The 72,089-nt window shown below is 36.5% G+C and overlaps 1 protein-coding gene across 1 annotated transcript; it reads right to left on the reverse strand.

Moving 5' to 3' along the window:
* Window positions 1-27,442: 27,442 nt before the first annotated feature.
* Window positions 27,443-42,436, reverse strand: LOC103235720 (UDP-glucuronosyltransferase 2B30). Its single transcript, XM_007998750.3, has 6 exons — window positions 41,716-42,436; window positions 38,745-38,893; window positions 34,482-34,613; window positions 31,687-31,774; window positions 30,300-30,519; window positions 27,443-27,899 (listed from the first exon to the last, which is right to left on the reverse strand). Exons 1-6 carry the CDS (start codon window positions 42,434-42,436, stop codon window positions 27,623-27,625), a joined length of 1,587 nt encoding a protein of 528 aa, XP_007996941.1. The 3' UTR covers window positions 27,443-27,622.
* Window positions 42,437-72,089: the final 29,653 nt, after the last annotated feature.

The following is a 72,089-nucleotide window of genomic DNA, read 5'->3' on the forward strand; positions in this document are numbered from 1 at the left end:
ATGAGTGTGCAAAACATTATGTTTTTAGAATTTGATGTCTACTAAATATTAAATGAGCTGGACATTTCTCACTTAGATGTTCTGTATAATTATCTGGTTGTGTGCTTTTTCTAGCAAATAATTATGTACTGAAACTATATGTTTTGAACACAAACTTTCTCATTTCTATTCTAAAATGCACCAGAATATAGGGACAATATAACTATGTATATGACAACTTCAAAATTTTATTTTAGAAGTATACATAAACTATATTACTCTATGTGGTATTGCATCTTTATAATGATGACAATTTCTTCTCTGTAGGAAATGGAATAATTTGTCTGGAGCTTTAAGTTAGTGTTGTTGTGTTTTCTCTGGAGTCAGTTGTGCAAAACCAACTACATTAGGCACCAATACTCAGCTCTATGTTTAGATACTGCAGAATGATCTTCATGGTAAACTTATTACAAAGTAAAAATAAAGAATTTCATGAGGTAAACACTGAGTAACAGTTTAACACCTAATAAATTTAACAAAACTTTAAAATGTATAGTTTGTTACTTTACCTTTAATTTTAAAGTATATATAATTAATTCATAGGTCATTAATTTTTTTTGATTCTTACTTTCTATTTTTAAAGTGAGTTTAAAGCAATATAGAAATAAATTAATGCCTATTTTCTTTAATGTAGAAAATTTATTATGTAATAATGCCCTTTTTGTTCACTTTTGTAGAAAAATTCTGCCCTCTTCAGTGAGACACTTCATTGATTTTTTTCCCTACATATCTCTGAAATTCCTTTAAGATATGATAATAAAAACCTTACTTCTCACTCTGTTCCCAAACTAGATCATCCCCAAACTAAAACTTTTATCACTCTTGGTGTTATAAATTGGATCTATGAAGTTATTTACCGTGGAGTCCCTATGTTGGGAGCTCCCATGTTTGGTGATCAGCCTGATAACACCTCTCACATGAAAGTCAAAGGAGCAGCTGTGGAGGTGAACATGAATACAGTTACAAGGGCAGATTTGCTTAGGTCTTTGAGAATGGTTATTATGATCCTTTGTAAGAATTACTGCTTTAAAAGGCTTATCTACCATTGATTATGTTATACATCATATTAGAAAATGAAGGACCAGAGTGCCTGGACTTGAGAAGTGTCCTAGATCTTGGACCAGTGCCTGACCAAACAGATGAGGGCTATCCTAAACCCTTGAGGCAAGGCTATCCAAGTATATTGGGATGTGTGGTCTGTGGGATCCTCAAAGGCAAAGAGAAACTGGGAGTCAAAGTGCAGGGGAATACAGAAGAAGGCATCCTTGAGGCCCAGAACGGTGCACCATTTTGCTTCCTCTGGTATTTGAGAGAGCAGGGTACAGGAGTTGAGTACAATTGGATATAGAGGAATTACTACCTCATTGATGAATCCAAGATCTTGTACTAGTCTCCTCTTACCGTTCGGTTTTTGTACTCCTAAAATTGGGGTGTTACAGGGACGGCTGCATTTCCTTACTAAGCCTTGTGCTTTTAAGTTTTTAACAATATCCTGTAATCCTTTATGAGCTTCAGGTCTTAAGGGATGTTGCCTTTAATAAGGAAAAGTGGTTGGATCTTTTAGCTTAATTTACACTGTGTGGGCATTTTTTTCCCTTCCAAATTATCCTTTCAATGCCTAGACTTCAGGGTTGATTCCCTCCTCAAGTAGGGGACAACAAATCGGTAATTTATTCCCCATATTCATGTAGATAATAGCTCTAGCTTTGGCTAATATATCCCTACCTAATAAGGGTGTGGGACTTTCAAGCATAACAAGAAAGGCGTGTGAAAACAGCAAAGTCTCACAATTGCAACTGAGGACGTAGGAGAAATACCTGGTTACAGGCTGTCCTAGGATTCCTCGGATGGTAACGGACCTTGAGGACAGTTGTACAGGACAGGAGATTAACACTGAGAAGGCAGCACCAGTGTCCAGGAGGAAGTCAATTTCCTGACCCTCAATGATTAGACATACCCGGGGCTCAGTGGGGGTGATGACACAAGCTGGCACTTGCCCCGGGCACCCTCAGTTCTGTTACTGGATCATCTGGTTGGGGGCTTCTGTCCCAGAGAACCATTGCACTCTGGGATAGTGCACCTTCCGGTGATTGCCTCGGCATAGCAGACATGGACGAGGGGGCGGCTTGTTTCTCATTGGACAATATTTTTTAAAGTGTCCTTGTAAAGCATACTGATAACAAGTCCTACCAGGTTGCTGACCTGCTACATTTTCTGTCCTCTCTGAACTACCAAGATTTGTTTGTTTGAGGGCCATGACTAGGGCTGTGGCCTTTCTTTGATCTTGCTTTTCCTTTTGGGCCTGTTACTCTTGATCCCTATTATAGAACACCGAGGTTGCCAGGTTTAATAATGCCTTCAGATTTTGTTCGGGGCCTAGGCCTTGCTTTTGGAGCTTTCTCCTGATAACTGCGGGTGATTGGGTAATAAACTTATCTTTTAGAATCAATTGACCCTCTAGTGAGTCGAGTGACAGGGGAATATATTTTCTTTTTTTTTTTTTTTTTTTTTTTTTTGAGATGGAGTCTCGCTCTGTCGCCCAGGCTGGAGTGCTGTGGCCGGATCTCAGCTCACTGCAAGCTCCGCCTCCCTGGTTCCCGCCATTCTCCTGCCTCAGCCTCCCGAGTAGCTGGGACTACAGGCGCCCGCCACCTCGCCCGGCTAGTTTTTTGTATTTTTTTTTTTTTAGTGGAGACGGGGTTTCACCGTGTTAGCCAGGATGGTCTCGATCTCCTGACCTCGTGATCCGCCCGTCTCGGCCTCCCAAAGTGCTGGGATTACAGGCTTGAGCCACCGCGCCCAGCCAAGGGAATATATTTTCTTAAGGCCTCCCATAGCTTCTCAAGGAAGGTAGAAGGATTTTCTTCCTTTCCCTAAGTTGCAGTAGACGTCATTGAGTAATTCATGGCCTTTTTCCTAATTCTCCTTAGTCTTTCCAGAACACAGGTCAACAGATGTTTGTGACTCCAGTCCCCTTTATGTGAGTCAAGGTACCAGTGGGGATCGATACTGGTGATGGCTTGTTGACTGGTAGCGAATTTGCCCCTTTCTTCAACTGTCATTCTATCATTTACTTGACTAAGATACCAGCTATCTCCAAACTCTCAGGCTGCAGCTAAAGCCGCATTCTTTTCACTAAATGCCAGGGTTTGATCTAATAACACCATGACATCTCTCTAAGTGAGAAAAGGTTTGCCCTAGACCCTGTAGGACATCTATGTACCTATCAGGATCATCTGAAAACTTCTCCAGCTCTGCCCGGATCTGCTTCAAATCAGAGAGGGAGAAGGGGACATGTACCTGGGTTGGGCCAAATTCCCCTCCCCCTACAGCTTGAAGGGGACACAACTGATAGCCTGGGGGTTTTTGTGATCCTTTGGAGATTTGTTTGCTTATTTCCTTCTGGGTGGGGGAGATTAGAGGAGGCTTATCATTAATAGGAAGGGGAGCCATAGGGAGGCTACGATATGGGGGTAAACTGAGAGGTCCTCTTGAGGGATGTAAATTGCAAGCTGTGCATAGTTGTGGATTATCCTTCAGTGAAAAGAAAGCTTGGACATCAGGTATTTCATTCCATTTGCCATCCATCTTACAGAAAAGGTCAAGCTTCAGGATAGTATTGTAATTTATACTTCCCTCAGGTGGCCATTTTTCCCCATCAGAGAGAGAATATTGAGGCCAGGCTGTAGTGCAGAAAAAAATGAGTTGCCTCTTTTTCAGGGTTTATGGGTCAAATTGGTCCCAATGGCTTAGGATACATTTCAAGGGTGAGCCTGTTGGTGCTTGAGTGTTTCCCATCTGAAAGACAAAACCACCTGTGGTTTTGGTTTGTTTGTTTCTCCCCCTGCCCAAGAACCCACAACGGTCCCTGGACCCTGCTGATCAGAATAGTTGTGCTCACCAACACAGCAGCACCTCACCAACACAGCAGCAGAGACACTAGTTTTTCTCCTAGACAACAAGGAGGACCAAGGAAGGTCGGATTTTCTGTCCCTTGCTGATGCATTCTCAAAAGTCTATTAGAGTCCTAAGCATTCTCCTGTTAGTCTTGGGACTTTACCTGTGTCCTATAAGGACGTTGTGCCCCAAAAGTGAAGTGGAGGACCATACCCTGAGGGAGGGAAGAGATCTCCAGTGTTAGAAGAGTGATGCCTTTTGTCCTCACTTATATGAATAGGAAGGATACAATTTCTGAGTTTCCCCATATCCTAGCTTCTGGAATAGCTTTTGTTAGGTCTGCTTGTCTGAGGAGGGATGCTAAAATTCCAGATAGTTCCCCCTATGATGGAGCTTTGGGCAAAAATTATGTCTGTCTGATTGGTGAGCCCTGGTGCCTAAAGAAGGTAATAGAGTCCTGGAATTTATACTAGAAGTCATTCTTATAGGAGAAACTAGAAAAACACCAGAGGCAGGGAGTGATTTTTAGTTCCATCAGAGGAGTTTAAAGTTAGAAAGGGCTTCAAAGATCCCCTGATGGTACCTTAGTTTCAAGTTCAGGCAACGTTTTGGGGGTCCTGAGTTTTCTCTGAGTTCCCACATGCTCAAGTGTCAAATTATTGTGAAGAAATGAGTCAAAGTCTGTAAAATATTCAAAGAGATTTATTATGACCCAAATATGAGTGACTGATGGCCCATGACACAGCTTTCAGATTTTTAGAACATGTGCCCAATGTGCTGAGGCTACAACTTGGTTTTATACAACTTAGAGAGACATCAGACATCAATCAATACATATAAATGGTACATTGGTTTGGTCTGAAAAGGTGGGGCAACTGCAAGTGGAAGTCTGAATGTCATAGTTAGATTCAAAGATTTTCTGATTGGCAATTGTTAAAAGAATTATCTTGTTGTCTAAAGCATTAGAATCAATTAAAAAAAAAAAAAAATTCTGCGTTAAGATAAAGGGCTGTGGGTACCAAGGTTTTATCACGCAGATGAAGCCTCCAGGTAACAGGCTTCAGAGACAATAGATTATAAATGTTTTTTTTAATCAAACTTAAAGAGTATATTCTATCAGTCTTTTGTTCTGTGGTGATGTAGTCCTGTCAGCTTTTCCTGAATTACAAAATGGAGGAGTCTGTAATGGAGTATGCCCCATTACCCCCATTTCCATCATGCTTAGACTAGTTTTCCAGGTAAACTTTGGAATGCTCTTCATGAGAGGAAGGGTTCATCATGTTATTACATTTGTTAGCATAGACATTTTTAGATGTGGGAAAGAATGGCATCTTATAAATAATAGTGCTGTTGAAAAAAATTCTAAAATGCAATGATGCTAAATTTTATTCAAAGACTGTTAAATCTTCGATGACATACTCCAAAGCATTGACAGCAGTGTTGAATATGGTTGTCTATAGCTAAGCCATTTGGTACATGCATACTACCATAATGAGGTATTAATTTTGGAATTACCAGGCAATCTTCATAAACTAGTGCATAATTTACAAGTTTTTAAAATGTATTTTATAAGTGAGTGTTAAAAGTAACTTCAGGTTTGCAGCCAAAAAAAAATTATAGGTAATTACAAAAAGCTACATAGAATACAAAAATAAAGAGTATTTCATAAGTATTCAAAGATCATAGTTGTGTTTACATATTAGAAAGTTAGTTATTACTACATTTTAGGGGTTGGGACATGTGAACTTCTCTCCTTGCTTGATATTATTTCATCTCCTTCCTCTTCCTTTTTTTTTTTTTTTTTTTTTTTTTGAAACAGTCTCACTCTGCCTTTCAGGCTGGAGTGCAGAAGTCTGTTCATAGCTCACTGCAACCTTAAACTCCTAGGCTCCATCAGCCCTCCTGCCTCAGCCTTGAGAATAGCTAAGACTACAGGCATGCACCTCTGCAAATTTCTATCTATTATTATTATTATTACTACTATTTGTAGAGATAGGAGCTCTGTATGTTGCCCAGGCTGGTCTCAAACTCCTGGGCTCAAGGAATGCCCCGACTTCAGCTTCTCAAGTCTTGGGATTACAGGCATGAGCCAGCACACCTGGCCTTAACTCTTTCTTATATCCTCTTTTTCTTCAAGTCGGTGATAGTGTAAATACATGGGTTAGAAGTGGAGTCTTTTGGGGGAACATTTTATACTGGACATGGTCCACCTTAAGGGCAGGATTCAATCTCCTTCCTTTGTGTAACACCTTCCTTTCAGACATTGGCAAGGTCTAGTCTATCAAGCCAAGTTAGTTTTTCTATCTCTCTAAATCTACCTGGCTGAGTGTGTACCTAGACTCAAGCTGGATGAGCCTTGGGCTTTCTTTCTCTGAATAGTCCCCTGAACAACACACTGAATAGGCCTATTTCAAAATTAAGGAAAGTAAAGAGGCTCAGATTACTTGGGAAGTCTAAACTCCATAAGACATTTCAGATTTTTTTTTCAATACCTACTTATTGTTATTGTGCTAGTGTAGTTACCCATCAATATATAACTCCTTTCTGATAACATTTGTAGTGCGTAGAGTGCCCTCAGGAATCCTGTAAACAAAGGGATCAAATGACAGGGCAGAATTTGTTGATGTCTGTTACCTGCATCAAATACCATAATAATACCAGAATGCCACACTGCACTTCTTCATTATATGTCCTTTCTGATCATAATGGTCATGCCAAACTATTGTTAATTAAAAATACTCTTTTTACCATTTTATCATCTATCATATACATTGTTTTTAAATTGACATCTGAGGTGAATTAAAGTTATCCTAAAAACTAACTTTTCAGGCAGGACATTTTCATCCTTTAACCCTTTGCATAGTTTAAGACTCTTTTCAGTAGTTTTCCATCACTACGGAAATTTATCTAACCTTTGGTGAGAAGTGCACAAGGGCTGTTGCAATCACATTGACCCTTTCTTCTTTAATGTTACTGACCATTGACACCAGAGACAAAACTGCAATGCTATTTTCTCCAGGTCTCTGGGAAAGTTTTCATTTCCTATGAAGAAATAATTTGCTCTATCACAAAAGAGCAATAACACAGCAAATATTATTGAAAGAATTGCTGCAAGAAACTAAGGAGAAAAAATCAAGTATCAGCCAGAATTGTTAGCGGAGTGGCTATGGTAAAACACACATGAAATTTATCATCACAACCATTTCTAAGTACACAGAGAATGCTAGATATATTCACAATGTTATGCAATCAACCTTCAGAACTTTTTTCCTTCTAAAACGAAAACTCTATACCCAATATACAACAACTTTCCATTTTATGCTCTCCTTTTCACCTGGTAGTCACTTTCTTTTTCTATGAATTTGGCAGCTTAAATACCATATATGAGGGGATTACATTGCTTGTCTTTTTTGATTTATTCACTTAGTCTAATGACATCGTTTCATCTACATTGCAGTATGTATCACAATTCCTTTTTTAAGGCTGAATAAAATTTTATTTCATGTATATACCACATAGTTGTTATATATTCATTCCTTGATAGACACTGGGGTTGTTTCCAGCTCTTAGCTTTTGTAATAGTGCTGTTATGGACATAGATGTGCAAATATCTCTTTGAGATCCTGATTTTCATTCTTATTAATACAATTCAGAAATGGAATTGCTGTATCACATATTAATTATACAGTTAATATTTTTTGAGAAACCTCCATACTGTTTTGTAGTGGTGTCAGTTTCTCAATGACAACATCACTCAGCTCCTTTGGAAAGAGCTATGTTATACACCATCAATTTTCTCTATTATTAATCTATAGTTATGTAAGTTTGTGCATGTACGTGTGTGTGTGTGTATTTAAGTATATTATATAGTAAGAAATAAATTGGTATCTTTAAACAATAGTGCAGGAAAGATACTGTTAAAAAATGGGAGCCATGTTCTTAATTTATAATAATGTAATCACTAATATAGAATCTTAAGAAGACTACCACTGTTTACTAATCTTTAATTTTATATTGTTATTGTTCTCTTAAATGACTTGTGTTTATTTCATGGAGGTTTTCTAAATCATTACTTTAGTGTAGTCATTATAATTTTATTTCCCTGACTATGCCACTGAGGAAAAGTTACTTATGATTGGGAAGACATTATATATTTCTCTCAACTGTATAATTATTTATAACCTGTCTTAAAATTTGTCAGAATTTCCCAAATCATCCTTCTAAATCACTCCTTCATCACATAAGGTAAGAATTACTGACATTCTGAAGTCTGGTGCATGGTTTAGAATTTCTGTGAAATTGTCCTCAAAATCCTGTTGATAATCCAGAAGTAAACCTGTATAGTTGCATATTTCTGCATTTGTTTATGGGTGACACCTGTTACTCTGATATCTTACTGCAAAATTGACATCCTTATGGAATGTGTTACGTGCAACTGGTTTCAAGAGACTCTCATCATCACCTCGCTATGTTCTATGGGGAGGATACACACTTCAGTGGGAGAGGTCCACCAGGCTTTTCTCCGGAAAAGATCTAGTTACTCTCTTGAGCAGCTCACTTTACACTTCAGAAAACTCCTCCTAAAGACTAATTTTCCTGGATTTGTTTGAGAATTATTCTTACTTGTGATCCTGCTACATACCAGTTTTGAAGTTCAATTTCTTTCTGTAAAAGAGTAATTCCCATGTTACTTGATGTACTTTCCCTCCAAAAAAGAAATATGGAGGAGTCAAAGTTTCCTTGTCAAAATTGTATGCTTATTTTTTGCTATTTCTTGTGTTTTACATTCAGCATTTGATCTTTTCTTTCTGTAAAATAATGATCAAACCCTTTGAAAATAAAAAAGTGTACTTTCTGATATAAATCATGGATTTAAATAAAGCTTACTTTAAAAACAATTTTTCACAGGATAAAGATAAAAGGAACAATGATTCAACCTTTCACTGTGCCAACTATGTATTGTCCAGAGCATTTTTCAGAAGTGTGATTTTAACCTTATGACATTGGTTTCAAAATGAAGGTCACTATGTTAATTATATCACCCACATAAAACATCCAATTATTCTGTATGATTCCAGTTACTTGTGGCAATATTTAAAGTAACTTGTGCTCAACGTTTCATCTCAATGGTTTCCTGCCTAAAATCTTTTAGGGGTGGATCTTATAGTGTTGCAGTATGTGATCTCTGTTTATAGGTTAATAACTAACATGGACAGTTCATTCTCTTTCCGTGATATCCTTATGAACATTATACAAGAACTTTGTAAGAAAATTGAAAAATAATGAAAAAGGGAGTAAAGTCACTCCATACACAGATATCCTGTTTAATACTTTATGCTTTTACTCTAGTCTTTATTCCTATAACTAAATGTATATTATTTTATATATATTTGGAAAATTGTAAATCCACCATATATTTATTGTACTATTCTATAAGAACAAGGTGATATTATATTTATTTTCTTTGCTACTATGTTTCCAATTAAACATCTATAATAGCTGTTTTAGTGTTATCAAAGATTCTTTGATAAAACAATTGTAATATTGTGATATGTATATGTTATTTATTGTTTCTTAATATTGGGCATTTTGGATACTTCAATGTTTACTTTTGCAAATAACTGCTCTGTTAATTTTGCTTCTCTCTCATTTTTCTCTGTATAGTTTTATATGGTATCTTATATATCCAAAAGGTATAAGGATTTTTACACTCTTGATGCAATTTGCCAAATGACATTTCTTTGATTAAAAAATTAATATTTTATATTAATTTTTAATTATAATGTAATAATATCAGCACGTCTTTGAACTTTGGTTTTCTAAGGGAATGAAATGTTTCTGAGAGAATGTCTGAATATCTGGTACCTTGGAAAACCAAGATTCAAAGGTGTGTTTGCTAAATAGTAGAAACATAGACTGAGTACTCCTGGGAAAGCTGTTTCCTGATGTTAAGATTACTTGATTCTAGAGCTAATATAATTGTTTACATTTACACCTGTTATTTTTGCAATGGATTTGTTAGGACTTAATAAAAAATGTGTAACTATTACAAACCTCAAATTGTACTATTATTATTAGAGGTTTTTGAGTATCCGAAAGGGACAATATACTATTTACCAGTGAAAGAATCCATTAACGAATATGAAATATATATTTTCATTTTCAATAAAGAGACTGAGGTACACAAGGTAAAACAATTCCTCAGTGCTACATAGATGGAAGTGCTACAAATATACGTGTCTCTCATGAATTTGTAACTTTATCAAAAAATTAGGAAGATGTCTGCTGAATTTTTATAATATGAAAATAAATGTAGAGTAAAGTGTATATGTAATTTCTCACAGACATCCCTGTTGCTTCAATTCATAGTTGTATAACTTTCTAGAGTGTCCTGTGTGAGTGATGGCCACAGGATTCTAACAGACCCTATAACATCAGCCTTCCCATAATGTCTGTAAAATAATCATTTTGTCTTTTTATTTCATCATTTCACCTACAAAACACAATTTTCTGATTTTATATTTATATAAACTTATCTTCAAAGGCATAGGGAAAGTTAGGACTTTATACTATCAAGTAAGAACATACATAGTTCTTCATTATAAATTGATCCCACTTCTTCTCATTAAATGTTTGAAACCAAAAGTCGAAATAAATTACATATATATTTTGCGTTCTCCGTATATGTCACATTTGGTTACCTAATTCTGACAGAAGAACAGGTATGTGAAAAGGAGGGAATTGCAGTCCTCAACTATACTTCTCCAGTATGTAACCAGGAAAGAAACAGAAACTGTAAACAAAGGATGATTTAAGTAGCTCAGCTAGCACCTCACCACAGGGACCGATGGCATGTGCAAGAAGTACATAGAACAATGACTTTTATAGTTTTTTCATAAGTTTCTTGTTCAAAACCAAAACCATTTTTTTACAAAGATTTTCATAACAATCAGCATGCTAAAACGAACTAAATATGGTCTGAGGACTTTGTACTTTTATATTTGAGTGCTTTGGGATGAATTGCCACCTATCTTAATAGGTAGACAAAACTGAAAACCTAACTTAGGAGTATGTGCCTGTAAAGATAACTGAGTCTTGGCCAATCTCAGTGGCCATACTTCAATGATTCATACACTGTTGAATGTTCAAATAAGGCAAATGCCAACCTGTAATCAATCCAGCTGTTGCACACCTAACTTCCTATTTCTGTACATCATTTTCCTTTTTTGTCTATAAATCTTCTTCCACCACGTGGCTGTGCTGAAGTCTCCGTGAATCTGCTGTGGTTCTAGGGGCTGCCAAATTTGTGAATCATTCATTGCTCAGTTAAACTTCTTTAAACGTAATTTGGCTGAAGTTTTTAGTTTATCAGATGATGTCACAAGCAGGATCCGAAGTGGAGCTTCTAGCGACCCCCAGGAGCTCTTAGTGAACAAGCAAAGTACTTGCAGGACCCGCTTGTGTCCATTGATCTCCAGAGTGGCTGGGGATTGTGGTTAAACTCTCTAGGATTTCAGAAATCCACAGATTTGGGTTTTGTTCTCTCCAAGTTTCATTGAGTAAATTTCTGCTCCAAACTGGGTTTGGAAGTTGTGACAGAAACTGGGCTGGGTTCAGAAATGGATTTGATCTGGGAATTAACTGGCTTAGATATAATTAGAGGCCTCTTATATCTGACTGGGGCAGAAAGCAACTAGTTAAGCATTTATATGGCAGGGATTACAAAATTTGGCTTCGTAAAATTTACACAGATTTTTGTGTTCCACCCTTTGTTTTATTTTTCTTGCATGTTTAGGTAGGAAAGAAATCACTGCTTAAGTTAATCAAGAGAATTTGAGAGTAAAGTCAACATTTTAGGTAAAAATGGAATCTTTAAGTTCCTTCCTTCTTGTGCCTGAGGACTGGGAGGCAGTAAAGTCTTCCAGAAATGACAAAATCTTACTAAAGGTAACTGACAGTGGAACGTTCTGAATGAACAAAAATGCCTTGAAGTACATTTAAAAATGAGGGCTCTGAATAAAGTCCCTTTTGGCTAAGAATTGGTTTGACACTATGCGAAGTTAACTTCTATTTTCTTTGGGTTAATCTGTCTTACACTTATTACTGACTGCTGTGGGTGACAGGATTAGGCATGTAGAAGACCATGGGACATGGGGAGCTTTTTCCTCCCCAAAAGGGGAAACTTGATAGCTGATGGAACTGGGTCCAGAATTGGTTCCTTCCAGTGGGTTCTTGGTCTTGCTGACTTCAAGAGTGAAGTCACAGACCCTCACAGTGAGTGTTACAGTTCTTAAAGATGGTATGTCTGGAGTTTGTTCCTTCAGATGTTCAGATGTGTCCAGAGTTTCTTCCTTCTGGTGGGTCCATGGTCTCACCTGACTTAGGAGTGAAGCCGCAGACCTTTGCAGTGAGTGTTACAGTTCATAAAGGTAGTGTGGGCCCAAACAGTGAGCAGCAGCAAGATTTATTGTGAAGAGCAGAAGAACGAAGCTTCCACAGCGTGGAAGCGGACAAGACCACATTGTCCCTGCTGGCACAAGTGGCCAGCTTTTCTTCCCTTATTTGGCTCCACCCACGTCCTGCTGATTGGTCCATTTTACAGAGTGCTGATTGGTCTGTTTTTACAGAGTGTTGATTGTGCATTACAAACCTTTAGCTAGACACAGAGTACTCACTGGTGCATTTTTACAGAGCGCTGATTGGTCCATTTACAAAGCTTTAGCTAGACACAGAGCACTGATTGGTGCATTTACAAACCTTTAGCTAGACACAGAGTGTTGATTGCTGTGTTTGTGATCCTTTAGCTAGACAGAATTAAGTTCTTGGAGTCCCCACTCATCCCAGGAAGTCCAATTGGCTTCACCTCTCAGAACCACTGGAAAAAAATCCCCTCATGACAAAAGAGCAGCTGCCTAAACTTTTGATTCAGTGTCAGCTGCAATGGGTGGGTCTAGCTGTGGCTTCTTTGAACTCTTTACCTTCCCACCCTGCTACCAGCAATACTTTTCCTTTCCTATATTTTCTATCACTTAGGGCAACCCTCTTGCCAAGAGACTACTTGTTGAAACTCCTAGTCAGAGGTTGGATTAAAGATAAAAGGGCTCATCTGGGGGCAAATTTAAGTCTTGACAGTTTGATATTGGGTGATAAGCAGAGTGGCTAATGTCTATGTTTTATCACATATATTTTGCTTTGACCAGAATGAAAAAAGGTAATTTTCCTTTATGTTGCAGCTTGGCCCCCAGGGTGATGGTGTGGCAAGTTGGGTCACTAGGGCCACTCAGGGAAAGAAAATCTAGAAGCCTGGTATACTGGTGACACAGCTTTGATGACTGGAGAACCACCAGGGTCCTTGGTATTGTGCTAATTTAGGTAAAAACACACGGACAAATGTGGAGTGGTTTTAAGGAGTGAAAAATTTAATAGGTAAGAAAAAAAGGAGGAAGAGGAAAAGAGCTCCCCTGTTCAGAGACAGAGGGAGGCGCAATTTGAACAAAGAGAAAATCTCGTGTGCGGCAGAAATGTGGCTACTTATATTGGGATGCTGGAGAGGTGGTGTCTGCTTTCCATACTGCCCGGGGGATTGGTTTGACCATGTATTCATTTATGTAGCCTATGAAAAACCTGGTCCTCCCACCTTAGGACTTTAATATGCAAATGCAGTTCGCCATGATGTTTGAAAAACACGGTGCTATCTGGAGGTAGCCATGACACTTGTTACACCTGGTGACAAGAAAAAGACTGTGAAAATCACCATGTTGAGTGAATCCATTTTCTAATGGTTGGCATTTGTATATCAAAGCTTGCAGGCCCAGCCCTTGAAGGCACCTTTTCTGTTAGAAAAGAGATGGTTTGGTCTAATGAGGTGGCTCATGCCTGTAATCCCAGCACTTTGGGAGGCTGAGGATGACAGATCACAAGGTCAGGAGTTTGAGACCAACCTGGCCAAGATAATGAAACATTGTCTCTACTAAATATAAAAAAATTAGGCAGGCGTGGCAGCAGGCACTTGTAGTCGCAGCTACTCAGGTGGCTAAGACAGGAGAATCGCTTGAACTGAGAGGTGGAGATAGTGCTACTACACTTCATCCTGGGTGACAGAGTGAGATGCTATGTCAAAAAAAAAACAAAAAACAAAAACAAAAAAAAAAGGAAAAGAAGAAAAGAGATAGTTTGGGAGTTGTTTCTAGTTTTTTTCTTTTTTTTTCTTCTTTTTTTTCCGCTCTGTCTCCCAATGTGGAGTAGTGCAGTGGCCTGATCTCGGCTCATTGCAACTTCTGCCTCCTAGGTTCGAGAGATTCTCCTGCCTCAGCCTTTATAGTACCTGGGACTATAGGCACCCACCACCATGCTACTAATTTTTGTATTTTTGGTAGAGACAGGGTTTCACCATATTGGCCAGGTTGGTCTCGAAACCGTGACTTTGTGATCCACCCGCCTAGGGCTTCCAAAGTGCTGGAATTACAGGCGTGAGCCACCATGCCTTGCCTGGGAGTTGTTTCTTATTAAAGGAAAGTTTTCACTGAGAATCTTTACCCTTACTATCTACCTGAAAATTATTTCTTAGTAACTCCTGTATCACTGCCAAAAGGGTAATATTAATTTATTACCAGTCAGATTTCTGGCTTATCTCCCTCTTTTTTGCTGTGCAAACTGGTTAAATGAATGGTAAATATCACTGTTTATCTCCTCAGTGATGTTTTAATTAATACAAAAAAAAATTTGAGATTGATCTTAAGCTGTAGTGAATCTGGTGTGCTTTTTGTGTCTTTGTGTATTGTTCTATCATAAAGAGGAATACCTTAGGAAAAGGTCTGCCTTTTCCTAATGTGTGCCTAAAACCTTATAAGCCTGCTGTGCAAGATGGCCCAGCACACTTGTCAGTTACGTCCTTGGGAGCTTGACCTTGTAACCATGTGGCCATGCTTTCTCTATTCACAATGGCAGCCTAGGTTCAGGGTTTAATCCCTAGCTTAGGGGGTGAGCCTTTCTGATTGATATTTGGATGACCTTTGCCACTTTTAATTTTCTTTTCTTCCACAAATTGTCTTAATTTTTTCTTTTTCAGAGAACCTGTAAGGTTACTTTAGGTAAAGTTTAAAATCAGGAAATATTGGAAGTTTAGTCTGGTATCTCTTCAACTGGAATGACAAGAGCCAAAAGAAATGTCCAACCATGAGGATATCATACCTTTTGAATATCGTACTGAGACCAGAAACCCAAAATGATTGTAGAAAGTGTGCTAAGGCCTGTTTTGGTCACACTCTCAACTAAGAGACAACCCGAACAAAAAGGGGGAATTTTTTTTAACAAAATTATAGGAGGCCATTATTTTGAGCGAAGCTCTTGTCCTAGGCCCCAACAGACCAAACCAAACTGAAATGGAGAGTCACCTGTGTTAAATGTGATATAATCAAACTAAGACTTTAAGGAAACACAGATCCTAGAACAGACTATGTTTTCTTTTTCTCCTTTAAGCAGGATGTTCCAGAATAAAAATGTACCCTCTACTCATTCCTTTTTCCTAACTTTGAGTAACTTACTGTTCTACTGTTTCCCAGTGAGTTTCAAGACCAAATAAGTATGTTTATAATGGTGAAAGTGACATCAAAAACTAAAGTTTTCGTCAATCTCTTACAATTGGGAAAATGACCAAAAAGGGGAAATATTAAAGTGAACTAGATATGGACTGAGAAGGACTCCATGCTTTTATATTTGAGTCCTTGTGAACAAACTGCAACCTAGCTTAACATGTAGACAAGATCAAAAACCTAACTAAGGAATATGTACCTATAAAAATAACTGAGTCTTGTCAATCCCAGAGGCCATGCTTCAATCATTCATACACTGCTGAGTGTTCAACCTTTAACCAGTCCAGCTCTTCTGTACCTGACTTCCAATTTCTGTACGTAATTTCCTTTTTTAATCTATAAATATTTTTTCCATGACGTGGCTGTTCTGGAGTCTCTGTGAATCTGCTGTGAATCTGGGGGCTGCCTGAATCGTGAATCATTTATTGTTCAACTAAACTCCTTTACATTTAATTCAACTGAGGTTTTTTTTTGTTTTTTTTGTTTTGTTTTTGTTTTTGTTTTTTGGCTATATGTGTTGGATTTTTTCCATTGTTTTGTTTTGTTTGTTTTTAATCAAGCATATGCCCATAAGTTTTTCCTCAATAGTGGAAAATACATTCAAATGTATCTTTGGGCACATCTTTTATCTGTGCATTGATTGATCCTTTAAAAACATTCTACAATTTAACTTTAGTAGTGCAGTATGCAGGAAAAAAGTCAAAATTTAATACTATGTGGTTTGTTGAGATCAAGGAAAATGAAAGATAAAGCTCTAGAACAATCAACTCATGACCTTTCTGGACAAATTCCTCCAGTGCTTACTTCACATTGACCAATGTTTGTGTTCCACCAGCATCTTTCCACAACTCCACTAGCTAAAGTAACAAATCAACTGTAGGGGGAGCAAAACCAAAGTCCATTTCATAGACACCCTGGTTAAATGCAATGTATCTTTTTGAATTACTCTTCTCTGTGCCATTGCTGTTGTTTATATCTAAGGCGAAATCATCAAGAATGTAAAATAAAACTTTTTCACATCTGTATTCAACAGTTTTTCTGGTTATAACAAGAAACTTGAGTCTGGATAATTTACAAAGAACAGAAATTGATCTCTCACATTTCTAGACGCTGAGAAAAGCAAGATCAAGGTACTGGCATCTACAGAGGGCCTTCTTGCTGCACCCAAACATGGTGGAAAGTGGAAGGGCAAAAGTAACCAACACTTCAGCCTCACATGATGGAAAAGCAGAATAGCAGTCCACTGAATGTTGCATGAACACTTTTGTGTGTGTGTGTGTGTGATGTAGTTTTGCTTTTCTTGTCCGGGTTGGAGTGCAATGGTGTGATCTTGGTTCACTGCAAACTCTACCTCCAAGGTTCAAGTGATTCTCCTGCCTCGGTCTTCTGAGTAGCTGGGATTACAGACAACCACCACCATGCTCAGCAATGTTTTTATTTTTAGTAGAGACAAGGTTTCACCATGTTGGCCATACTGGTCTTGAACTCCTGACCTCAGGTGATCAACTCATCCCCAAAATGCTGGGATTACAGGTGTGAGCCACCTCCCCTGCCATGAAGCCTCTTTTATAAGGACTGTCATTAACATTTACAAAGAATGCAATATCACTTCTCTGAGGCCCCTAGTCTTAATCTGTCCCATTGGCAACACCTGAACTTTGGAAAGACTATATTCAAACCATAGCAATGTCAAAGTAAATACATTATGTGAACAATCACAGTTTTTGGGTGGCAAGTGGATAAAGAAAAGGTAGATGGCCTCATGCTTACAAAAGCATGTTAATGTCTCTTAAATTATTAAAAGTGGTTTACCCTCCAGTAGAAGTTAAATTTGCATATGCTAGAAGCCTAAGTCATGTAAGAGGATTTTAAGTGGCAAGCCCAGTGGCAAGTGTGCGACTTCCTTGCCTGCAGTCTTCTTTACACGGAACTGGAAATAAAGTAATTATACAGCTGAATCAACATTTATTAGATATCATGGTTTGATTCATTTTGTGTGTAAAAAAATTGTACACATACAATTTACATATTATGTATGTATATATTATATATATATTATACATATATATTATACATATATATATTATACATATATAATTACAATTTACATATTGAAAGTGATGATTCAATGGAGGGGAACGGTGGTTCATGCCCATAGTCTCAGTACTTTGGGAAGCTAAGGCAGGCAGATTACTTGACCCCAGGGGTTCAAAAGCAGCCTGGGAAACATGGTGTAATCCTGTTTCTACAGAAAAAAAAAAAAAAAATTAGCCATGTGTGGTGGTGAGCGGCTGTAGTCCCAGCTACTTGGGAAGCTGAGGATTCCTTGATCCCAAGAGGGCTAGTCTACAATAAGCAGAGATTGTGCCACTGCGCTTTAGCCTGTGTGACAGAGCGAGGCCCTGTCTCAAAAAAAAAAACCTATACAATAAAATGGTTCGTTATATATTTAGAGAATTGTGGAACGACCAGAACAATAAGATTTAGAGCATGTTCTCAACCATAAAAGAAATACTATCCCATCAGGTACGGTGGCTCACATCTGTAATCCCAGCACTTTGAGAGGCCGAGGTGGGCAGATCATAAGGTCACGAGTTAGAGACCAGCCTGGCCAACATGGTGAAACCCCGTCTCTACTAAAGATACAAAAATTAGCCAGGCATGGCAGCACTCACCTGTAATCCCAGCTACTTGGGAGGTGGAAGCAGGAGAATTGCTTGAACCTGGGAGGCGGAGGTTGCAATGAGCCAAGATCACGCTATTGCACTCCAGTCTGGGTGACAGGGTGACTCCATCTCCAAAAAAAAAAAAAAAAAAAGAAAGAAAGAAAAAGAGAAAAACAAAAAAGAAACAGTTTCCTTAGCTATTTCTTGTACTCCAATCTAGGCAACTGCTAACCAAGTTTCTGTCTTCTGTCTCTATACATTGGCCTATTTTGGGATTTTCATATTAAGGCAATTATACAATATGTGATCTTTTGTTTTTGGCATCTATAATTAGCACAGTGTTTAAGAAAGAGTCATCCATGGCATAGCATGTGTCAAGACTGTATTATTTTTATGGCCTAATAATGTTCTGCAATATGGATATATCACATTTGCTTTATGCATTCATCAGTGATAAACTCTAGTTTTTCATTCAATTTTGGCTACAATGAATATATTGTTTCTTAACAGTCATGTATTAATTTTGTGTGGACATGTTTTCATTTCTCTTGCATGTATTACTAGAGGCAGAATTCCTGAGTCCGATGGTAACTCTGTGTTTAACCTTTGATAAACTGGCAAGTTGCATCAAGGGGCTTGAAATATTTTTCACTCATGTGAACAGTGTGTGAGGACTCCAATTACTTCACATCTTTGCCAACATTTTCAATTACTTGTCTTTTTGATAATAGTCATGCTAGTGAGGGGGAAGTGACATTTCATTTTAGTTTTGATTTACATTTTTCTATAATAATATTGAGCATAATGATGTAGAACATTTTATGTTCTTATTGTACATTTACATATACCTCAGTAAAATTTCTGTTTAGGTATTTTGCACATTTTTGATTAGGTTATTTATCTCTTTATAATTGACCTGTAAGATTTCTTTACAGATGTTTCATAAAAATCACCTATAAGATATGTAATTTGCAAATATATTCTCAAATCTCCAGTTTCTCTCTTGACTGTATTGATAGTGTTATTTGATGTGTAAAAGTTTGATTTTGATGTAGTCCAATTTATCAATTTTGATTTTATTTCTTCTGTTTTTGGTGTCATATCTAAAAACCTTGACACATTCGAGATTACAAAGTTATACTTGTATTCTTTCTGCTAAAATGTTTATAGTTATAGTTTTTATGTTTAGGTTTTGATATAGTTTGAGTTCATTTTTGTATATGGTTTGAGGGAAGAAGTTCAATTTCATTCTGTTGCATATAAACAATCAGTTTGCTCATTGGCATTTGTTAAAGAGGTTATACTTTCATCATTGTCTATACAATGACATTCTTGTCAAAAACCAGTTGACCCTATGTGTGGCTGTATATCTGGATTCCGAAGTCTATTCAAATGGTGCATATGTCTCACTGTATACCTGGACCATACCATCTTGATTAATGTAGATTTGTTATACGTTTTCTAGTTTTGTTCCTTTTTTCCAAGATTACATTCATTATATTTAGATTTCTTATATTTCTATATGAATTTTAGAATCAGCTTGTCAGTGTATGCTGAGAAACCAACTGAAGTCTTGACAGGACCTTGATAGGGTCTCGATAGGTTCAATCTATGTATCAAGTTGGCAAATAAAGGCAATGCTACTATAATGTTTTTCAAATGAGAAATATGAGATGTGTTTTCATTCATTTAGATAATTAATTTCTTTCCACAAATTTTAGTAATTTTCAAAATTTACATTTTGTATTTCTTTTGTTAAACTTATCCTAAGTATTTTATTCTTTCTGATGGTATTGTATGTAAAATTGTATTCTTAATATCATATAGAATAGTTTATTGCATTATTGCAATTATGTGGAAATACAAATAATTCTTATATATTGATCTTATGTCTTAAAATATTTGTTTTTTTGAGCAAATATTTTTATAGTGGATTCATTAAGATGTTCTCTATATAAGATCGTGCCATATACCAATAAAGACAGTTTTATTATTTTCCTTTCCAATATGGAATTGATTTATTTCATGTTTTTGACATAGTGTTGCCAAAAAGCTTCAAATCAATTTTGAATAAAAGTGAAGAGTTGACTTTCTCCTGTTCTTTACCTTAGAAAAAAAATATCATTTAGGCTTTCTCTGTTAAGTGTGCCATTAGCTTTTTTTTTCTTTCTTTCTATAGATACTCTTTGTATTACCCTGTTTTCACACTGCTTTAAAGAACTACTTGAGACTGTATAACCTATGAAGGAAGAAGGTTTAATTGACTCACAGTAGTGCAAGCTTAACAGGAAGCATGACTGGGAGGCCGCAGGAAACTTACAATCATGACGGAAGGCAAAGGAGAAACTAGAACCATCTTCTCATGGTGTCAGGAGAGTGGGAGTGAAAGGGTAAGAGCCACACAGTTTTAAACTGTTATATCTCATGAGAACTTATTCACTATCATGGGATCAGCAAGGGAGAAATCATCTCCCGTGATCCAATCACCTCCCACCAGGCCCCTCCTTCAATTCGACATGCATTTTGGGTGGGAACAAAAATCCAAACCGTAATAGTCTGCCCTGTCCCCTCCCAAATCTCATGTTCCCCTCCCAAATCTCATGTTCTTCTCATATTACAAAATACCATCATGTCTTCTAAACAACCCCCAGTCTTAACTCATTTCAGCATTAACTCAAAAGTCAACAGTTGAAAGTCTCATCTGAGACAAAATAATGCACTTCCACTTATAAGTATGTAAAATTAAAAACAAGTTAGTTAATTTCAAGATGTCATTAGAGTACCCCCATTGCATAAATGCTCCTGTTCCAAAAGGGAGAAAATTGCCAAAACAAAGAAACTACAGGCCCCATGCCGGTGTGAAACCCTGCAGGGCAGTCATTAAATTTTAAACCTCCAAAATAATCTCCTTTAACTCCATGTCTCACTTCCAGGCCACACTAATACAGCAGGTGGGATTTCTTTTTGGTTTATATCCATTGCTGGTGAGCTAGTGTGATTTTGGGGGAGTGGTAAAGAATCTTGTTTTGTCATATTACCAGAATTGTTTTTCTGGTTTCTTCTCTTTTGGGTAGGCTACGTCAGATGGAAGATCTGGGGCTCAAGGCTGCTATTCAGATTATTTTGTCCCATAGGGTGTTTTTTTGATGTAGCAACTGCTGCGGGGGATGAGGGTGTGGTTCCCAGGTCAATAGAATTGTAATCCCAGAAGGATTATGGCTGCCTCTGCTGTGTCATGCAAGTTGTCAGGAAAGTGGAAGAAAGCTGACAGTTACAGGCCTCACCCCGCACCTATGCAAGCCAAAAGGCCAGTCTCACTATCACCATGCACTTACCAACAGCACCAAGTTTATTTCCAGTCAATGAGTGAGCAGGGCTGAGAACTTGCTCCGGGCTACCAGCCTCCCAGCTGAGAAAGCAAACAGGGCTTTCACACCTCCCCACCTGTTGAGTCTACACACCAATTCACACACTCTCTGGAGTTCTGACCAGGAGACTTTGCATTCTGTTGGAATTGTTACAAAGTTCAACTGCAGATTTCCTTCTCCCTGTGGTCTTTTCCCAGTTCCTCTGGTAGCCCTCCCCAAGGATCCCTGTGAGACAAGACAGAAATGGCTTCCCCAGAAACCCAGAGATTCCACAAAGAAAGAAATGGCTTCCCTGAAACCCAGAGAATCCATGGGACTTTTCCCACTGCTACTGTACCCCTGTATTTCACTCAACTCTCCAATTTACTCAGCTTCAGATCAGGTCAATTCTTGTGGTCTGAAACTTTATGTTTCCCAGTAAGGGTGTGTGTTCCAAGGCGGATGATCTCCCTTTCCCATTTTCACAGTTGGAGCACTCACTGTGTTTGGTCTGTCTCCTGGGTTCTGCCAGATTAATCCCTTTTCTAGCTTCTTGTCATACATTTGTTGAATATAGTCACTGCCGCAGCATCCATTTTTAGGCTAAATTTGAGTTGTTTAAGAGCTAGTCATAGCCTGTCACTTTTGGCTTTGTGAAAACTTCTCTTCCCTGTGTAGTTGTTTGTGACAGAGTCCACTTGTTTCTCATCCCACTGACCCAGAAATGCAACACACCACAGAGCTGATTACCATGAGATAACCTAATGATCAATACCAGAATCAAATAATAATTTTCCCCTTCATGTGTGTTTTCTTAAGATAGCCACTCCAAAACTCCTGCAGACAAGACTAGGAAATAATGCCCATAGACCTTAAGAAAAGCACCCCCACAGCCCCTTGCACAGGGATTCTCTCTACCACTTCCAGGCAGCTGGTTGAGCTCTCTGCCACTTCTGAACTTTCTGTCAGTTTTCTGTCATCATCCTTAACATCTCTAAGAACTGTGAGTAATACATTTCTTCTATTTTATGCATTTTGGCTTTGGTTTCTCATTTCATTGTGTTTTACTTAACACACACATCTGAATCTCACTTCCTCACCTCCATCAGAGCTTTCCAGGGTCTTGGTTTACTGCAATTCTCATGAGATAGACGTCAATATAAAATTGGACAGAAATCATAACAATATAAGTCACAACACTGCTGAATATATTTAATAACAGAACATTTAGTAAATTAAAACTTACTATAATACATCACAGAATTTTCATTTTATGAACAAATAAGAGATGTAAAAGTAAGGTAAAATATAACACCTTTGTTGAAGTTATGTACCTATTTGCCTTAAAAAAAGTATTATCTACTAGGCTATAGAACGATGCCAACAGATAATGCCAGGTTACAGGAGATGGAGGATGGGAGAATGCGAGATGACTATCTAATGGGTATAAAGCTTCCTTTTGAAGTGAAAAAATACTTTGGATCTAGACAGTGGTGGTAGTGGCAAAATATTGCAAATGTTTTAAATGCCAATGGATAGTACACATTAAATGATTAAAACGTTTAATTTTTGGCATAAAAATGTTTAATCAATTGTTTAAAAAAACACAAATGGATGGCCAGATTTGACTAAAAGACCACAGTTGGTTAGCCCTTGCTTTATGCTATAAATTTAATTCCCACATGTTTGAAATAGTAAATAGTAAATTATTATTTTTATAATTTACATTACAAACATATCATGATTTTGAACTATACTATGCTTTTTTTTTTTTTTTTTTTTTTTTTTTTGAGACAGAGTCTCACTCAGTCACCAGGCTGGAGTGCAGTGATCTCAGTTCACTGCAACCTCTGCCTCCTGGGGTTCAAGCGATTCTGTTGCCTCAGCCTCCCAAGTACCTAGGACTACAGGAACACTCCACCATGCCCAGCTAGTTTTTATATTTTTAGTACAGACAGGGTTTCACTATGTTGGCCAGGATGGTCTCGATCTCTTGAGTTCATGATCCATCACCTTGGCCTCCCAAAGGGCTGGGATTACAGATATGAGCCACCACGCCTGGCGTGTACTATGCAATATTATCAACAGTAAAATTGTGGAAATTTTTTGATTTGTTTAATTATGAGTGCAAATTTTATTTTGATGTATACAAAACTGTTTCTAGTGCTTTGCAATATTAGTGAATTCCTTCTGTCAGCAACCCCATGAGGTAGATAATACGGTGACCACGAGTACCATTTCATTGATGAGAAAGCTGAGGGAAATAAGGTTTAAATACCTTGTCCAACACACATCATTATGTAGTGGTTTCTCAGAGATTTGAATCAACGTGACCTGAATTCAAACGGCCAGCTTTTAACAACCATGTTATGCTGACTCTTCTACTTGGGATTTTTATAGCAATAATTTATTGGCATTTTTTCTATTTATTGGAGCATCAGTAACTTTGTCATCTTTTATATGTTATTTGCCATTTTTACTTTGAATTATCTATTCATACTTTCAATAACTTTTATATTAGATCGTTTGTCTTTTTTGGTTGTTGTTCCGTAGTTGTCACTAAACAATGAATACCAATCTATTGTTACATGTGTTGTAGGATAAGTTTAATGTAAATAAACACAGGTTTATAAGCATGATAAAACAACATTATTAACCTTTGACACTGTATTAGTTCTGTGTTTCTTTGTATATGTATCAGTTCCTGGATGATTTGTATGAAATATTCTGTTACAAACTCTTCTTATAATTTCTCTAGTATCAATGTTATACTGTGTGTGTGTGTGTATAGTCATGATTCATATAAACATATATAAAATATATACATATGTAATGATATATATATGTGTATATATATATATAAATTTATATTTAAATCATTCCCTAGGCTGGAGAACACTTGTGTGATAATTAGTAAATAGTAATGATTCTTACCAACAAAGACAACTAGGTTTCTGTCCATCTGGACCACATTTATCATAAAGTGTTTCCCTGATGTGTACATTAAAGAAGGTTTATGGCTTGATTTAGCCGTTTTGCACAACATTTGTAAAGTCATTGTATACTTTGCACACTTTTGTCATGCTAAAGGATTTCGTGTTTCTATTTTATATTTGGAGAGGAAATGGATCTAAAGACCCTTGGAAAAAGAGAAAAATTTGACATGATTATTTGAAGTATAGTATGTGGAATAATAATTATTATTTCAAACTGTCCTCAATAAACACATTGAATTTCACCACATATCTATTAGGTAACTAAGTGATGCAGTGTCTCATTTTAAAATAAATAGACATGTATATGTACATGTAAGTTTAGCAAGATTAACAACACACTTAATCCCTTTAAAATAAAATTCCTATATTATAATAACCAAAAAATAAGAACTTACATTTGTCATCAAAGGTCAAAAATGAGAATAGAACACATATAAAATTTAGAATTTTTTTTTTTTTTTTTTTTAGTTCTGTGAATAATGATGATGGTATTTTAGTGGAAAATGCAATGAATTTATAGATTGTATTTGGCAGTATGGTCATATTCACAATATTTATTCAGGTCATCAATGAACATGGGATGTGTTTCCATTTGTTTGCAACATCTATGATTTATATCAGAAGAGTTTTGTGATCTTCTTTGTGGAGAACTTTCACCTTCTTGGTTAGGTATATTTCTAAGTATTTTATTTTATTATTATTATTATTGTAGATGTTGTAATAGCAGTGGAGGTTTTGATTTGATTCTCAGCTTTGATGTCCACATAGTCAAAGCAAGACTTAAAAAAAAAAAAATCTGGAGGTGTCACATTACCCTACTTCAAACTATACTACAAACCTATAGTTAACAAAACAGCATGGTACTGGTATAAAAACAGGCATGTAGACCAATGAAACAGACCAGAGAATTCAGAAATAAAACTAAATACTTAGAGCCAACTAGTCTTTGACAAAGCAAACAAGAACATAAGGTGGGGAAAGGACACCCTATTCAACAAATGGTGCTGGGATAATTCACAAGCCATATGTAGAAGAATGAAACTGGATATTCATCTCTCACCTTGTATGGAGATCAACTCAAGATGAACCATATAATTAAATCTAAGACCTGGAAGTGTAAAAATTGTAGACAAAAACATCGGAAAAACTACTCTAGACATTGGCTTAGGCAAAGACTTCATGACCAGGAACCCAAAAGCAAAGATAACAAAAGCAAAGATAAATAGATGGAGTTTAATTACACTAAAAAGCTTCTGAACAACAAAAGAAATAATCAGCAAAGCAAATAGGCAACTCACAGAGTTAGAGAAAATCTTCACAAACTGCACATCCCACAAAAGGCTAATATCCACAATCTACCAAGTACTTAAGCAAATCAGCAAGAGAAAAACTAGTAATCCCTCAAAAAGTGACCTAAGAACATGAATAGATAATTTTCAAAAGAAGATATACAAATGGCGAAAGTCCATAGTTTAAAAATCCAAAAATAATAGATGTTGGCATGGTGCTAATAAGAGAACACATTTAGAGTGCTGATGGGAATACAGACTAGTACAACCACTATGGCAAACAATATGGATATCCCTTAAATAACTAAAAGTAGAACTGTCATTTGATCCAGCAATTCCACTGCTGGACATCTATCCAGAGGAAAATAATTCATTATATGAAAAAACCCATATACACACATGTTTATAGCAGCACAATTCAAAATTGCAAAACTGTGGAACCAGCCTAGATTCCCATCAACCAATGGGTGGATAAAGAAAATGTGATATATATATATATATACACACACACACACAAATAAGTGTGTGTTTGTATACACATACATATAAATATACTATGTATATATTGTGTGTGTATATATATATGAGTGTGTGTGTGTGTGTGTGTGTGTATCACCTTTACTTTATCCCCTCATTGGGGGATGAATACACACAAACACACACACACACACACACACACACACACATATATGAATACTACTCAGCCATCAAAAGAGACAAACCTGGATGCAGTTGGACACCATTATTCTAAGGGAATTAATTCAGGAATATAAAATCAAACAATGTATGCTCTCACTTATAAGTGGGACCGAAGCTATTAGGGCACAAAGGCATAAGAATGATATAATGGACTCTCAGAACTCAGAAGGAAGTGTAGGAGGGGGCTGAGGGATAAAACACTACACATTGGGTACAGTGTATATTGCCTGAGTAATGGGTGCACCAAAATCTGAAAAATCACCACTAAAGAGCTTATCCATGTAACGAAAAACCAACTGTCACCCAAAAACTATTGAAATAGCTTAAAAAAAAAAAAAAAAATTAAAAAACAGATGAATGTTTTTAAATGACCAGAAAAATAGAATTGGCTCAAAAAATCAAACACATTGTAAAATTAGTTTATTTTGTAGTAGAAACCAGGTATGAGTAGCTGTATTTCTAATTCCACATACTTTCCACTGGGAAATGACTGAAGCTCTAAAATGGTAAGCATTTTTATCACACCTTTAAGGAAAAAAAGTGACGCTGAAGCTGGATGCACAATAACAGCCAAGCAGCACCACTCATCTCAAAATATCAAGAGGAAGAGAGAGACTTTTTATACAATCTAATTATTTAATAGTTTCCTCAGAGACAGTTAAAACGAAACAATCCTGCATGAAATGAATCCAAAATATGCTGAGTATGTGCAAAACAGTATTGATAGTGTCAGTGCATTTCTTAATGTTCTTGTTTCCATGTGCAGTGTGTGATATGTAATTATGTTTAGTACATTTTTTCATATAAACTGTGAAGTAAAACAATAAATTTCAATATAAGCTTAATAAATTTCAATATAAGTTCATATGACTTTATATCATTTTTATTTTCCGTAATGTTTTCCTCCTTAAAGTGAAATATTTCTAATAGTTAAATAGGTACTAAATCTCTAAAAAAGAAATTTAGACTTGAAAAGGTAAATTTTGAAAGATGTTTTATGACAAGAAGAAAGGAATCTTGTATCACGACCTCTTCTTGTTGTAATAAACTGAAGGAGTCTCATTTATCGGATTTTGCAGCTTCCAACCTCAGACATAATTAATCTCTTTTTCCCTTCTTTCCTGTTCTAACAAACTTCCAGACACAAAACAGACATTTTGTGATGATGAAAATCTCAGTTGCCACACAGGCCAGCAGGAATCCAATCACATCCAAAGAGTGGTACTGGAACCAGGTGAGGTCGTAGGCAGCAACCCGAAGGTGTTTGGCTCCTTTATGGCGCATGACAAATTCAATCCAGAAGACCGCTCGATCCAGGGGCTTCACTGGTTGATCATGATGAATGCTTGATAATTTCATAGCATTCTCTTTATATCTAAATGATAAGCATAAAGGTATCAACATTGACATGTACCCTAGAACTTAAAGTATAATAATAATAATAAATTTTAAAAAATAATTAAAAAAAGAAAGTTAATTAGGCAGGGCGTGATGGCTCACACCTGTATCCCAGTAATTTGGGAGGCCGAGGAAGGTGGATCACAAGGTCAGGAGACCAAGACCACCCTGGCTAACACGGTGTAACCCTGTCCCTAGTTTAAAAAAAAAAAAAAATTACCCAGGCATGGTGGCACACACCTGTAGTCCCAGCTACTTGGGAGGCTGAGACCGGAGGATCACTTGAACCCAAGATGAGGAGGTTGCAGTGAGCCAAGATCACACCACTGCACTCCACTCCAGCCTGGTGACAGAGTGAGACCCTCTCTCAAAATAAATAAATAAATAAATACATAACTTAATTTGCCTGAGCATATCGTCAATGAAAGGTTTTTCAAGTATCATGTGATTCAAAGTAAATGTAATAGAATTGACATAGAATCTCTGTATTTTAACTTGAGTCATCATAGAAAGTTTGAATTTTAAATTGGATTTCATAATTGACAAATATTTTTAAAGTAAAAATGGAAGTTCAGGTGAGAAAGTTAATTATTTGAGGTAGAGAACATACGAGCAATTTTATTTCTTTTAATTTTTAGTTTCTTTGAGTACATAGTAGGTGTATATATTCATGAGGTACATGAGATGTTCTGATACAGGCTGCAATGTGAAATAATCACATCATAAAGAAAAGGGTACCCATCGCTTAGGCATTTATCCTTTGTCTTATGAAATATACAATTACACTACTCTAGGTCTCAAACAGGCATATAAAATCATGCTCAACATCATGAGCCATTTTAAGTGGAGAAAGATATATAGTTAAAATACAAATTGAGAATTATCATCCTTAAGTTTCTAAAGATGAATTGTGTTATATGGGTGAAATGCCTCATAGCCAGGAGCTCTGCTTCTATTCTAATCTTTTGTGTCCTACTGTTTCTCACCTAGTAGCCAGAATGATTTTTTTTTGAAACAAAAGTCAGATTATGACACTGCCCTGATTAAGACTTTTGCCTGAACTTTCATCATATCAAGAATAAAATCCAAAAAATTATTTGGTCCTCAGGGTCCTCCAATATCGGACACTGGTAAGCTCTCCTCCAGAAACTTTCCCATGCACACTAGGTCTTCTAGGGACGTTGGCTTTATATTTTTCTTTAAGCTCCCATCTTAGCACCTTACACATTGTGTCCCCTCTACCCACGGTTGGAGTATTCTTTTTTGCAACAACCCAAGGCATTCTTCTATCTCTTTTTGAGGCAACCCTCTAAATGTTACTAATAAGAGAGGCTTCTCCTGACCACACTATGATAGAATACCTAGGATTTCCTCTATTTTTTGTGTTTATTTTTGAATTATTTGACGCCTAGAATCTTAAAATACATTATATGGCTTCTAAAATACACATTTAAGTACAAAACACATAAAATAAACCTACACACACTACGTGAGACAGCTCAAAAAGGTAAGATCATCTTAAACATTATTGTGAAGTGAAAACACCAATTTACCTATCTCTCAGATCATGATAGAGACAAATAAAATGTGGCATACCCATATTTTAAAATATGTTGCTGTAAAAAGAAATGAAATGTTAATACATGCAACATAAATAAAGTCAAAAACCATAAAAACAACAAAAATTGTAATTGGTGAAAGAAGCCATTTACACATCATAAGATGTATGATTCAATTTGTATGAAATATGTAGATAGAATAATCGATAGAGAAGGAAAGCAAATTGGTGTTAGCCTAGGGCTAAGGGGTCATGGGAAGTGACTTCTATACCATTATGGTTTCTTTTATGTTGATAAAAAGGTTCTAAAATTATATAATAGTGATGGCTTCATGACTGTAAGCATACTGAATACATTAGGATTTTATACTTTAAGTAGGTGGGTTTTATGCTACAGAAGTTAAATTATCAAATCTGTTACAATAATGATAATAAAAATAAATTTTTCAGTGAGAAAAAAGATATACTTTGAGGCATTTTAGATATTGAGTTAAAATATTTTATTCTATGATTTCAAGTTTATCCTTCCTTTCTATTGTGGATTGATTATGTCAAATTTATTTTAAAATGTCTTATTATGTATATTACTTTAAATTTTTTGTGTAGAAAATTATTTCAATAATTGGTTATTCATTAAATGTATGTGGTTCAAATAAAATTTTTAAATAATAACTCGAAAATAAACGCAGATTTCAGATTGTTTAAATCATTTAAATTCTTTCAAAATCAGTCTCTTATAAAAAGAATAAGAGCCATACTCACTATTGACAAGAGAACCTATCTATAAATACCATCGAGTAAAGAAAAAGTGATACTCACAAAGGGTCATTAATTACTGTTTTCAGTGCATGGAGTAAGTCTGTACTCGACATTGTGTTGAAGTCCAAACTAACAGCTGCGCCCTTGGCCTTCATGTGAGCAATGTTATCAAGCTGATCTGCAAACAATGGAACGCCCACCATGGGGATTCCATGGTAGATTGCCTCGTAGATGCCATTGGCTCCACCATGAGTTATAAAAGCTCTGGTTTTTGGATGACCTAGGATTGGATGAATTTTAGCAAAATTATTCATAGGAATAAAATGAGAAATGCACAATAGAAGAATCTGAATGTGGCAGTGTTTCCTAGATAACACACTGAACTGAAATAAAATTGTTTTCAGACTTCAGAGGAAGGAGTACCTACTTCTGCTGGAGATGTAAGTGAAGGCTATGTAGTGTGTTCAACTTCAGACTGAAAAAAATAATACAAGATTATCAGTTGGAAAAATAAAAAATTTAGATAAGGCAATTTAGATAAGGAAACACAATATGCAAAAGGAAAAAGCACAGAAAAGGGATGGGCATGTAAGAATGTGTTCTCGGTTTTTGTTTTGTTTTGTTTTAATGGAGACGGAATCTCCCTCTGTCACCAGGGTGCAGTGCAGTGGTGCAATCTTGGCTCACTGCAACCTCCACCTCCTGGGTTCAGGCAATTCTCCCACTCAGCCTTCTGAGTAGCTGGGACTACAGGGGCAAACTGCCATGCCCGGTTAATTTTTGGTATTTTAATGGAGACTGAGTTTCACCATATTGCCTAGGATGGTCTTGAACTCCCGAACTCCCGAGCTCAGTCAATCCGCCCACGTCAGCCTCCCCAAGTGCTAGGATTACAGACGTGAGCCACTTTGGCCAGAATGTGTTCTCTTAAGTACAGTCATGGAGTGTGATATGTGGGGTGTGCCACAGCAGGCAGTGAGGTGGTGGTGGTGCTAGAATTGAGGAAGGACAGGTCACACTTCATTATGAAATGTGTCAACACTTTTCGATTAAGATTAGAGATTTAATCTACAGAAAATGCAGTGTCCATGGTGGTAGCAGAAGAGCTGTTATTTTTAGTGACATTTGAAATAACCCTACAGAAGAAGAAAGCAAAGTTGTAGAAATATGAGAAAGGAACCCAGGAAATGCCAGAAAAATTCTCTGAGAGGAAATAACACCTGAAATAAAGATACTCTGATCATAAAGAGTGTGCGTGCATATCATAAAATGCCAACATTTATTGTTTATTCTTTTCACCCTAGGACTGGAAAATAAATATACAGAAGTTTCATTTTGTTTTTAAGTTTTTCCATAACAAATGTTCAATAGTCTTGTTTCATGATGACTATTAACACTCTAATAATCTGTTACTAATATATTCAATATTTGTTCTCCAGAGACTTACCAAGAAGATCATTCTGGGGTAGCCACTTGTACAGCTGAGTATTGAGTCCTAAGGTATCTGGTTTATTCCCGTCAAATCTCCACAGAACCTGTTACAGTGAAGAAAATATCTTATTCCGTGAGAGGAGCTCAAAAGTTATAGAATGTTAGAACTCTAAAGAGATTAACAATGAGAACAAGAGATGTTAAGTAACAAGAACTACTCGGACTGATGTAAATGGACTACTCACATTTCATTTCCTTATTTTTATAATTAGTTAGGTATATAAGGAAATCATGATTTTTCAAAATAGTAGCTTAGACAAATAAGATTACCAATGAAAAGTTCAAATATTCAAAAAAGTTGTTACACTTTTCAAAAGAAAACCTATATGGGGCAAACCTCTATATGAAAAAAAGCTTAACATCACTGGTCAAAACCACAAAGAGATACCATCTCACATAAGTCAGAATGGCCCTTATTAAAAACTCAAAAAATAACAGATGCTGGCGATGTTGTATAGAAAAAGAAATGCTTATACTCTGTAGGAGGGTGTGTAAGTTCAACCATTGTGGAAGACAGGGTGGCGATTCCTCAAAATCCTAGAGGCAGAAATACTATTCAACCCAGCAATCCCATTACTAGGTATGTATCCAAAGGACTATAAATTAGAACATGCACATGTATGTTCATTACATCACTATTCATCCTAGCAAAGACATGAAATCAATCTAAATGACCTTCAACGATGGATTGGATAAAGAAAATGTGGTATATGTACACAGTGAAATATTATGTAGCCAAAAACAGAACAAGTTCATATCTTTTGCGGAAACATAAGTGAACTGCAGACCATTATCCTTCACAAACAAACACAGGAACAGAAATCCAAATACTGCATGCCCTCACTCATAGGTGGAAGCTAAAAGATGAGAACGCATGAACATATAGAGAGGAACAACATACGCTGGACCTTATTGGAGGGTGGGGGTTGGGAGGAGAGAAAGGATCAGGAAAAATAACTAAAAGGAACTAGTCTTACTACTTGCATGACAAAACAGTTTGTACAACAAATCCCCAAGGCATAAATTTACCTATATAACAAACATCCCCATTTACCATGAAATTAAAAGTTAACAAATGGAATTTAATTTTAAAAAGATAAACAATTTTAATAATTATATACATTGAAAACTTTAGGTAGTCATCATTCTAGTGTGAAAAATCTGTAACAACTTACTAATGACCTATACGCTTATTTTGTGTTATGTATTTTATGAGTTTTCATCTACTAAATTTAATATTAATTTATTCATTTTTTGAGTAATATGGTAAGTAGTTCACTTATATCTACTTGTCTATAAGTTATTTTAATAGAGTTTGATGTCTTTGATTGATAAAAATGCAAGTCTATAAAATAAGCCACCTAGAAGAAGTCAATTAATGCCTCAAAGGTAGCATGTATAACTTCTTTGAAATTACAAATAATCAAGCACTACTTCCAAGAAAAATTTCAAGTGATAGCTTTTGACACAAATTCAGAGTATTCTCAGTATTGCTAATTTTGGATATTTTTCAACATAGAAATGAAGAACCTATTGGTCCCACGAATAAAAATACAACTCTTAAATAAATTCAGAACTGTATTTTGCTGAATTTTGGTCAACTGATTGCTAACACTTAGACAATGTGCTACAAAATGTTGACAACAGAGATTCATAGGTTCTGCTATAGCCAAGACATTTTTATGTTTATTTTACTAATTTTGGAACCCCCAAGGAATCCTTATAAATTAAAAAATAATTTACAGTGTTTAAGTTCTATTTGTTACATCCATGTTAAAATAACTTCGAGATTTTGGCAAAATATTACATAAGCCATTACAAGAAGGCTGTGTCAGACAGGGAATTAAAAAGTAATTGACAAATACACATTTTATTCTATATAAAAGAAAATATGTTCCTACTATGTTCTATGGAGGCAGCATCTGAACCTGTTCCCCTGCCTGGCTTCCTTCTGCTTGAATCCTTCCTGTATTTCCCTCTGCTTCCGCCATTGGGAGGAGTTGTTAATCTCACAGTACAGCGTCCTTGTGTGGCCACATATTATGCTACACAGGGTCCACCCTCAGAGCAGGATCCATCTCCACCCTTTCTCTTTCATCTTCCTACTTCAGACATTGGCTGGGTCTGGTCCAGCAAGGCAGACTGCTTTTTCTCTTTCTCCAAATTTGCCTGGCTGTGTGGGTCCTTGTATTAGTTGTCTGACAACCTAGGCCATCCTTTCTCTGAATAATACCCTGAACATCACTCAAATAGGCCTACTCCAAATTGTACCGGAAGTACACGAGGCTGGGTAACATGGCAACACTAAACTGCATGATGCATGTCAGACTTTTTAAATACCTGCTATTGTTATTGTTCTAGTGAAGTTACTAAAATGTAATGTTTTCTAACATCTGTAGGGTGTACAGTGCCCTCAGGAAATCTTAAACAGAAGGATCAAATCACAGGGGCAGAATTTGGTGATAGCTCTTACCTGACCCCAATGTCATAATATCAAAACTTAACCTGCAACTCTTAATTATATTTATTCCTGATCACAATACTAATGCCAAATTAATTACCAATGAAAAACACCCTCTGTATTATTTTAGCATCTTCCATATATATTTTTGATTTTGAATTAATATCTGAGATAATTAGTGCTTTCCCAACAGTTGAATTTATAGGCAGGAAGTTTCTACAATTGGATTCTTTACAAACTTTAACAACTTTTTCAGTAGTTTTTCACAATATTAAGACATTTTATCTAACCTTTTGTGGGATCTTGGCAAGGGCTGATGCAATTACGTTGGCCCTTTCTTCTGACATGTTACTGATCATCGACCCCAGAGAAAACACCACAATACCATTGTCTCCAGAGCTCTGGACAAACTCTTCCATTTCCTGTGAAAAAAAGAATGTGTTCCATCATAATAGATTATCAGCACAGCAAGCACTGTGAAACAATTGGTATACAAACTAAAAAGAGAAAATCAACTACTATCAGGAATAATTGTAATAAAGGATATTTTTTGACTGACTCAATTATTCAGTTTTTTTTGCAAGATGTATACTATGAGATTGGTTGCCTCTGTTAAGAGTATTTGTGTAAATATGTGTAAATATGTGTGTGTGTGTGTGTGTGAGAAAGAGAGAAATGAAATAGAGTTATTACATAGTATATGGGGAGATACCCGAAATCTTCATTTATAATATTTTAAGTACTAATGTAGGCTCCTTAAAGAGGCACCACTTGGCTTTAATGCTATATTGTTGTTCTGCTAAATCACATATGTTTATTTTACGCAGGTTTTCTACAGAATTATTTTAGCTGGAAGTCATTAGTGGTTGACTTCCCTGACTCTGAGCACTGAGGAAAAGTTACTCACAGGTGGGATTATGTCAATCTACATTTATCTTACTATAATCCTTTACACGTCACTTAAAGTTTGTCAGAGTTTTCCAGTCTTTTTTCAAAAAAGAAAAAAAAAGTAAATGTAAAAAGTGGTGGTAAAGAATCACTGACATTCTGGAGTCTGCTATTGTGGTTTGGAATTTCTATGAATTAATTCTAAGAGTCTCATTTATAATACAGAATTGTACAGTATATAGTTAGACAGTTGAATGATCATATTTTTCAGATGATGGTTTAGGTGGAACACCTATTGCCCTGAAATCACACTGTTAAATTGATGTGCTATCTTTAACTGCATGTGAGGAACGCTCATCATCTCTTTGCTGTGTCTCAGAGGCAGCAGTACTTGCACCAGAATGGAAGAGACTGCCAGGCCTTTCTGCAGAGGAGATTTGGTCACCTTCTTGAGTAGCTCACTCACACCACATACAAATCTTGGTGAATATGTATTGACTGGAATTTATTGAGAATCATTCTGACTTGTGTTCCCCAATCTATGCCAATTTTTAAAGTTAAATAATTTCAGATGTAATCATTGGGGTAAAACTTTCTCTTAAGTGTTCTTTACAAAACAAAGAACAAAAATCCAAATGTTTATTTGCAGACCACATATGGCTGAGTATTTTTTAAAATATGACTTCTAATCTTAAGAAATTAGTGTTAATGATATCAGAGTTATTGTAGTACTATTCCAGGTAATACATGGGATACCCAGGTATTGTGTGTGATTGCAGTGACCTGTAGCCACATTTGATGTAACTTATGTTCAGTGTTTTGTCTCAGTGGCTTGATGCTCAGAGCTTTCTTCATCCACCCAGTGTTAAAAAAATATAACCACGGTTTAAAGATTCATTATTGATGTCGACTAATTGTTTCCCATTCTGTGACAACTTAAAAAAAAACAACACTATTTATGTAAGGAATTTTATAAAAGTATTAAAAGTTATAAAAAGAAAATAAATTTTTAAATAAAATTTCTGTCTAGAGATGTTATCATGGTAAACTATGTATGTTTTCAACATGGCTTTTGTTCTATTTTTATAGCTCAATGTACACTTGTGACATTTACTTAGACAATTTTGTTCTTATTATATGTGCTTTTCCTCCTACAAAAAACGTGTCATCTTGTAATATTTATTATTTTCTACCTCGCTTTACTTTTATTATAGCTGACTGTAATTGAATATTGTGTTGATAAAATTATTATAATGTTACAGTATGCATCTAATATAAAGTTTTAATTATTCCTTCATTTAAGATGTTTGATTACTTCCAGTGTATATTTTATGAATATTTTCCATAAATATTAAATATGTATATCTTGATTTTTTTTCTCTGTATGAATTCATGTAAATTTCTTATAAAACCAATGGCTATATGCCATTTTAACACTTGATACATTTGCCAAGTGTCCTTTTCTATTAAAATATATGTAAATTATCTGAGAATCTAATATTTAATTGAATAGAAAGCAACTTGGGTTTACAATTATTTTGCATAATAAACAATTAGAAAATAGGTTTCACAACCATTGACTTGCATTCAAAGCTTTCTTCAAGTTAATAACAACAGCTAGTATAAGTAATTAACGACAGCTAGTACTAGTAATTATCACTGTTGTACTACTAGTCATCCTTTTTCTTATCCTTCTACACCTCCTACTTTCTTGCTCCTCCTACTGGCACTATCGGTTTCCCTTAATGTGAGTGGGGAAATCTTTCAAGAGTAGGATAGGGTGGCACAGAATTTCCAATATTCTCACCTCAGCTTTTGTCTCTTTAGAAAGTTACCAATATAAAGCCCATACAATTTGAATTCAACATAGATATTAAATTTTAACTATGGAATAAAATATCAGCACCATGTTGCTGCTAATAAGGAGGTAGAAAAAAAGATCTCTTAAGAGATTACATAATAATGTGATAATGCTTACTTTCTACCTACTTCTTAGAACTGTGATATCAATTTAAAGTATATGAGGTTCTTATGTTTCTTCATAAAGATTATAATGTTACATGATGACAGAATTCTTCTGTTATTGTAAACTAAGGGCACTATTCAGATACAAGTGGTAGAAATTATTGGGTATTTATTATACATGCATTGTTCATTTTTTCTGTGCTTCTCTATCAGGCAGCCATGATGTTGAGACACAAGTTACCCCAGGAAGCTTTACTGAGTTGCTTGTTTTAAGGCAGAAAACACCTGCTCTAATAGGATATGTTTATGCTAAGATGTAAACCTCTGGAATCTCAATGCAGAATGATTTAAATATTTGAATAAAATCAAGTGAACACTGGGTCTTGCTTCAAATAGTATTAGAATAATACATTTATGTTCTTAAGGAATTGTTTTCTTATAAGTTAGAATACTGGTGAAGATCCTTATCATTTATGGTAGAATTTTATAATTTCAGCTCGTTCATCTTACTGTCAGAACTGACATATCTTCTTTTAATCAAGTCCACAAGGTAACTGTCATATAGAAGACAGGTAGGACATGTTAGAGAATGCAATCTTGAAGCACTGAATAATTAGTTTCTATTAAATGTGAAATGATATCTCAAGTGACTTACACGTTAAGTAATTAGTAGTATTCGTAATAACAACAACAGCCATAATTGCAAAATTAATAACATTTCTGAATCACTAGCTATATGCCAGAGACATTTTAAGTGGTTTATTTGTATTAACTTTTTTCCACACAACACAATATGAGGTTAGCACTATTACTGCAAAAGTAGGCGTAATTAATTCTATCCACTTTCTAGTTCACTTTTCCATCATCTGCTACCTGAATTCATACAAAATTTTCTGAACTGTCGGATCTTCCCAGTCTGGCCCTTCTGCAATTTAATTCATTGAACATCTTGGAATATTTTTTAAAATATAATCTTATCACATATTTTCTTTTCTTAACTCTTTTTAGTAGTTCCTGAATGTGCTTAATACATATTTCAGTTCCTAAGGAGTATCTGGCTCTGTCAGCGTCATCTGATTCTTACTCAGTATCTCCCTTGCAAACTAAACTTTGAGTCTTGAGAACTGCCCTGAACATTTTACCTGCTTTTCTTTTTGTGCTTTTTTTCTCTCTCATTGTTTCGTCTATTGCTGCATATTGTTCAGCTCTCATCTAAATTATTAATATCAGTGACTCCAGGATACTCTCTATTATCTACACTGGATGCTTCCTTAGCATTGGTTTTTTCCTGGAGATAATAGTTTTTGCACAGTTTCTATTACTTGCATATATTGTATCTTTCAAAGTAAATATAAGGTGTGTTGGGACAGAAACTGTGTCCAACACACTTACCTGTGGTGTGTGCTAATCTCTTTATAAATATTCTTTGAATGAACAGCCAGTACCTTCTTATGTGTTGCATAATCAAAGCTTTAATTTACCCACCCTATTGTCAAAGTTTCCTTAGTATCCCTCTTTATCTGTAATAATGATGAAATTCACAAACTTGTGATGGTATCAACATGTATGTGAGTTTTTAATTGGTATGTGCTTTACCTTCCCACTACCCATGTTTCTTCCAGTGTAAGTCAAACACTGAATGAATGTAGAACCATTTGCACTGAAAATTCAAAGCAGACAAACAAACAGTAATAGTTTACCTTAGGCAGGGGTTTGGCAGGTTTGCAGTGGAGTCCTCCAACTAACTTAACATGTGGTAAGAGTGGGTGAGGAAATTGAAAATCCCAGTAGTTTCGAATAAGCCATATTTCAGCTTTTGCCATTGTCTTGAATAATGTAGTAGGTCTTCCTAATGGGAAAATAAAACAAGAAAAGGTAGATGACACAGATCATTAGGTAATTTTCTGAAAGAAGTTAGAATAATGTAGGCAAAAATGCAAATGAAGTGTTTGTGCTTTGAAATATATATACATATATTCATATATAGGCATAATTTAATTATTATGTATTATATATTTTGCCCCTGTGTATTTACAAGAAAGATAAAGTGGTGAGAGGATCATGAGGGAAAATTACATCCCTTATGTCACACCAGTATATTCACAACCATAAACAAGCCATGGAGAATTAATCTCCATTTCTTTATTTTTTAAACCTTCATAGTAACAAATATACATAAAAGTCACTCTTGGAGCTCCATTATCAAAGAATTCTACTGTACCCATGAAAATAATTTTCTAAGAAATAGTCTCATTTCCATAATTCATTAATCTAGTCCTTTTATCTTTGGATCTTCAAGTGAACTGTTGATTATTTTGAAATTATGACTGAAATCCTTGTACCTGTTATTGCTTTTGATTCATGCTAAGATCTTAACAATATTAGTTTGTAAGTAAATATATTTGCAAATTACAGCTAGAAAGCTTTGAGAAATTATTAAAATAGAAATGTGTGTTCAATATTAATTTGGCTCATATTTTAAATAAAGATGCATAGTTTCAAAAAACTATACAGTTATAACTTTTTAAAAATAATTACTATACTTTAAGTTCTAGGGTACATGTGCACAACGTGCAGGTTTGTTACATATGTATACTTGTGCCATATTGGTGTGTTGCACCCATCAACTCATCAGCACCCATGACGTCATTTACATCAGGTATAACTCCTAGTGCAATCCCTCCCCCTTCCCCCCTCCCCATAATAGGCCCCAGTGTCTGATGTTCCCCTTCCCAAGTCCAAGTGATCTCATTGTTCAGTTCCCACCTATGAACGAGAACATGCGGTGTTTGGTTTTCTGTTCTTGAGATAGTTTGCTGAGAATGATGGTTTCCAGCTGCATCCATGTCCCTACAAAGGACACAAACTCATCCTTTTACATGGCTGCATAGTATTCCATGGTGTGTATCTGCCACATTTTCTTAATCCAGTCTCTCACTGATGGACATCTGGGTTGATTCCAAGTCTTTGCTATTGTGAACCGTGCCGCAATGAACATACATGTGCATGTGTCTTTATAGCAGCATGATTTATAATCCTTTGGGTGTATACCCAGTAATGGGATGGCTGGGTCATATAGTACTTCTAGTTCTAGATCTTTGAGGAATTGCCATACTGTTTTCCATAATGGTTGATCTAGTTTACAATCCCCCCAACAGTGTAAAAGTGTTCCTATTTCTCCACATCCTCTCCAGCACCTGTTGTTTCCTGACGTTTTAATGATTGCCATTCTAACTGGTGTGAGATGGTATCTCATTGTAGTTTTGATTTGCATATCTCTGATGGCCAGTGATGACGAGCATTTTTTCATGTGTCTGTAGGCTGTATGCATGTCTTCTTTTGAGAAATGTCTGTTCATATCCTTTGCCCACTTTTTGATGGGGTTGTTTGTTTTTTTCTTGTAAATTTGTTTGAGTTCTTTGTAGGTTCTGGATATTAGCCCTTTGTCAGATGAGTAGATTGCAAAACTTTTCTCCCATTCTGTAGGTTGCCTGTTCACTCTGATGGTAGTTTCTTTTGCTGTGCAGAAGCTCTTTAGTTTAATTAGATCCCATTTGTCAATTTTGACTTTTTTTTTTTTAAACAGGAAATGGGGAAAAGATTCCCTGTTTAATAAATGGTGCTGGGAAAATTGGCTAGCCATAAGTAGAAAGCTGAAACTGGATCTTTTCCTTACTCCTTATACGAAAATTAATTCAAGATGAATTAGAGACTTAAATGTTAGACCTAATACCATAAAAACCCTAGAAGAAAACCTAGGTAATACCATTCAGGACATAGGCATGGGCAAGGACTTCATGTCTGAAACATCAAAAGCAATGGCAACAAATGCCAAAATTGACAAATGGGATCTAATTAAACTAAAGAGCTTCTGCACAGCAAAAGAAATTACCATCAGAGTGAACAGGCAACCTACAGAATGGGAGAAAATTTTTTCAATCTACTCATCTGACAAAGGGCTAATATTCAGAACCTACAAAGAACTCAAACAAATTTACAAGAAAAAAACAAACAACCCCATCAAAAAGTGGGCAAAGGATATGTACAGTTACAACTTAATGTTCACACTTTGACAAGATGACTGGCTTTAAAATGAATAGTTTCCATCCTTAAGTGAAGGAGAATAGAAGCATTGGAAACTTCAAATTATATGCATTGGTTTCTGTTTCTGAAATGGAGACATTATTTCTCTCAACTGTGGAGGAAACCTTCTGGTAACATGGGTACATATTGCAATTACTAAATAAGGAGACAGGTATACAAGATAAAAACAATTTCTGTAATGTTAAACAGATAGTTCTAGAAAAATGTGTAACTACTCAGTCTACCAGTATACATCCAGCAAGATGTTTCTTGATGAGTCTGACTTTTTTTAAGACAAAAAATTATAATACAACAGATGTGTGATTGCTTAAAGAAATCTAAGGTGCACTAATATACAGGTTTATGACTTCCTGGAGTGTTCTGTATGGTTAATGGCCACAGTGTTTTAACAGATTCTATGATTTACCTTTTCTATAGTGTTCGTGAGTTTGATAATCTTTTTCTTTCATTTGATAAATTCACTTGCAAAAAGCTCCCACGTCCTTGACTTTATGGCTTTATACAAGCTCAGCTTCAAAGGTACAAGAAAGTTAGATCTCCATGCTACCAAATGAAAAAATTACTTACCTAGAACTTCACTGTAAAACTGATCCCACTTCTTCGTATCCCATGCTTGAAACCAAAAGTCAAAATAAATCATATAGATCATATTTTTTACTCTCTCCATGAAATTCATTTGATCACTAAATTCTGACATAACAACAGGTACGTAGGAAGGAGGGAACAGAAATCCTCCACCATGCTTTTCAATCGCGTAGCCAGGAGAGAAGCGGAGGCTGTACACAAAGGGTATTTTAAGTAGCTCGGCCAGCAGCTCACCACAGGGGGAAATAGCATCTGCAAGAACAACATCAAATCTTGACTCTTGTAGTTTCTTCATAAGTTTCTTATTAGAAACCACATCTTTACAGAACTTTCTAATCATGTCACCATATGTCCACATCATTTCTTGTACTTGAAAAAAATGTGGCCAAAGTGTGTCTTTTGGAATGTCTGACCAACTCTTAACCAGTTGCGTGACGCTATCCTCAAACTCAGTTTCAGTTAAAGATGTAGGACAAATTTCAAATTTAAGAGCGGATGGGTTGTTGGGACCAGGAAGAATGGAAGTTGAATATGCCAATACAGTCACCTCATGACCTCTCTGGACAAGCTCATCCAGGATTGTCTTCATATTCATCCAATGGCTGAATTCTGTGGGCCACACCAGCACCTTTCCACAATTCCCAGAGCTCAAGTAACAGCTCAACTGTGTCAGTAGAAGAGCTGAAGTCCATTTCATAGACATCCTGATGCAATGCAACGCTTGTTTTCCAGTTGCTTCTCCTTTCTGTCATTTCTCATTGTGACATCCAAGTATAAATCACTCAATAAGTTAAAATGTAACTTTTGCACTTCAAAGTAAATACATTAACAATCTGAGCGTGGGCATAACAAGGACACAAATAAAAGGTAGAAGACCTATTTACACAAGTGGGTTTATTTTCCTTTTCATATTTGTAAGTGCTATAATTCAGCTAATATCAGTGATCTTGGATGGACACATCACCTGACTCATGTAATATATTTTAGAATAGTGTCCATAAGAGTAGCTGTGAAAGGTTCATGTTCCTGCAGTCTCTTTGACACAGAAGTAAAGATAATATAGTTAAACATAGTTCAAACACTTCTGTTAATTTGTTGAAATATCATTCAGATACCATACAAATTATCACTTATTTTGTAAAATTTAATGTGTCATAGTATATTCACAGAATTGTGCATCTACTGTAACAGTCAGTTTTAGAAAACTCATCTCCTAAAACTAAAAACTATACTTTTACCCTTTTACTCCCTACCCCTAATTTCTGCATTTGTCCTATCTTGGACAAATGCTAATTGAATTTCTATCTCTATAGATTTGCCTGTTCTGGACATTTTTTATACATGGAATCATACAATATGTGATCCTTTATGACTGGTCTGTTTTACTTAGTATATTTTAAAGGTTCATTTATGATAGAACATTTATATGTTGATTCTTACTACCATCAGGAATGATTTAGAGAGTTTCAAGATGAAACTATCCCTATAGACTTTGTTGAATTCATCAAGGATAAAGGGAGGGGAAGATATAGAAGTAAACCAGACCTGCAGTACATTCAGCAGACAGCTTTCAGTTACTTTGCTCTCTGACTCACTTCTTCATAGTTTTTTGGTTATTATCGTATAATTATGCAGACACTGTTACAAGATTATAGTTCATCTTAACTGTTCTATAGATAATAACTTAAACATTTTGAAATGTTGTTTTCTCACCTTCAGTTCCTGCATACTGATGAAACTACTGACTCAGCTGGTCCAAAGGACTTCACTGATGCCAGCTGGTCTCAAGGACACCACGAGGAGCTGACTCACCAAAGACTGCAGTTTCCAACTCCTGATGATTTTAGCCACTATCCTGACTAATCTGTGACCCCAACTTTTCAGTCCATCACTCTCCATTATCTCCTTAAAAAATCCAGCCCAGAACTCCTTAGGGAGATGAGTTTTATGGTCTCTACCTATCTTCCTGCTCAGTGCCCTGCAAATATTAAACTCTTTCTTTGCTGCAAGACATAATGTTTCAGTGTAATTGGTCTATTATTTCAGAGTGGGCATATGAACCTGTTGGCCCGATAACAAAGAATCTAGTGGAGGAAATAATGGCAAATACGGTGGAAATAGAAAGATAACTCAACTTGAAAATGTAACTACATTGCTGCAATCCTGTGATAAAACAAATACATGAGGAGTTGCTTCCTATGGAAGAGCAAAGAAAGTTGTTTCTTGAGATGGAATCTACTCTTGGTGAAGAATATGTAAACATTGTTGAAATGATAACAATGAATTTAGAATATGACTTAAACTTAGTTAACAAAGCAACATTACACTTTCAGATGTTTGATTTCAATTTTGAAAGAAGAATCGATATGGGAAAATTGCTACCAAACAACAATGCGTATTAAACAGAAATATTTTGTGAAAAAGAAGGGTTAGTGGATGTGGCACCTGCTGTTGTTTTCTTACTTTTAAGAAAGTGCCACAGCCATGCTAACTACTAGCAGCCACTACTCTGATGAGTTAGCAGCCATCAACACTGATGCAAGAAAGACTCTCCATCAGCAAAAAATTTACAACTCACTGAACGCTCAGATGAGTGTTACCACTTTTTAGCAACGAAGTGTTTTAAATTAAGGCTTGTACTTGTTTTGAATCTTAATACTACTGCAGAATTAATGGACTGCAACATTGTGTAAACATAAGTTTTCTGTGCCAGAGAAACCAAAGCACATTTGCTTTGGTTTGTGCTTTGGTTTGTGTGTGACTCACTTTATTGCATGTTTTGTTTTATTGTAGTAGTCTGGAACCAAATCTGCAACATCTCAGAAGCATGGCTTGTATTAGCAAAATCACTTAATATGAGATACACTCTTGAAAATTATTTCAAGTGGGGAGAGGCCAAGATGGCCAACGAGAAGCAGCTAATATGCATGGTTGTCATGGAGAGAAACAGATGGAGCGAGTAAATACAGCACCTTCAGTTGAAACATCCAGGTACTTGCACTGGGACTAATCAAGGAAGCAACTGATCCACAGAGAATGGAGAAAAACAAGGCAGTTGTGAATCCATCTGATCCTGGGCCTTTTTTTTTTTTTTTTTTTTTTTTTTTGGTTGGTTTGTAGGGTATTTATTACTGCCTCCATTTCAGAATTGTTATTGGTCTCATCTTATTCTTGGTTCATCCTTGGGAGGGTGCATGTGTAAAGGAATTTATCCACTTCTTCTAGATTTTCTAGTTTGTTTGCATAGAGGTCTTTATACTATTATCTGATGATGGTTGGTATTTCTATGGAGTCAGTGGTGATATCTCCTTTATCATTTTTATTGTGTCTATTTGATTCTTCTCTCTTTTCCTTTTTTATTAGTCTAGACAGCTGTCTATTTTATTTCACTTTCTCAAGAAACAGCTCCTGGATTTGTTGATTTTTTGAGTAATTTTTCATGTCTCTATCTCCTTCAGCACCACTCTGATCTTGGTTATTTCTTGTCTTCTGCTAGCTTTGGAGTTTGTTTGTACTTGGTTCTCCAGATATTTTAGTTGTGATGCTTGCATCAGTTTGAGGACTTTCAAGCTCTTTGATGTGGGGATTTAGTCCTTTAAATTTCCCTCTTAACGATGCTTTAGCTGCATCCCAGAGATTCTGCTACATTGTCTATTTGTTCTCTCATTGGTTTGAAACAACTTCTTGATTTCCGCCTTAATTTCATTACTTACCCAAGAATCATTCAAGAGCAGGTCGTTCAATTTCCCTGTAGTTGTGGGGTTTTAAGTGAGATTCTTAATCTTGAGTTCTGATTTGATTGTGCGGTGGTTGGAGACACTGCTTAGCATAATTTCAGTTCTTTTGCATTTTCTCAGGAGTGTTTTACTTCCAATTCTGTGATGGATTTTAGAGCAACTGCCATGTCATGCTGAGAATAATGTACATTCCATGGTTTTCCGAGTGGAGAATTATGTAGATATCTGTCAAGTCCACTTAATCCAGAGCTGAGTTCAAGTCCTGAACATTGTTGTTAATTTTCTGAATTTTCTGCTTCAATGATCTGTCTAATATTGACAGTGGGGTGTTAAAATACCCCACTATTATTGTGTGGGAGTCCAAGTCTCTTTATAAGTCTTTAAGAACTTGCTTTTATAAGTCTGGGTGTTTTCTGCATTGGGTGCATATATATTTAGGATAGTTAGCTCTTCTTGTTTAATTGAACCCTTTATGCTTACGTAATGGCCTTCTTTATCTTTCCTGATCTTTTGGCTTAAAGTCTGTTTTGTCAGAAACTAGGATAGCAAGACATGCTTTTTTCTGCTTTCTATTTGCTTGGTAAATTTTCCTCCATTCATTTATTTTGAGCCTATGTGTGTCTTTGCACATGAGATGGGTCTCTTGCATACAGCGTGCTGATGGGTCCTGACTCTTCATTCAGCTTGCCATTCTATATTTTTTAATTGTGGCATTTAGCCCATTTACACTTAAGGTTAATGTTGTTATAATCCCATTACTGAGTATATACCCAAAGAATATAAATTATTATATTTTAAAGATACATGCACACGTATGTTCATTGCTGCACTATTCACAATAGCAAAGAGATGGAATCAACCCAAATGCCCATCAATGATAGACTGGATAAGGAAAATGTGATACATATACACTGTGGAATACTATGAAGACATAAACAGGAATAAGATCATGCTGTTTGCAGGGGCATGGATGCAGCTAGAAGCCATTACCTCAGCAAACTAACGCAGAAACAGAAAACCAATACCACATGTTTTCACTTATAAGTGAGAACTGAACAATGAGAACACATGGATACTTGAAGGGGAAGAAAACACAATGGGGCTTGTTGGGGTAGGGAAGGGAGGGCATCAGGATAAACGGCTAATGCATTCTGGACTTAATACCTCAGTGACGGCTTGATAGCTGCAGCAAACCACCACGACAAATATTTACCTATGTAGCAAATCTGCACATCCTGGATATGTTTCCTGGAACTTAAAATAAAATAAATACAATGAACAGCAACAAAAATAAATTATGAATAAATAACATCTGAACTAAGAAAGAATAAAGAAAGAAAAGAAAGAAAGAGAAAGAGAGAGAAAGAAAGAAAGAGAAAGAAAGAAGAAAAAGAAAGAAAGAGAAAGAAAGAAAGAAAGAAAGAAAGAAAGAAAGAAAGAGAGAAGGAAAGAAAGAAAGGAAAGAAAGAAAGAAAAAAGAAAGAAAGAAAGAAAGAAAGAAAGAAAGAAAGAAAGAAAGAAAGAAAGAAAGAAAGAAAGAAAGAAAGAAAGAAAGAAAGGAAGGAAGGAAGGAAGGAGTGGGGGAGGGAGGGAAGAGAGGGAGGAAGAGGGAGGAAGGGAGGGAGGAAGGAAGGAATGAATGAATCAGGATGATGGCCCACCCAGGAGCAATGCAGAGACAAGTGAGCCTCTCTGACCCAGGGAAGTGATGAGTGAATGTGCAACCCCAGGTAACATCCTTCTCCCACAGATCTCTGCAACCCTGGGATCAGGAAATCCCCTCATGAACCCACTCCACCAGAGCCTTAAACGTGACACACAGAGCTACATGGAGTATAGGCAGAGCAGCAGCTCAGGCATGTGTAGAGATCTGGGAGTTTTAGATACCCCAGATTTCTGGGCTTCCTGGCAAAACTAGCTGTAGTTCTGGCAAAGTGGGAGGTTAGGAATGAATATATACTCCTGGCAAAGAGGCTTAATTCAGGAGGCCAAGTGGTAATAGTCTGCAGGTACCACCTTCACAGCACACCACAGGATAAGATCCACTGACTTGGAATTCCAGACAAGCATGGTAGCAGTGTTGTGCCTACCTGGGATGAAGCTGGAGTTGGGTGCAGAGGGGAAGTGAGCAAGGCGGGCTGCCAATTTTGCTTTTTGGGCAACTTAGCTGTTCTACGTATTGAGCTTTGGAGAGTCCAAATGGACTAGAGGGATGGAAGGAATCCCTCAGCTGTTGCAAATCTGTTCTACCTAAACTTGGCCAGACTGCTTCTTTAAGCAGGGGCTTCTAACCACCCTATCCAGTGCTCTCCCACCAACAGAGATTTGAAAACACCCTGGGAGAGAGCACCCAGGAGTTGTGGGCTGCCTTCTTTGCTGTTTGGGTGACTTAACAATTCCAGCTTGGAGGTTTTGAAGAGTCCAAGATGACTAGGGTGAAAGTGATGGCCCAGCACAGCAGAGCAGTCCTACAAAAATATGTGACCAGATTGCTTTTTAAAGTGGGTCCCTGATCCTGTTCCTCAACACTGGGCGGAGTCTCCTAACTGGGATTTTTGGGTACTGCCACTGGTGTTCCTCAGCTGACAGACTTTTCAGGTCTCCCTAGTACAGAGCTTCCAGGGGAAGGGGCAGGCTGCCATCTTTGCTGTTTGGGCAACCTAACCATTCCTGCCTTTGAGCTTTGGAGGTTCCAAGGTGACTAGGGGCTGGATGTGTACCCGCAGCACAGCACATCTACTCTATGAAAATGTGGTCAGATCACTTTTTGAAGCAGGACTCTGATCCTGTTCCTTCTAACTGTGTTAGAACTCCCAACTGAGGTCTCCAGACACCTTCTAGAGATGTGTTTGGACCAGCAACAGGTCTGTACTTCACTGGTACAGAGCCAATAGAAAAAAGAGCAGGCTGCCATGTTTGTTGTTTCTCAGACTTAACTGGTGATACCTTCAGTTACTGGAAAATCTGAGGTAACTGGAGACTGGAGAGGGCCCCCAGCATACTGCAGCACCCCTACAGAAAAGTGGCCAGACTGTAATGTGGGTACCTGTTCCCATATCTTCTCACCAGGCAGATCTCCCAAACCTGGCCCTCTAGCCACCCCCTGCCAGAACTATTGAGCTAGTAACAACTTGGAAACTCCCTGGATAGAGCCTCCAGGGGCACATGAAAGCTTCTCTGCCACAGCCTCTGCAGTCGAACTTAGCTTGCTACCCTCAGACTACCAAAGGAGCAAAGACCCTAAATGCCATATCCACATCTCCAACAATCTCCAGTTGATTCAAGAAAAGGAGGCCAGTTTATCTCCCATGGATTCCACACATCACACTGCTAGTAACCAAATGGGGAGCCCCCAGCTTAGACCCCCTGAACAGCCTCTCCATCCTGGGATTATTGCAATGAGTGATTGCTGACCAGCATCTCTCTGGTATGGCTCCTTCAGGAGACAAGCAAAGTGGTGGAGCAGTAAGTCAGCTGATGTGGAGCCCAGAGGGGTTGGTGTGGAGCCCAGAGCGGTTGGTGTGGAAGCATCTGTAGCAAAGCCATCAACGGCAATCTCTCTAGGCTCAATTTGCTCACATTAGCCCTAAGGGAATTGTGCTCTAGGCTCAATTTGCTCACTTTAGCCCTAGGGGAATTGTCGGACCTGGTCTTTGCAGGGCAAATCTGCACATCAGATGAGGCTGGTCTGACTGGAGCACTCCTTGGACTTCCGCCCTCTTCCAGGGCCCCAGCCTGGCCATGACTACTTACACGGTAGTCTTTGGTGCCCTGGGATCACACACCATAGCTTCTGCAACAGAGGACTGTGCCTGACTGGGGAGCTCCAGTGAGATGGCCCCCATAGCCATGCACCAGTTTACATGTTCTCTCTCAATACTGCAGCTTCCTTTTAGCCCACAGTAACTCCTCACACCGCTGTTCTGGTGCAAGTCTGCATGAGTGGGTTTTGCTTTTCTTGCCCCAGCAGCACACAGGAGTGCAGTACAATCTCCCACCCCACCGCTCCTCCCTGCCGACAGCCTTTGCAGACATAGCCTTGGCGGGCACAGAATCAGAAAGCCCTGCCCCTGCCAGTCCCCCAACCTTGTGCTAAAGCTGCACAGAGAACAGGAAATCCTCCCACACCCTGAGTGATCACTTTTGCTGGTGGGGCACAGAGAAGAGACCCAGAACTATGCTGCCCAGCAACCCACCCTAATCCAACACCACTTCCATTGTAACAGCACACAGTCTCCAGCAGGGGCTTTCTACTCCCCCTCCAGTTGCCTGGCTTCAGCCTTCGTTATGAGCAACCATAGTGAGGCAGACACCTCTGCATTCACTAGCACTCTGCTGCAGCTGCTGCACCTCAGTCACCTCAGCTCAGAAGACTCAAAACCTTGAGGAGCCAGAGAACAAAGGTGGGACCCAATAGAAGTCCACTGGAGTTAAAGCACGTGGTACAGGACTTGGGAACAGTAAGTTGGCCCACCAAAATCTTCCAGAAACAAAGTCTGTTGGCTGAATTCACCTTATATCACCATGAACCCTCAAGGTAATTAAATAAGATAAAGAAAAACACAAGCAAAGGTCAACAACCTCAAAAATTTAAGATACATAGCCCAAAAAGATGAAAAATTATTGTAAGAATGCTGAAAACTCAAAAAGTCACAGTGCCTTCTCTCATCCAAATGACCACTTCACCTCTCCAGCAAGGGTTCAGAACCAGGCTGAGGCTATGATGTTTGACATGACAGAAGTAAAATTCAGAATGTGGACAGAAATGAAGTTCACTAAGCTAAACAAGTTCATTATAACCCAAAAGCAAGAAAGCTAAAAATGATAATAAATTATGGTAGGAGAAAATATAGTATAAAGAACTCTACTTTACATAGTAACCAGTATAAAGAGGAAAGTAAACAATCTAATAGAGCTGGAAATTATACCACATGAATTTCATAATGAAATCACAAGTATTAATAGCAGAATAGATCAAGGAAAGAAAAGAATCTCAGAGTTTGAAGAATGCCTGTCTGAATTAAGACAGGCCGACAAAAATAGAAAAAGAAAGAATGAAAATGAACGAACGAAACCTCCAAAAAATACGAGATTTTGTAAAGAGACTGCATCTACAATTAACTGGAGTACCTGAAAGATATGGGGACAATGGAATCAACTTGGAAACCATATTTCAGGTATCAACTCTGAGAACTTCCCCTACCTAGCTAGAGAGGCCAACATTCAAATTTGGATAATACAGAGAACCCCAGGAAGGTACTCCATGAGAAGATTATCATCAAGACACATGATTATCAGGTACTTCTTGGTAGAAACGAAAAAAAAAAAGAAACAAACATTACAGAAAGATAGTGAGAAAGACCAGGTCACCTACAAAGGGAAGCCCATAAAACTAACAGTGTACCTCTCCGCTGAAACCCTACAAACCAGAAGAGATTGGGGGCCAATATTTAACATATGGCCAAACTGAGCTTTATACAAAAAGGAAAAATAAGATATTTTTTAGACAAGCAAAGGCTGAGGAAATTTGTTACCAACATACTTGCCTTACAAAAGCTTCTTAAGGAAACACTAAATATGTAAGGAAACGAAAAAAATTCCAGCCATTACAAAAGCACACTGAAGTATACATACCAATGACACTATAAATCAACCACATAGACAAGTCTGCAAAATAACCAGCTAACATCATGATGGCAGGATCAAATCCACACATATCAATATTAACCTTAAATGCATATGGGCTAAATGCCCTAGTCAAAAAATACAGAGGCATAAGCTGGTTAAAGAACCGAGACCCATTGGTATGTTGTATTTAAGAAACCAACCTCACCTACAACGGTATACATAGGCCCAAAATAAATGAATGGAGAAAAATCTACCGAACAGATAGAAAACAGAAAAAAAAACATGTTTCAATCTTACTTTCTGACAAAATAGAATTTAAAAAAAAATAAAAAAGACAGAGAAGAACACTGCATAATGGTAAAGAGTTTAATTCAACAAGAAGATCTAATTATCCTAAATATAAATGCACCCAACACAGGAGCATCCAGATTCATAAAGCAAGTTCTTAGAGACCTGCAAAGAGACTTAGACTCCCACACAATAATAGTGGGACACTTTAATACCCCAGTGATAATATTAAACCTATCATCAAGACAGAAAATTAGCAAATATTTAGGAAATGGACTCAGCACGACATCAAATAAACCTGATAGCTATCTACAGAACTCTCCACCACAAACAGAATAATATACATTTTTCTCACTGCCACAGGACACTTTCTCTTTAATTGATTACATAATCAGAAGTGAAACCCTCTTTAGCAAACACAAAAGAATTGAAAGTGTAACAGATAATCTCTTGGACTATAGTCCAATCAAATTAGAAATCAAGACTAAGGAATTTACTCAAAACCATACAATTACATTGAATGACTTTTGGGCAAATAATGACTGCTCCTGAATGACTTTTGGGCAAATAATGAAATTAAGACAGAACTCAAGAAGATCCTTCAGACTAATGAGGAAAGATACAACATACCAAAATCTCTGGGATAAATTCAGGTAGTGTTAAGAGGAAAATGTATAGGACTAAATGCCCACTTCAGAAAGCTAGAAAAATCTCAAGTTAGCAACCTGAAAATCATAACTAGAAAAACAAGAGGGCTGGGTGCGGTGGTTAATGCCTATAATCCCAGCACTTTGTGAAGCCAAGGCGGGCAGATCATGAGGTCCAGAGATCCAGAACAGCCTGGCTAACGTGGATAAACCCTGTCCCTACTAAAAATACAACAAATTAGCTGGGCGTGGTGTCTGGTGCCTGTAGTCCCAGCTACTCGGGAGGCTGAGGCAGGAGAATGCCATGAACCCGGGGAGGCAGAGCTTGCGGTGAGCGAAGATCATGCCACTGCACTGCAGCCGGGCAACAGAGCGAGATTCTGGCTCAAAATAATATTTATTTTATTTAATAATAATAATTATATAATAATTAATAATAATAATAATTATTATTATAACAACAATAGAACAAGAGAACCAAGAGCAAAAACAATTCCAAAGCTAGCAGAAGACAAGAAATAATGAAAATCAGAGGTGAACTGAAAGAGATACAGACACAATAAAAACATTCAAAAGAACAATGAATCCAGAATCTGAGTTTTTTTTTTTTTTGAAAAGAATAAAATAGACTCCTAGCCGGAATAATAAATAAAAAAGAGAGAGAAGATTCAAATAAACTCAATCAGAAATGACAAGGAGGAGATTACCACAGACTTGACATAAATAAAAACAACCATCAGAGAATATTATGAACACCTGTATGCACAAGAACTACAAACTGTAGAAGAAATGATTCTTGGAATTTTACACCCTCCCAAGACTAAACCCAGAAGAAATTGAATTGCTGAACAGACCCATAACAAGTTCTAAAATGGAGGCGGTAATAAATAGCCTACTACCCAAACAAATCCTAGGACCAGATAGATTCACAGCTAAATTGTGCCTGACATAAAAAAGAAGACCTGGTATTATTTCTACTGAACCTATTTCAAAGAATTGTGGAAAAGGGACTCCTCCCCAAGTCATTTTATGAGGCTGGCATCATCCTAACACCAAAACCTGTCAGAGATATAACAAAAAATGGAAACTTTAAGCCAATGTCCTCGTTAAACCTCAAAGCAAATATCCTCAACAACACACTGACAAACTGAATGCAGCAGCATATCAAAAAGCTTATCCACCTTGATGAAGTAGGCATTATCCCCAGGATGCAAGGTTGGCTCAGCCTATGAAAATAAATAAATGTGACTCTTCACATAAACAGAACTAAATACAAAAACTACATGATTATCTCAATAGATGCAGAAGAGGCCTTCGATAAAATTCAGCATTCATTTATGTTAAAAACTCTCAGTGAACTAGGTATTGAAGGAACACACTTCAAAATAAGAGACATCTATGACAAACCCACAGTCAACATTTTACTGAATGGGCAAAAGCTGGAAAGATTTCCCTTGAAAACCTACACAAGACAAGGATGCCCTCTTATCACTCCTAGTCAACACAGTATTGGAAGTTCTGGTCAGGACTATCAGGCAGGAGAAAGAAATAAAGTGTATTTAAATAGGAAGAGAGGGAATACAATTATCGTTATTTGCAGATGACATAATCCTATATCTAGAAAACTCCAGCGTCTCGGGGCAAAAGCTTCTTAAGGTGACAATTTGAGCAAAGTCTCAGGATGAAAATTCAATGCGCAGAAATCAGTCGCGTTTCTATACACCAGCAAGAGCCAAGCCAAGATCCAAATCAGAAACAAACTCTTATTCACAATTGCCATAAAAAGAATGAAATACAAAGGAATACAAATAGGTGAAAGATCTCCAAAAGCAAAAAAACAAACAAACAAAAAACAACTACTGCCCAAAGAAATTAGAGATGACATAAACAAATGGAAAAACATTCCATGCTTATGAATAGGAAGTCCATCTTGTTAAGATGGCCATACTGTACAAAGCCATATGCAGAAGACTAGAACTGGATCCCGTCCTTACACCATATACAAAAATCAAGATGCATTAAAGACTTAAATGCAAAACCCAAAACTATCAAAACCCTGGAAGACAGACTCTGCAACAGCATTCAGAACATAGACATGGGCAAATATTTCACGACGAAACGCCAAATGCAATTATAATAAAAGCAAAAATTGACAAATGACATCTAACTAAACTAAAGAACTTTTGCACAGCAAAAGAAGATATCAACAGATTAAATAAACAACCTACAGAGTGGAAGAAAACTTTTTTGCAAACTATGCATCTGGCTAAAGTCTAACATTCATCATCTATAAGATACTTAAACAAATTTACAAGGAAAAAAATTAAAAAGTGGTCAAAGGATATAAACAGGCACTTTTCAAAAGAAGATATACATGCATCCATCAGTCATTTGTAAAAATAACTGAGCATCACTGATTATTAGACAAATGCAAATTTAAACCACAATGAGATACCATCTCACACCAGTTGGAATGACTATTATTAAAAAATAAAAAATAAATTAAAAAACAGATGTTGGAGAGGTTGGGGAGAAAAAGGAACACTTACATCCGTTGGGTAGTATAAATTAATTCAGTCATCATGGAAGACAGTGTGGTGATTCCTCAAAGGCCTAAATACAGAAATACCATTTGACCCAGCAATCCCATTACTAAGTATATAGCCAAATAAATGTAAACAATTCTATTACAAAGAAACATGCATACACATGTTCATTGCGGCACTGTTCACAATAGCAAAGACATGGAATCAATCTAAATGCCCATCAGTGATAGACTGGATAAAGAATATGTGGTATCTATACACTATAGAATTCAATGCAGCCAGAAAAAAAAGAATGAGATTATATCCTTTGCAGGGACATGGGTGGAGCTGGATGTCATTATTCTTAGCAAACTAACACAGGAACAGAAAACCAAATACCGCAGGTCTTTATTTGTAAGTAGGAGCTAAATGATGAGAACACATGGACACATAGAGGGGAACAAAAGACACTGGAGTCTATTTGAAGCTGAAGAGTGGGAGGAAGGAGAGGATCAGAAAAAAATAACTACAGGGCACTAGGCTTAATACCTGGGTGATAAAATGTTCTGCACAGCAAACCCACATGACATAAGTTTACCTATATAAACCTGTACATGCACCCCTGAACTTAAAATAAAAAACATATTTTTAAGTGTAAAATACAATACTGTTAACTAGAGCCACAACACTCTGCAGCAGATCTCTAGAACTTATGCATCTAGTTTCATTAAAACTTTATACCCATTGAACAGCAACTTCCAATTTCTTTCTTTCCCTAGTCGCTGGGAGTCACCATGCTACTCTCTGATTCTATGAGTCTGACTGTTTTAGATGCCTTACAGAAGTGGAAGTGTGAAGTGTTTACTTCTGTATTATTTCACTTAATATTATTTTCTAAAGGTTTTTCTATGTTGTCACATATGCCAGGATTGTTAGGTCATACAGAAGATGTATGTGTGTGTGTGTATATATATATAAATTAATTATTATTATTATTTTTTGAGACAGAGTCTCACTCTGTTTCCTAGACTGCCATGCAGTGCCAGGATCTCGGCTCACCGCAACCTCCGTCTCCCAGGCTGAAGCGATTCTCCTGCCTCAGCCGCCCGAGTAGCTGGGATTACAGGCTCATGCCACTACTGCCTGGCTAATTTGTATATTTTTAGTAGAGGTGGGGTTCACCATGTGGAAGTTCTGTTTTTAATTTCTTAAGAACCTCTACATTGTTTCCATAATGTCTGCATATTTTATATTCTCACCTACAGTGTACAAGAGTTTCAATTTCTCCATATCCAAGCCAACAATTGTGTGTGTGTTTGCTTGCGTGCATCTGTGCTAATAAATACATCCTAAGAGTTGTGAATTGACATATCATTACAGTTCTGATTTTTCTGATGATTAATTATATTGAGCATTTCATCACACAGCTGATGACCATGTGTGTAACTTCTTTGGAGAAATGTTTTTTTCAAGTATTTTTCCGTTTATTTTTTCATTTATTAATCAGAGTTTCTTTATCTTATTTTATTTTTTTGCTTCTTGTTATTAAGTTTTCACAGTTACATAAATATTTTGGTTTTTAACCCCTTATCAGATACATATCTGGAGAGTATGTCTCCTGTTTCATATGATTACCTTTATACACTATTGATTATTTTCTTTGTTGTGTAGAATATTTTTGTTTGTTTGTTTCATACAATTCCACCTCTTTGTATTTTCTTTCTTGTCTGTGCTTTTCAGGTCATGTTCAAAAATATTGTCCAGACCAATGTTATGAAGCTTTTGCTTTATATTTTCTTCTGGGAATTCTAGAGTTTCAAGTCCTATGATTAAGACTTGTACCCATTTTGAGTAGATTTTTGTGTAGTGAAGAGTAAGGATAAATTTTATTTTTCTGTTTGTGGCTATCCAGTGTTCATGGTACCATTTATTTAAGAGGCTGACTTTTCTTCATTGAATGTACTTGGCACCTTTGTTGAAGATCAGTTGATTATATATTTGTGGCTTTATTTTTGGGCTCTAAAAACAGACTATTTTAATTACTGTAGCATTTAATGTATTTTGAAATAAGAAAATGTGATGCCTCTAGCTTTGTTAGACTTTCTCCTCAACATTGTTTTGGCTCCTTCATGAGTCTTTAATGAGCATTCATGGCTCATTATGAATTTAAAAATAATGTCTACTTTTATAAAAAATGTCATGGGTCTTTAATAGGAATTATATTGAATCCATGAATTGCTTTAGATGGCACGAATGTTTAAACAGTATTGTTTTTCAGTCAACATATCTTTCCAAAATAGTGTATTCTTTAATTGCATTCATCAATGTTTTGTAGTTTTTGATACAGAACACTTTCACCTACTTGTTTATTTCTATGTATTGTTTCTCTATAGGATATTTTTTTCTTAATTTCTTTTTCTAATTGTTTTTTGTTAGTATACAAAAAGATAACTGAATTTTGTATGTTGATTTCATATTCTGCAAATTTACTGAATTATTAATTTTAAGAGTATTTTGGGGAGTATTTAGGGTTTTTCACATACAGTATAATGTTATCTTCAAACAGAGGTGATTTTCCTTTCTGTGTTATAGATTTTTATTTATTTTTATTGTCTAATGGTTTCAGCTTGTACTTCAGTACTATGTGGAATAGAAGTAGCAAGAGTGGGGTCCTTGCCTTGTCCTGATGAGGACATTTCAGTTTGTTTTTGTTGTTATTGTTTACTATTGAATATGATAACTGTGGGCTTTTCATAAGTGTTCTTTCATTTCTTTTATTTTTTATGAAACGAGTCTTGCTCTGTCTTCCAGGCTGGCGTGCAGTGGCATGGACTAGGCAGGCTCACTGCAACCTCTGCCTCCCAGGTTCAAGCAATTCTCCTCCTATACCCTCCCGAATAGCTGGTATTACAAGTGCATGCCACCACGCCAGCTAATTTTTGTGTTTTAGTAGAGACGGGGTTTCATCTTGGCCAGGCTGGTCTTGAACTCCTGAACTGAGGTGATCCACCTGGCCTAGGCCTCCTAAAGGGCTGGGATTACAGGTGTGAGCCACCATGCTCAGCCTGTTCTTTCTTATTTTAAGGTAATTTACTTGTATTTCTATTTTGTTGAGAGACTTTTTTCTTTTTTATTCATAAACAATTTTTCAACTGTGTCAAATGCTCTATCTGCATCTACTGAGATGTTCGTGTGGTCTTCATTCATCATTCTGTTACTGTGTATCACATTTGTTGATTTTTGTACTTTCAACAATCCATCATTCTAGGGATAAATTTCGTTTAGTCATGACAAATGAACCTCTTAATATGCTGCGGAATTAAGCTTCCCAATTTTCTGTTGAGGAATTTTTCATCTATGTTTATTAACAATATTGGACATTTTTTTCTTCTTCTTCTCCTTATTCTTCTATTTCTGTCATGTGTTTGTCTGGGTTTGTTATCAGTATAATGCTGTCCTCATAAAATGAGTTTGAAAGTGTATTTTTCTTTTCAGATTTTTGGAAAGGATTGTAAAGAAAAGGCATTAATTATTTTTCAAGTGTTTGGTAGTGAAGCCATCTGATGCTGGCTTTTCTTTGTTGGGAAGTTTGATTACTAATTCAATCTCCTTATTCATTATTGTTAGGTTCTGAAAATACATTAGTAGGTTTATGACCTTATGAATTTATAAATTTCTTCTAAGTTGTCCAATTTGTTGGTTAATAATTGTTCATAGTAGGCTCTTATAATCTTTTCTATTCTGAGGCATTACTTGCAATGCCACTTTCATCTTTTATTTTATTTGATTATTCTGTTTTTAGTTTTAGTCTAGCTATTTGAAAATTTGTTTATCTTTTCAAAAAAACTCATATCTTAGATTTGCTGATTTATTTTCCATTTTTCCATTCTTAATTACATGCATTTCAGCTCAAATGTATTTTGTTTCTTTTTTTCTGTAAACGTTGGGCTTAGTTTGTTCTTTCTTAGCTCTTTTATGTGTAATGCTAGCCTGGTAATTTGTACATTCTTTTTTAATATAGTCGTGATTACTATAAACTTCCCTCTTAAGGGTGCTTTTGCTGCATCCAGTACATTTTGGTAGGTTGTATTTTTATTTTCACTTGTCTCAAATTTTTTACCTAATTTTCTTTTTCATTTGCTCTTTTATGTATTGCTTATTCCACAGTGTGTTGTTAATTTTTTAAATAAGTTTGACTATTCTATCTTTGTTTCTACTATTGACTTTGAGTTTTATTCCAGATGTCTAGAAAACATAGTTGATATGATTTCAATCTTAAATTCATTAACATTTGTTTTATTATTTAACATGTATATACCCAGTAAGGAAATTGCTGACTCAACAGTGTAAAACCATTTCTTTATCTCTGCAGCTTCACCAGCATCTGTTTTTGTTTATTTGTTGATTTGTTTGTTTTTTGTTTTGTTTTGAATTTCGAATAGTAGCCATTTGGACTGGTATGAAATGATGTCTCATTGTGGTTTTAATTTGTATTTCTTTAATGATCAGCAAAGTTGATCTTTTTTCATGTTTGTTGGCCCTATATATATCTTCTTTTGAAAGCGTCTGTTCATGTTCTTTGCCCACTTCTTACTGGAGTTGTTTGATTTTTTTCTCGTAAATTTGTTTAAGTTCCTTGTAGAATCTGGATATTAGACCTTTGTCAGGGGGATAGGTCGCAAACAATTTCTCCCATTCTGTAGGTCGTGTGTTCACTCTGATGGTAGTTTCTTTTGCTGTGCAAAAGATATTTAGTTTAAATCGATTCCATTTGCCAGTTTTTGCTTTTGTTGCAATTGCTTTGAGTGTTTTGGTCATAAAATCTTTGCATGTGCCTGTTTCTTGAGTGGTATTCCCTAGATTTTCTTCTAGGGATTTTGCAATTTGGGGTTTTACATTTAAATCTTTAATCCATCTTCAGTTGATTTTTGTAAATGATATAAAGAAGGTGTCCAGTCTCAATTTTCTACTTATGGCTAGCCAGCACTCCCCACACCATTTATTAAATAGGGAGTCCCTTCTTTGTTATTTTATTTTATCAAGTTTGTTGAAGATCAGTTGGTGGTAGGTGTGTAGTCTTATTTCTGACTTCTCTATTCTGTTCTATTGGTCTATGTGTCTGTTCTTGTACCAGTACAATGCTGTGTTGGTTACTGTAGCCTTGTAGTATAGTTTGAAGTCAGGTAGTGTGATGCCTCCAGCTTTGCTCTTTGTGCTTAAGATTGCTTTGGTCTCTTTTTCCTTTTCATATAAATTTCAAAATAGGTTTTTTTCTAGTTCTGTGTATAGTACAAATGACAGTTTAATGCAAATAGCATTGAATCTCTACATTACTTTGGGCAATATGGCCTTTTCCAAAATACTGATTCTTCCTATCCATGAGCATGGAATGTTTTTCTATTTGTTTGTTTCCTCTCTGATTTATTGGAAGCAGTGGTTTGTAGTTCTCCTTGAAGAGTTCCTTTGCTCTCCTAGTTAACTATATTGCTAGGTATTTTATTCTTTTTGTGGCAATTGTGAATGGAAGTTCATTAATAATGTGACTCTCTGCTTCCCTGCTGTTGATGTAAAAGAATGTCAGCGATTTTTGCACATTGATTTCATATCCTGAGACTGCTGAATTTACTCATCACCTTAAGAAGTTTTGGGGCTGAGATGATGGGGTTTTATAGATATAGAATTACATCATGTGTAAACATATGACTTCCCCTCTTCCTATTGGAATACCTTTTATTTCTTTCTATCCTCTGATTGCCGTGGCCAGAACTGCCAATACTATGTTGTATAGGAATGGTGAGAGAGGGCATCCTTGTCTTGTGCTGGTTTTCAATGGAAAGACTTCCAGTTTTCACCCATTCAGTATGATGTTGGCTGTGGGTTTGCCATATATGTCTCTTCTTATTTTGAGAAAGGTTCCCTCAATAATTGTTTCATTGAAAGTTTTTAACATGAATAAGTGTTGAAATTTAGTAAAGGTCTTTTCTGGTCATGAACACTTAACATGAATAAGTGTTGAAATTTAGTAAAGGCCGTTTCTTATTCAGTTAAACGTGGTTTTGTCTTAATTTCTGTTTATGTGATGAATAACATTATTGATTTGCATATGTTGAATCAAACCCACAGACACATCTCCCATGCAAAGACACATATAGGCTTAAAGTAAAGGGATGGAAGAAAATCTAGAAACAAATGGAAAACAGAAAAAAAGCAAGGGTTACAATTCTAGTTTAAACCAACAAAGATCATTAAGGAAAAAGAAAGGCATTACTTAATGGGGAAGGGTTCAATTCAATAAGAAGATCTATCTATCCTAAATACATATGCATCCAACACAGGAGCACCCAGATTAATAATGCAAGTGTTTAGAGACCTACAGAGAGTCTCAGATTCCCACACAATAATAGTAGGACACTCTAACACCCTACTGACAGTATTAGAAGATCATTGGGACAGAAAATTAACAAATGTATTAAGGGCCTTAACTTAGCTTTGGATCAAGTGAACCTGATAGATATCCGCAGAACTCTTTACCAAATTTAACAGAATATACATTCTTATCACCACATGGCACTTTCTCTAAAATTGATCCATAATCAGAAATAAAACAATCCTCAGCAAACACAAAAACTGAATTCATGACAGTCTCTTAGATCACAGCACACACAAGTTAAAACTAAATATTAAGAAATTCACTAAAAGCCACATCAACATATGGAAACGGAAGAACCTGCTCCTGAATGACTTTTTGGTAAACAATAAAATTAAGGCAGAAACTAATAAGTTCTTTAGCTAATGAGAACAAAGGGGCAATGCACCGGAATCTGGGACACAGCTAAAGCAGTGTGAAGAGGGAAATTTATAGCACTAAATGCCCACTCCAGAAAGCTAGAAAAATCTCAAGTTCGTAATATAACATCTCAACTAAAATAACTGGAGAACCAAAAGCAAACAAACCCCAAAGTTCACAAAAGATAAGAAATAACCAAGATTAGAACTGAACTAAAGGAGATATAAACATCAAAAAACACATCAAAATTCAATGAATTCAGGAGCTCATTTTTTGAAAAACCTAATAAAATAGATACACCACTAGCTAGACTAATAAAGAAGAAAAGAGAAAAGAATTAAAAAAATTAAAAACAAAAGAACCAAACAAAGAAACCACTATTATCACTGGAGATAATTTAAAACATGGGGTACAAGTGCATTATGTGCAGGTTTGTTACATAGGTAAACATGTGCCATGATGATTTGCTGCACAGATCAACCTATCACCTAGGTATTGAGCCCAACATTCATTAGCTATTTTTTTTTCTGATGCTCTCCCTCCCCCTGCTTCTCCTTCAGGTCCCAGTGTGTGTTGTTCCTCATCATATATCCATGTCTTCTCATCGTTCAGCTCCCATTCATAAGTGAGAACATGTGGTGTTTGGTTTTCTGTTCCAACATTAGTTTGCTGAGGGTAAGGGTTTCCAGCTGCATGCATATCCCTGAAAATGACATGATCTTGTTCCTGTTTGTGGTTTCACAGTATTCCATGGTGTGTATGTACTACATTTTCTTTATGCAGTCTACCATTGATGAACATCCATGTTTCACCATTATGAATAGTACTGCAGTGAACATACACGTGCATGTATCTTTGTAATAAAATCATATGCATCCCTTTGGGTATATACCCAGTAATGGAAATGCTGAGTCAAGCGGTATTTCTGGTTTCACGTCTTTGAGGAATTGCCTTACTGTCTTCCACAAGATTTGAACTAATTTACATTCCCACCAGCAGTGTAAAAGTGTTCCTTTTTCTCTGCACCCTTGCCAGCCACTCCTGTTTTTTTCACTTTTTAATAATTGCCATCCTGACTGGTGTGAGTTGGTGTCTTATTGTGGTTTTGATTTACATTTCTCTAATGATCAGTGATGTGGGCAGTTCATATTTACTTTTTTATTTATGTATTTATTTAAGATTGGGTCTTGTTCTGTCACCCAGGCTGGAGTGCAGTGGGGTGATCTCGGCTCACTACAACCCCCACATCTTAGGTTCAGGGGATTCTCGTGTCTCAGCCGCCCTGAGTAGCTGGGAGTACAGGCACCCACGACCATGCCTGGCAAATTTTTGTATTTTTAGTAGAGATGGGGTTTCACCATGTTGGCCAGGCTGGTTTCAAACTCCTGACCTCAAGTTAGGAGCAGGAGCAGCAGTGCCTTGGGCTCCCAAAGACTTTCTTTTTAACATATTTTTGTTAGCTGTATGTCTTCATTAGAGAAATATCTGTTCATGTCCTTTGCCTGATTTCTAATGGAGTTGTTTCTTTTTTCTTCATAATTGCTTTAAATTCCTTATAGATTGTGACTATTAGACCTTTGTCAGATGGATAGGTTTCAAAAATTTTCTCCCGTTATGTATGTGTTCTGTGGGGAAAACTAAAATAATTTTCACCTGAAATGGAAAATAATTATAACGAAGAAAAATGTGTACATCAGTGAAGTAAATATTCTACTATATTTTACTCCTGTAGAACCAAAGTCTTTTAGAGTTTTCTAATATTTTCTAAACTTTTGTTTAGCACTCCCCCCAAGAAGTACAAAGTATCCTGGTAAATATTTCAATATAACCAGCAATAATAAAAGTATCAAGAAAGGATTATCTGAAAATTCTTCCAAAATTTATGACAGATATAAGAATGGTGACCATCTTATTTTAATAGAAATGAAATAAAATTGAGAGTAACAATCAGTAATTCTCAATGCCCTGTGGTGCACTCAGTCAACTAATTAAAGAAGCAACCAAGTTAAATCTCTATATTAATGCTGAATATTTCAGTTTATTATTGGTATCAGAAAAGTTGGCTGTTCAACTCTTAAAACAAACATTATACTCATAGCAAGAAGAGCTACAACATTTTCTAAAATAAAACCTTACTATACTAAACATATATGTGATATGGTAAATATGACATTTTTTATTCTATTTTGTAATACTTAAGCTAAAAATAGTTTCTTACTTAATTATTTCCTGCAAAACTGTTCTAAAATCTGAAAGTAACAATCTTGGAGCAACAAGTTAAAGAAGATGGACAGCACTGTATTTTTTACTCTTTCCAGAAAGGTCTTTATGTCCTTTTGTCCTGTCATAGGCACAGATACAAAGGAAGGTGGAGGTGGAAGTTTCCCAGAGCCTCACTCAAGATTGCCACCGATAGAAGCTCTAAGTTTGAGCACAAAAGGAACTGCAAGAAACTCAACAATCAGCTCCCCACAGGGAATGACAGAGTCTATAAGCATTACAATTTAGTTGGGTTCCCGTCATGTCTTCACGAGGGTCTGATTGTAGACAAAACTCTCACACAGACTTTTAAAAATTTTTCTAGATTCAAAAAAATTATTCAGTTCTTTTGCTGACTTCCAGTAGGTCTAGCTTGACAAGACATTCAGGACTAGGTCCAGAAATTCATTATGTACATTCTCAAAATTAACTTTGTCATATGGCGCTTGGACCACCTCGAAGTTCAATGCAGAAGGCTTCCTGTAGAGAATGAAAAAGTCTGTATGTGTGAGCCAACAGTCACCTGGCAGTCCCTCTCTGTGAGTTCCTCCAAAATATTCTTGATATTAAGCCAATGGCTCATGTTACAGTGCTACCCCAGTACCTTCTCACAGAATCCGCAGCCAGCACAGCAGAGCTGAAGTAGCAGAATTGTGAAAACCCACTTCTCAGACACCATGATGGCAGCTCCCGCACACACTGCTCTAGAGGGTTTAAGTGTTTACTGAGCAGAGTTAAAATGACAATTTCGACACACAAGTTAAAAGTTAATTTTTAAGTATTAAAGATTATTAGCTTTTTGTGAGTTGAATATTTATGGAGGAAATCAAACAGAAATACAATATGTCAATGAACATTTTTAGGAACGATCTAGAACTTGGAATTAAAATACATACAATAGAGATAATTTTGTTACCTAGATTGGTGTCAAGAAAAATTAAATAATAACTTTTAGAGTTAATGTTTTACATGCTGAAACATGCACACATAAACAAATTTACATCCAGTACATAACAAGCTCAAGGTTCCAGATGGTTTAGGGGAATACTGTTTCACATTAGTTGCTCACATTGACTACCCAAAGATTTAATAATAAAAATACATTTCAAGACCCATAAGAACCATTTTGATAAATTATATATATTTAGTACAGGGTGTTCAGAATTCCAGAGAAAAAATACAGTAAGTTTCCTATGGAACAACTAAGAAAAGCTTTAGCAATGCTGTTGACTTACGAAGTGAGATGAAAGGTTTGGTAGGATTTACACAATGTTTCCCAAAAGAAAAAAGGATTTCATAACAATTAGAAGAAATAGAAAAGAACTAGACAAGATATTTGGAAATCTTTCCAATGGGTATGGACCACAGAGAAAGTTGAGAACAGAAAGCTACAGAAGAAAGCTAACTTGAAACAGGAGAATGTAGTCTGAGATGACAAATTATGGATTTGAATTCCAGTTTATAGTAAAAAAATTTACTCAAATTTTAAAGGACGGTCATAAGCTCAAGCTTTTAGCAAGCAATTCTAACAGATAAACATGAATTGGCATATAAAGGCAAAATTTTTAGAATGACAAAAAGATTAAAAATGTACCTTAGTAACCTAAGTATGCCATCCAAATGACCTTATCAAACATGAACTGATTATACTAAATGGAGAAATTGATTGGATTTGTGATTTTTATTATATATGAGATCAGAAAAAAAATAAGAAAAAACACACATATTGATTTGTATGAATAAGCAAAAGTTTGATAATGTCATTTGGAAAAATATTATGTCCACAATTAGCAGGAAGTTTTAGAATAAATATAATCTTTCTGGCAATTTTTTTTTTCTGCACTGATTGACTTAGTGATTAAAACCAACTCTATATAAATGTTTTTATGGACTATGGATATGCAGATTTAGGTACATAAACAATGTTTTTGGACCTTCAATATTCAGGGTTAGGCAAACAGGCATCGTTTTAAGATAGGGAATGAGTACCATTCCTCTGTCTACTCAGATAGCTATCTCTCTGTGAAAGGAAAATAAATCTCAGAGCCCCAAAATCACTACCATGGAGCTACTCATGGGTCTCCTCAAATGTTGGACACTCAGTGGGATGACCTGCCTGTGGAAAAGAGCTGCCCATTTAGGGTCTCCTGAGAGTTATTATGTCACTCACTGAAGCTCTTCTCTGCTTTGCTCACCCACCATTTGACTGTGTACCTAATTCTTCCTAGAAATGGGACAAGAACTCAGGAACCAGCTAATGGTTGGACTGAAACATCTGTAACATAAGCACACACACCTGAGACTAAGTCAGAGTGAACAGCCAAGCTGGGAGCTGTGTCATGCAAACCTGCCTCCTGTTTTATTCCTAAATAAGACAGCTACGAAAATAAAATATCTAAATACCTCCCTCACAATTTTCTCACTAGGGTCTTCTTTGTGTGCAGCAAGATCTTTACCCTAAAACAGTTCTGTTGAATTTCACCCCAGCAATGTAAATTAAGAGTTAATCTTCACAGGTATAGGACAAGGGACAGAACTCAAAGTAATTCCTCCACTCACCTGAGGCAAATGTGTACCTTACTGCTTCCTCTGCCCTTTCAATATTATCATATGTAAAATTGCAGATTCACTGAGCTAGGTGAATGCATAAATGAATATTGCTCTGCCCCATTCTCACAAAAGAAAGATGAGGAAATATAATCAGAAAAGTGGAAAGTCTTTTAAAAGATATTAAAAACTAAATATAGCATCTTACAAATAAGCACAAGTAGCTATAAATTTTATGTTTAGAAACTACACATAAAACAGTAGATTTTTTTTCAAAAGTCTACTTATTTCCTATCAAAACCACACATGTAAAACATTAAATTATAAAAACATTTGAAGTAAACTTAAGAAAAAATAACACATATATTTTCACACATATATCACAATATATCACATATACTTGAGAAAATTACAGATATTAGAAAATGACTGATTTTATTTCAAAAACATTACCAAAAATAAAAAAAATTAATGAAAAATAATAAAATATTTAATTCACTAGTGATGACAGCAGCAGCCCATAGGAAACAGCCACTGCAAAGATGCTGGCTGGAGTTGGGAGGCACTGCTGAGGTTGCCTGTTCCACGGACTCAATAGGAGACAAGAACAGGCAGGAGCCCCATCCTTTTTTGAGTTAACAGCATGGTAGCACAGTGCTCCCAGATGCTGCTGCAGCTGCCCAGCCGTAGCTGTGGACTTGGGCATCCCTGTATTTATGGGGGCTCAGGAAGCCCCCCTGCCCCTGAAAGCTCAGAAGTGCCAGCTCCTGCTTCTCCCTATTCCCGGAACCTGCTCTTGTATGGAGCAAAGTTATGTCCAAGTCTGGGCACTGTCACGATGTGGCTGGGCATGTACATGCTTGGGGCAAGGCTGACACACCAGTCCCATGCCACTTCAGCCCCTTCCAGACTTTGAGCACAGATGAACATAGGAAAGCAGCCAAGTGGGGACTGAGGGTGGCTCAGCAGCATCCTGCAGGTGCCCCTTGGCATTAACAGCCTGAGTGCCATGTATGACTTGTTCATGGTACATGAGACAGACAGGTTCCTGGGCAGTAAGAGGCAGATCCCTGATGAAGTCCCACCTTCGAGCTAGGGGCACCCTAAGGCCTAGGGGTTGATATGTCAGTTCAGGATGAAGGCTGCTGCTGGGAGAAACAACTTATGGTGCCCTTTCCATGCTCACCCATGTCAGCCTATGGACCAATCAGCAAGCAGTTCCTCCCTTCTAAGCCCACAAAAACCTCCAGACACAGTCAGACTCTAACAGACATTGGGATGACCTGCCTGTGCAAAGGAGCTAACCACGGGTCTCCTCGAGTGTTGGGCACTCATTGGGATGACCTGACTGTGGGAAGGAGCTACTCACCTAGGGTCTCCTGAGAGTTATTATGTCACTCAAAGAAGCTCTTCTCTGCTTTGCTCACCCACCATTTGACTGTGTACCTCATTCTTCCTGAACATGGGACAAGAACTCAGGAACTACCTAATGGTGGGACTGAAACATCTGTAACATAAACAGGCCTGAAATATGCTCCCCTACTTGCCATATTGCAAGTGGCAAGACAGAGAGAAGAGCTGTAGCCCTTTGGAAAGCCCAGACCTAAGGTCTCCCCAGCCAGGGACGTGACACCCTCTTTGGGGCTCTGAAGTTCCTGACGTCTCCAAGCTTCTGGGTGCCACCACATTCCATTCATCCAGATGTGGATGACTGCAGCAGAAGCTGTGTGCACTATGTCTGATCCAGCTGCAGCCTCGCACAGAACTGATACCTGTGCTGGTGCCTGGAGCTGCCCACCTCTCTGCAGCAGTCAGCATGCCTGGCTGTGCACAGTGGCTGGACCTTGCACTCACTCTTCCACACACTCCTCACCACTTCATGACTAGCTTGATGTTGGCAGGTGTGGGATCCAGGCTAGTAGCAAGAGCCAAGCGCAGCCTGCCAGGCCAAGTGGGTGGAATATGCCCAGCTGGTGCAAGCAATAGTTAGCCAGAAAGTGCCACCAGACCCAGAGGGTTCTGGCTGGTAAGCGACATCCCGAGAATCCCACGACACTAGGAAATTATAATAATTTGTTATACGAAGGTAGCCAAAATGATCACCTTAAATTCTATAAAGCAAGAATTTTCTCAATTATAAGCAGAATATAAAAATTAGCCATCATCGCAGAAATGTTGTCACCGTTCTTTCAAGAACTGATATATCAAATGATGCAGCAAGTGTAGTATATTAATGATTTGAGCAAGAGGACTCTAACATTCATGATTTAATGGGCATATATAGCCTTTTTTATCCAAGATTTGGAGACTATGTGTTCCTGAGGAAAAGATTATTGGTTGGTGAATAATTAACTGATATTTATTGAGACATGAAAAAGATGCAAATATATCTGTTAAAAGTGTTTCAGCCTTGTAGAATATGAAAATTAAAATAAATAATATAGGTTTACATTTAATATTTAGGTTATTAGTGAGAAAAAATAGGAAATTAGAAATCATCATGTTTACTTCACACACATACACACAATCAAAAACACATTATACACAACCTAAGTTTGAATGTTTCTGATAATTAAGAATAATACAAATTATCAATCATTTTTCTTCATGTAGACTATCTGCTTGGCAGGAGATGACAAACATGAAAAATCTACAGGTAAATTTCAGAGATATTAGGGGCTTGGTTCCAGACAATTGTCCAGACAAGTGAACATTCCAAAAAACTCAATCACACAAATGTGGTGGTACATATAAAAGTTATGTTTACAGTATTAGTAAGTCTATTAAGTGTGCAAATAACATGATATCTAAAAAATAATGTACACACCTCAATAGAAAATATTTATTGCATAAAATGCTAACTATCATCCGATCTTTAAGCCCCATGGTAATCTTCTTATTACTGAAGAGTTTTTGTCTCCATATTGATGGCTGCTGACTAATCAGAATAGTGGTTTACAAAGATTGAGATGGCTGTGGCATTTTCTTAAACTAATACAATAACATTTGTCACACTGATTGACTCTTCCTTTTATGAAAGAGTTCTCTTTAGCAAGCAATGGTGTCTGATGGTATTTTATCCATTGTAGAACTTCTTTAAATTTGAAGTTCATTCTTTCAAACTCTGCTGCTGATTGATCAAACATGTTTATGTAATATTCCAAATCCTTTGCTGTCATTTCAACAATGTTCAGAGCATTTTCACTAGGAACAAATTTCATCTCAAGAAACCATTTTCTTGTCCAATGCAGAAGAAGCAAATTCTCATCTATTCGAGTTTCGTTATAAGGTTACAACAATTCAGTTACATCTTCAGGCTCCATTTCCAGTTCTAGTTCTGCTATTTTCTTTTATTATTATTATTATTATTATACTTTAAGTTCTAGGGTACATGTGCATAACATGCAGGTTTGTTACATATGTATACTTGTGCCATGTTGGCGTGCTGCACCCATCAACTCGTCAGCACCCATCAACTTATCATTTACATCAGGTATAACTCCCAGTGCAATCCTTCCCCCCTCCCCCCTCCCCATGATAGGCCCCGGTGTGTGATGTTCCCCTTCCCGAGTCCAAGTGATCTCATTGTTCAGCTCCCACCTATGAGTGAGAACATGCGGTGTTTGGTTTTCTGTTCTTGCGATAGTTTGCTGAGAATGATGGTTTCCAGCTGCATCCATGTCCCTACAAAGGACACAAACTCATCCTTTTTTTATGGCTGCATAGTATTCCATGGTGTATATGTGCCACATTTTCTTAATCCAGTCTGTCACTGATGGACATTTGGGTTGATTCCAAGTCTTTGCTATTGTGAATAGTGCCGCAATAAACGTACGTGTGCACGTGTCTTTATAGCAGCATGATTTATAATCCTTTGGGTATATCCCCAGTAATGGGATGGCTGGGTCATATGGTACTTCTAGTTCTAGATCCTTGAGGAATCGCCATACTGTTTTCCATAATGGATGAACTAGTTTACAATCCCACCAACAGTGTAAAAGTGTTCCTATTTCTCCACATCCTAAAACACCAAAAGCAACGGCAACAAAAGCCAAAATTGACAAATGGGATCTCATTAAACTAAAGAGCTTCTGCACAGCAAAAGAAACTACCATCAGAGTGAACAGGCAACCTACAGAATGGGAGAAAATTTTTGCAATCTGCTCATCTGACAAAGGGCTAATATCCAGAACCTACAAAGAACTCAAACAAATTTACAAGAAAAAAGCAAACAACCCCATCAAAAAGTAGGCAAAGGATATGAACAGACATTTCTCAAAAGAAGACATGCATACAGCCAACAGACACATGAAAAAATGCTCATCATCACTGACCATCAGAGAAATGCAAATCAAAACCATAATGAGATACCATCTCACATCAGTAAGAATGGCAATCATTAAAAAGTTCTGCTATTTTCACCACACCTGCAGTTGTTTCTTTAACTGAAGTTTTGAACTCTTCAAAGTCAAGCATAGGAATTTTAATAAATAAGTTAACTTATTCAAAACTCCTTTTAATGTTGTTATTTTAACCTGCTTTCATAAGTCATGAATGCTTCAAATATCTTCTGAAATGGTAAATACTTAACAGAAGATTTTCAGTGTACTCAGTCCATATCAATCACTGGAATTATAATTTAAGATAGCAATATCCTTAAAATTGTATTTCTTAAATGATAAAACTTGAAAGTCAAATTATACCTTGATCCATGTGCTGCAGAAGAATGTAATGTTATCAGGAATGAAAACAACTTTAACCTTGTACATTTTGATCAGAGCTCTTGCATTAGCACATGTCTTGTCATTGAGCAGTAATATTTTGAAAGGAGCCTTTATTTTCTGAGCAATAGATCTCAATAGTGGGATTAAAACATTCAGTATATCACACTATAAACAGATGTGCTGTCATCTAGGCTTTGTTGTTCTATTTATACAGCAGAGGCAAAACTGTTTTAGCATAATTCTCAAGGACTGTGAGACTTCTTGATAAATAAACACTGTCTTCAACTTAAAGTCACCAGCTGAATTACACGCTAGCAAAAGAGTCAGCCTGTGGTTTAGAGCTTTAAAGCCAGGCATTGACTTCTCATCTTTAGCTATTAAAGACTCAGGTGAAATATTTTTTTCAATAAAGGACAATTTTGTCTACATTGAAAATCTGTTGTTTAGTGTGTTAATCTTCACCAATTATCTTGGCTAGACTGTTTGGATAATTTTCTGCAATTTCTACATCAACACCTGCTACTTTACTTTACACTATTTTGTTACGGTGATAGTTTCTTTTAGTAAGTCTCATAAGCCAATGTCTGCTAGCTTCCAACTTTTTTCTGCAGCTTCCTCAACATAGTTCAGCCTTCACATATTAAAAAGAGCTAGAGTCTTTCTCTGGATTGGGCTTTGGCTTAAGGAATGTTTGTGTTGTGGCTGGTTTGATCTACCCAGATTAAATTAAAGTTAAGATTATGATATAATATGATACAGTATTATGTAAGTAACAATGTAATAAAAATATATAAATAAAAAACAAACCATGAAGTTGCAAGACAGAAAGGTAGATAAAAAATAATATTTGACTCTCCAGTGAATGAATGTGCAAAGACTATAGAATATAATTACTGATTCCAAAGTATTGGTGGCTTACAACAATTAAGAATGAAAGTAAAGGTAATGAAAGTTTTAAGGGAGGTAAAACTTAGGTAAGGGAACATACCTCAATAAATAATGAATACACTTAATAAATCAAGAAAGACCTGTCACAATACACTATGTTGTAGAAAATGGATATACTGTATTTTTATAGTCTGAGAGATTTAACAGTGTTTGTCTTTTTGGATCACCCCTTCAATATGTTTTAATTAATTAAAAATCAACTTGTATTCTCATAATAAAACATTAAGAATAAATGTTAAAATATTAAATTTTTAAATGAGAAATTC

Source organism: Chlorocebus sabaeus, chromosome 7 (assembly GCF_047675955.1).
Source record: "Chlorocebus sabaeus isolate Y175 chromosome 7, mChlSab1.0.hap1, whole genome shotgun sequence".
NCBI lineage: Eukaryota > Metazoa > Chordata > Mammalia > Primates > Cercopithecidae > Chlorocebus > Chlorocebus sabaeus.

What these genes read in the sequence shown, in the direction of transcription:
- LOC103235720 (XM_007998750.3), bottom strand. Translation starts at nt 42,436, where the DNA reads ATGTCTATGAAATGGACTTCAGCTCTTCTACTGACACAGTTGAGCTGT. An exon ending in GTTTTACAGTGAAGTTCTAG is followed by an intron (nt 38,894 to 41,715) that starts GTAAGTAATTTT and finishes TTTTCCCATTAG; the next exon opens with GAAGACCTACTACATTATTC. An exon ending in ACCCCAGAATGATCTTCTTG is followed by an intron (nt 30,520 to 31,686) that starts GTAAGTCTCTGG and finishes ATCCAATCCTAG; the next exon opens with GTCATCCAAAAACCAGAGCT.